The sequence below is a fragment of the Camelus ferus genome, chromosome X, assembly GCF_009834535.1.
Source record: "Camelus ferus isolate YT-003-E chromosome X, BCGSAC_Cfer_1.0, whole genome shotgun sequence".
NCBI classification, from domain to species: domain Eukaryota; kingdom Metazoa; phylum Chordata; class Mammalia; order Artiodactyla; family Camelidae; genus Camelus; species Camelus ferus.
Window position 1 is genome coordinate 12,034,916 of NC_045732.1, and position 72,089 is coordinate 12,107,004.

At 47.4% G+C, this 72,089-nt stretch overlaps 1 protein-coding gene across 1 annotated transcript; it reads left to right on the forward strand.

The window, feature by feature from the left end:
* The first annotated feature begins 21,448 nt into the window (after positions 1 to 21,448).
* Positions 21,449 to 51,290, forward strand: MXRA5 (matrix remodeling associated 5). The gene is given in 9 exon segments (XM_032475805.1): positions 21,449 to 22,200; positions 24,708 to 24,923; positions 30,016 to 30,145; positions 30,334 to 30,724; positions 34,018 to 38,985; positions 42,033 to 42,933; positions 46,431 to 46,881; positions 46,883 to 48,265; positions 48,267 to 51,290. Coding segments are annotated over 9 exon segments (8,562 nt in total). The 5' UTR covers positions 21,449 to 22,153; the 3' UTR covers positions 48,342 to 51,290.
* Positions 51,291 to 72,089: the final 20,799 nt, after the last annotated feature.

Here is a 72,089-nt window from a genome sequence, read left to right on the forward strand (position 1 = left end):
AACTTGAATATTGAATTGGTGGCAAACATTTGGGTTAAATTTATGTTAAAAAAAATGGATAGTGTTCTGAAATGTGGATGGAGTGAGAGTCACATACACATGGCTTTGTGCTTACATCCAACACAAGGATTAGTTGAACAGCTGGAGAATTAGTTTTCAAGATTTCTTAACCTGCTAGACAGAACTCCAAGAAATAGAGAAAGTCCATATGCATTTTCACTCTTATGGGATGTTATCCTTTTGAAAAGTGTGACCCAAACATAGAGGAAATAGAATTACTCACTTCTGGAAAACAGGTGTATCTAACATTATATATATATTTTTTTCATCAATTGTCTCTCTTTTATGGCCGTTTTTCATTTTCTCAGAATTTATGGACTGCTGAAATGACTTTTACTTCAAGTTCATAAAATATAAGACAAAAAGAGAAACCAGTCTTTACCAATTGACAGGCATTTATATGCACACACGCTTGGGAAGAAACCATCTTTTGGGGGAGCGTTCCTAGCTCATTGACCATTTCAGATCAAGATATTTTGGAGTCTGAGTGACCCTCAATGGTGAGTCCATGGGGAATCGCCAAACCTAAAAATGAAATCAATAACCAAAGAGGTTCTCCATCTCCCAATGGATATTTCCAACAATGTGTGGTCTGTGTGTGTCTGAGTTCCAGGTCAGTAAAATTAATGGGTAAAGGACAGTAATGTGTTTTGTGAAGAAGCTTATTATGGGCTTAACAGTGCTCCGCACGTTCATATGTGGAAGCCCTAACTCTCAGGACCTCAAAATAGGACTGTGTTTGGAGAGGGGTTGGAATTTAAAGAGGTGATGAAGGTAAAATGAGGTCACTAGGCTGGATCTTGATCCCATAGCACTGGGGTCCTTATAAGAAGAGGAGATGAGGACCCAGACACACAGAGAGGGACAACCACGTGAAGACACAGGGAGGAGCTGACCATCTACACACCAAGGAGAGAGGTCTCAGGAGACACCAGCCCTGCTGACACCTGGACCTCAGACTCATAGCCCCCAAGACAGGGAGAGAAGATGTATCTCTTGTTTACACCGCCCACTCTGATATTCTGTTATGGCAGCCAAGCAAAGCGTTACCAACCTCCACATGGATGTTGGGATCCAACATAAGACCCAATACAATGATGACAGTGACAATGGCGACCTTGCAATTAACAAAAGAGTCAAGCAGATGAATAGATACATTGCCTCTACTGTTTCAGCTTCTTGAAGCTACTGGAACACAGGCTTCAGCAAAGCACGTGTTGTGTTGCATTTTGACTCCATGTATTACGGGAGGCACAGTTTCAAAAGGAGAGTGAACATGATGGGCAGGAGGACTGAAAAGAAGGTAAACACTCACAGAAGAAGGGATGTAAGTGAAGACGATGTGTCGTTCAATTGCATTGTTAAAATCAGCCCACGGAGTTATTTTCCTACACTTTGTTGTGGAAAAACGTGTTACAGCTCAGTTGTGACAGCGACCTGGGAGAGACCAAGCAGCACTCGGAGGGTTGGAGAACTCAGGTTTATTACACCTGCCAGCGGGCCCAGAGGAGTTAACACTCCAAGCGGTGGACCCCGGCTGTAGGTTTACACAGGCTTTTATAGGCTGCGAGTTTACGCTTTGCAACATCATATGCAAATGAGGTATAACGAAGGTTCACTAATTAGGAGCAAGCTTTGTAGAAATGGACCAATCAGGAGGGAGAGAAATAACCAATCAGGAGTGAGTGCCATGCAAATGAAGTACTACAAATGGACCAATCAGGAGTGAAGGAAATAGCCAATCAGGAGTGAAGGAAATAACCAATCAGGAGTGAGCTCGGAACCAATAGAATTTTAGGGGTAAGTTAGCCATTTCAGAGGCAGGAAGTGAGCTAGAGCCTCTGGGCCAGGGAACAGGATGGTGCTGGCAGGAGAGCAGTGGCCCTGCCTGGGGGTCCTGCCAGTCTTTTTATGGGGCTTCCCGCCTCAATTTTACTACATTATTCATCTGAGATGTCAAAGACCAAAGACATTTTGCGGGGAGGAAATGCCGAATTACTCATTACACATTTAGATAGTGAATTAGGGGTGCTCAGTGTTGCTTATTAACAGAGAAATGCAAATCAAAATCACAGTGACCGTAGAAATAATAGCTGAAGAAAGAGTGAGCTTTTCAATTACTTTTTTTTTTTTTCTAAGCTTGAATCTTTGGAATCAGCTGAGTTAAATCCCAAGAACTAAGTTCTCAAGTTACCCTGTACCTCCTCTGGGTGAAGTGTTCAACTTTCTATTTCTGCTCCACTCACCAGAGAGTTTCTTGGGTTTACAGACGGGGCCAGTGCCCACCAGAGAAAGCAAAGATTTGCAGTCTGCTTGACTTCAATTCTTGAGCCATAATGTTTATTCCGTATCTTTGGACCTTGTTGGGTTACGGACAGGATTCCATAAGATGCTGTGTGCCAAAGACCTGGCTCAAAGGATGTATACAAATTATCTTCCTATTTCTGTTTCCTAGGGTTTCATGTGGTGCCTCTTGCTGGATAAAATGAGCCCATTCTGATGTCCTGGGGTTACATCCAAGTCGAACATAGAAACACACATTTCCCCTAGTGTTGATGGAATTCCATATGCAGGTCTACACACACACACCACCTCCCTCTTCGTCTGCTGCGTCTTACCTGAGTCTCAAAAGTACTGTCATCGCAATTGGGAGCAGTACCAATTGGGAAAATAGAACTGTGGGAACCCACGACTTGAGAAAATAACCAGAAAGCCATGGCCGATCAAACTTACTTTCCTTTTCGAATTGATGACTCCATCTGAGGTGAGAAAGACTGGTGAGCGTTCCTTAATGACCTTGTTCCCTGCAAGGCGTCCTGAACCTGGCTCCTGATGGCTTGAGAAAACCTAGATCCTAGCACGCTGCTCAGCCTGCAGTCATAAGCTGGAGAAAGCAGTTATTAGGATTAATAGGATTTGAGACCAAACTGCTTGAAGAAGAGTTCTTACCCTTAGAATTCCAATGTTTGGATGTGCAACAAACATATGTCATAAAAGTCATTAAATACGTGTTCCCATGAGCAAAACAAGGAACATCTTTAAAACGTGGTCAGGAACTGTGCTGTGTGAGCTGCCCAAGTACATCCTTCGCTTTTCAGAACTCTCAGCAGGAGCCAGAACAGCAAACTCCCAAGGGACAGAGTTTCCTGTTTAACTTTCTCATCCAAGACAGACTTCCTGGTAGCTCTCTCTCTCTCTCTCTTTTTTTTTTTAATTATTTTTTTTAAAAGACAAAGTAGCTTAGGAGAGACCATTGAGGGGAAAACGGGGAAAGTCTAAATGCATCCTTTTGGTTCAGTGATGTTAGCTGATATCTCATGGGCTCACTGAGAACCAAGGAGACGTGTGGGAAGGGTGAACTTCAGATTATGTCTGAAGATGAAGGGGGTGGAGAAAAAAAGGCTTTCAGTGTCAACAACCCCAGAATATTGTTCACTATATTCATTTAAGGATACTCCTATTTCTTTATATATCATCCATGTGTGATGCAGGGTATGTTCACCATCTTCCATGGTTAGAAGCAAACTGTATTCTGTCATTTCTCTTACCAGTCCGTCAGGTTTCAATTCAGCAAGGAGTGGTGGATTATATTCACTGAAGGAAGGGCAATCTGTGGGTCTCTTATCTCCCTTAGGAGGGAAAAAAAATATTTAAAGTCTGGAACTGAGATAATGAACATGCAAAAATAGATCTCCTGCACTGAATGGTGTGGCCAAGTGACAAAAGGCAGCCTTTGCGGGGGGGAACGCTTCCAAAAGTTAACCCAGTCGATGAAAAGAAGAGCATTTCTGAAAATGTTCACAGTTTCAGCAAAGTATCGTATGTCCCAGAAGAAGTCACGAGGAGGGTCCCTGCTGCCCCCGAAAAAATTTGTTCAGTGGGAGGCAGCTCTGTTTTCCCCGGATGGAACCGCTGTGTCAGCAGTTTCCTGCACATCAGCTGAGCTGCAAATGGGATTTCCACGGCCAGCCTGCTGACGAGGCTGGACCGCTCTGGAGGGGACCGCTCGTCCAGATGCTCCGGGCCACCCTCCTCTGTGGTTGGCATGAGGTCAGTCCTCCTGGGGAGGGAAGAGAGACAGACGGCGTGGTCCGGCGAGGGAAGGGCGAGGAGCCGGCATGCATCACCCGCCAGGGGAATCCCAGGGAGGAGGTGAGAGATCCTTGCTCCCTGAGAGAGCGCGACAGGATTGCGAGCTTTATACACCGCGGTCTCCCGGAGACCACAGGAAATATCGCGGGCGAGAATCTGGCGGCTGCCGGAGGGAGCAAGTTTCTGGAGAGGAAACTGGCCTCCCACGCCAAGGACAAAGCACAGAAGGGAGAGAATCAGAAAGTCTGGAGGTGAGCTGAGGAAACCTGAGAGCTCCAGCCGCAGGAACGGAAACGCCGTCGTGCAAGTCTCACTGGGTTCCTCCCTTCCTGTTCTTCTCGACCCACTGGTGCCTCCTCTGCCGTGTAGCCTCCTTGTCCCCCCTCTGCCCTTTCTGTCCCTCTTCCCCACCTCCTTGCTCTCTGCTCCTAGCCTGTTTGCTAACCTTCCCCTAAGTCTCCAGCCTCAGAAAATAACTTTGCATCCAGCTACCCAACCCCTCCTTCCTTCTCATCCCTTTGCGTCTTTGAGGGCACAATCTCCTTCTAATGCAAGGCTGTAAAACGCTGCCAGCAGAGAAGGTTCTTCCCTGGTGAAGTTGCAAAGCTGTGACAGCTGCATGAAGGTTCTGTGCAGAGCTGGAGAAGACTTTTATCAGGCCAGGGAGGCAGTCCTCAAATTCCCCCAGACCCGGGGCTGGCTCCGTGTCATGCTGGTGGTTAACGGACAGGCCTTTTCCGTGAGATGCATATATATATATATATGTATATGTTTCTGAAGGTCAATAAAAGGTTATGAAGATTAACCCATGAGTCCACACAGAGCAATAGTCATTGCTTGGGGAGCTTCACTTTAGGATCAACTGACATTATGGCGTTAGGACATGGCTTTGACCTCCACCTTGTGTCTACATTTGTTCAGTGGGGCTGCAGTATTGAAGCACCCCAGACGGGGGGGGAGGGGGGGCTTAAACAATAAACATTTATGGTCTCCCAGCCCTGGAGGCTGGAGTCTGAGACCAGGCGTGAGCAGGGCTGGTCTCCCCTTGGTGTGTGGACGGCCGTCTCCTCCCTGTGTCCTCACGTGGTTGTCCCTCTGGGCATGTCTGTGTCCTCATCTCCTCTTCTTAGAAGGACCCCAGTCCTATGGGATCAGGACCCACCCTAGTGACCTCATTTTGCCTCCAAAAGTCCAGTCCCTTAAAGGATTCAAGGGTAAGTCAGAAAGCTTGAACAGGAAAGCTGAACCCTTTGATGAGGGTTGCAGAAACTCAAACGTTATGAGCCCTTTTAGAAACACAAGGAAAACCTGCATGTGGATGGGACGGTATTTTTAGATCATCTGCATAAAGTGCAGATTCAACTGAGGTCAATCCTTCTGTGTTTCCATTTTTGTCAAATACACCCCACCACCAACATATGGTGAAGTGTTTATCAAGCTCGGAATAACAGAGCAGGCACATAAAACCAAAGCTACCCGCAAACCTCCCCCGCAACCCCGACCCAGAGATTAAGGAGGTCTACCATTTTAGTAGCCAAGGAACTATCACTGCAGTGGAATCATGTTCCTGGCTCCCTAAGAAGCCATGCTAAGTCACTTCACTGTTGTCTGCTTGGAGGTGAGACATGGCGGCCGTGATCTGGTGCCTCGCAGCTGGCATGCCTACAAAGTCTCCAGGCTTGGGTCTAATCGGAAGATTATCTCCATGTCTAGACAGTCAGTTTGGCTTTGCTCATGCACAGAGAGTGGGCTGGTTCTGTCTACCAAAGCCTTTGACCGCAGAAGCCTGGGAACAGCTCTGCTGTTCACGAGAAATGACACACACCCACCGCACAAACTAGCCTTTTGAATTCCAATAGACACACTGGATCCATTTGACGAAGACCCTCCTACACATTATTTACCTAAAAGGCTGCTTGCTGAGGTCACTTTTTGGCAAGCATCGTCGATCATCATAAATCATTATTTCTTACTCTTCATATTGCTGGGGTTTTTTTGTTTGTTTGTTTGTTTTTTTTTTTTTTTTTTTTTTTTGCATGAGTTATTCTGTAATCCTCCAGGGAGATTTTCAGATTCCTAATGACCCTACCTCCCTCTGCACATGAAACTTAAATTGCCTTTGTGTCTTCTCAGTGGGTAGCATGTCTGGAATAGTAACAGGCAAAAAAGAGAGCTAGTTGACCATTTTGCAGAAAAATAAAGAGACAGATGGCCATGACCCACCTTCCTCGTGGTAAAGCAACAAACGTGTTATAAAATCATCCTGACACTATCAACTGACTGCTCTGTGTTCGGTCCCGGGCTAATGGCTTCGCAGACATTATCTCCGTGAGTCACGACTATTGTGATTATTTCAAGTGGGAGCTGGAGTCTGAACTCAGCCTTTGGCTTCTGTCTCTGCGTTCTTAACCACAAGTCTACACAACAGACAATTTTCAGAGCTAAGCATACTTATTATATGTGGGGTTTTTTTTTTTTTCTTTTCACATCAAGATCTTGGAGAGCCTTCAACATATAAATAAATGGATTATTTGTGTGTGTGAAACAGAAACTTTTTGCTAGAAATTCTTTTTTTAATTTTAATTTTTTTTTTTTGCTTTTTCAATTTCATCTCCCTCCAGGCAGAAGAATATAACTGAACAAAAAAATGACAGTTAATGGAAGACTAGCTTATGATGATGGAGTGGGTACAGACAACCCTTGTGTTTTTTGTTCCAACATAAACCAGGAGTGGGGCCACAGCAGACACCAGCTCCCAGCCAACCCTCTCGGCTTTGAATCCACGGCTTCCCTGGAGGTGCGCTTTGCCGGTGGTTTCCACGAGGAGCCAAAGGATATTTCTCAACGTGCAATTTCTCAACAAGAGATCCCATGCAACTCTGTCTCTTAGGTTCCCCCCAAAGCCCTCGCAGCTGTGAAAAAGAAAGCATCTCTTTCTAGAAGTACCATTTTGGATGGTCCTGACTTTTTCCTTGCTCTATTCAGCTGCCAGTGGATAAAATGGGATAAAGCTCATGATTCCCTCTTTTTTTACCCCCACCTGGTTCACATTTCCATAACTCCAAGTGGTGAGAATTTGCCTGTCTGTGGGACCTGCCCTTGGGAGGAAGACGTGTTCAGGCTGATCTCATTGGGCTGTTGCGTCGTGCTGGTCGGGCTTCAGGCATGGTTGGTTCCAGCAGCTCTTCAGGGAATTTCTTTTGGGGAAAAAAAAATATTTAGCACTAGTAATAATGTGTTTCGGATGATACAATTGGGTATGTCAGGGAGGACAGATGGGTGGTACAGGGAATGGGAAATTTCATTCCTCTGGAAAATGTGACTTTGCAGAAATGTGTCTTGTGTTGGCGGGAACCCAGGGCAACCCTGATGAAAAACTTCTGTTGCCACCATGTGTATGTCTCTCTTCTCTCTCATGCTCCCAATGACCACCTACCTCCTCATCCCAGTGCCTCCAACTACTTTAATCAAAGATGGAGAATGCCTTCTTCCCCATGGGCAAGTGACACCACCGCCCAAGAAGGAATGGGAAGAATACATTTGTATTTGAATTTTTTCCTCCACTCTTGTATCTTTGAGACATCATTACAGGCTTTTGTGTTCTCATGCATCAAAGTCCTGCAGGTCAGCGATGCTAGGGTGATACAGAACCAGGTGCCAGCACCTGGGAACCAGGGAAGCAGTTTGCTGTTGCCATGACGCCACCGTGTTGTCATGGGAACACGGCCAAGTCCTAAGAGCCCTGGAACTTACATTTCCTCTTCTGGGAAACCCAGGCGTCTGGGTCAGTCCGAGTTTCTCAATCTTGATTGTGAATTAATGTGACCCGGGGATGTTGAAGAACAAATCCAGTGCCAGGTTCTGGTCCAGGAGATTCTGTTTTCATGGATCTGCTGCTCAAAGTGTGGGTCCTGGACTCACAACACCAGCATCACCTGGGAGGGGTTGGAAATGCAGAATTGGGGTGGTTGCGGGCGGCTGCCTCAGACTTGCTAAACCAGAATCTGCCTTGTAGGCGCTGGTCTGGGAAGATTTCTCAGATCCTCACATTACGGGGTTTGTTTCCTTCTTGCAAAGCGTTACGCATGACAGCATATGTACTGAAACTAGAAAGCACCACATTTTATTTTACGAAGCTCTTCCCTGCCAGTCCATCTATGAAAGACATTCACTGAGCACCCTCTTCACATGCTTCATAGATATTCCATCTACAATTTTTTCATTTTCTTTTTTAGATCTCTTTAATAGACGCGCGCTCTCACAACCCTTTAATTTAATGCAGGACAAATTATGAGCCTGAAACCTCTTTCAAAGTCAAACAATATTGAGGAAGAATCTTTCGATGGCTCATCTTTTTTTTTTTTCCCCTAAACCAAAGCTAAACCCCAAAAGAGCATCTCCTCCAATTCCAGGGCACCACGTGGTCTCTTAGAAACAAATTATATGTTAACAATTCACGACCGCAAAGTCCCAGATGATCAGTAACTTGGCGAGTAGGCACAGCTTAAAGAATAAAGCAAAAATTAAAAAAAAAAAATTTTTTTTTAAAGGAACCAGTCTTTCAGCTACGGCTTTTATTTTTTCATTTGGAAATTGGCTTCTTCTTTTTTTTTTTTTTTTTTTTTTTTTTTTTTTTTTTTTGCTGTTTGTATTCCAAAGCAACTTTCAGGGAAGGCCACTTGCCGTCTGCTTTATTCAATTTAAAGCTCCTCTGATCATGTTAAATTTTTTTTTTTTTTTTGACGACTACTCTTCTTTTGTTTTAATCTACCTGCTTAGTGACAGTGAAAATGTGCGTTTGCTCTAAGTGGCTGTGATTTTCAGGATCTTTGCCAAAATCATCAAAGTAGAGGCAGTTGCTTCTCATTATTAACTTAAATGTTTTCTTTTCCTTCAGGCACTGACACGCTGAAGAGCATGGTTTCTTCTCCTTTCCATTAATACGTCTTTTCCTTCTAAGGAATTTGCATTATTCAGTGACCATGTCTTACGTGTTTTGCATTTCTTGTATATTCTACTATAGTAAAATCAGAGCGGATTTTTTTTTTCTTCTGTGCTGTGGTCTCAGTAAGAGCAGTTGAAATAAAAATTTCTAAAAATGCCAATTTTCCCCCCTTCTTTTGCATATAGTGGAATTTAAGATCCAAGGGCTTTCTAGACCATCAAAGTTGACTTCTGACTCCAGCGTCAAGACGAAGACGTCCGAGCCTTTTGAACCAGTGTCATTTTTATTTTTCCAAACGCTAGTCCTTTAACAGTTTGCAAATGCAAAGGACCTACTTTAAAAACACCCAGAGGGCGGGAGGCTGAAACTGATCAAAGAAGGAGCGGATGCATACATTAGTGTCACATGTGGAGATGAATTTTTAAGATACATTCGGTCTGCATTTCTGATTTCAAAAGAAAAGCCTCTGTTTCCTGTGGGTTTAACAATTTGTCTCTGCCTCTGATTATCCTGACCTGGAGATGGGAGAAGAAAGGGCAGACAAACAAAACTCAGCCAGCAGGACTGACTTTGGACGGGTGATGGGACGGCTCCTAACATGATGAGATTTGAGGCAAACAGGGAAATTCTTCCCGCAAGAGAAAATAACAATATAATAATAATAATAACTGTATTATGCTATATATCATATGGTAATCAATAGAATAATAATTTTTATAGCATAATTACTCCATAAATAATTTTATAGAATTATTATTCTGTAAATAGACTAGTAGTAATTACTATCATTCTATGCATGCTATCATTTTAAGAATGGTCAAAGTTATTATTATTCTCTTGATACCAATGAGTCCAATACTCAGTCTAATATCAAGACACTTATCTCTTACTTCTCAAATTGCCTATGGCCAGCAGTAGGGTGGTCACACTTAGAGGACGTCCAGTGAAAGCTGAGTTTCAGATTAAGAGGAGATATTTCTTACTCTAAGTATGATTGTATAAATATACCACAACTTCTTTATCCAGTCCACTTATACTAAAACAATAAACGGTTCATCAGAAAATCAAACTGCACTGAAGTCTTGCATTTAATCAGGCAACTCTCCATCTTTAGGGGGAGTTCCATCTTTAATAACTCTGAAGGCAGGGGAGTTCAGGCTTGCCTCTCCCCAAGAGGAGCAGCCGTTTAGGGGCGCGTAGAGCTGTAGGAATGAGGCACCGGAGGGCGACGTGGATTGCCACAAAGGACGCAGGCATTGTGGGAATCTCTGCCCAATCCATCAATTGGTCCTGAGCCAGCCTTGCTGCTGGGGCCAACCCCACAGATCTGATATGACCTTCTCCCCTCACTAAAGAAACAGTGGATGGAGAATGAATTAATGAGGAGATAGATGCTGATCGCTGTCTGTTTGTTGACTCTGCATGAATGCATAGGGAGGGGTTTGAATGTCCCATAACCTCCTTTTCCTTGAATGTCCCATAACCTCCTTTTCCATAACCACCTGGCATTCACACTGTCATTAAAAAGCAGGTTACCCTTTCCTTCTGTCATCCAACCTTGTCTCACCAACCCATGTTCTTCATGACCTTGGTTTTACTTAGTCAAATAAATGTTTTAAAAAGTCATTTATGAAAGCTTTCCTTTGAAAATATATATGCACCCCAATGTTCATAGCAGTACTATTTACAGTAGCCAAGACATAGAAGCAACCTAAATGTCCACTGACAGATGACTGAATAAAAAAGATGTGGTACATATATACAATGGAATACTACTCAGCCATAAAAAAAGAATAAAATAATGCCATTTGCACCAACATGGATGGACCTAGAGATCATCATTCTAAGTGAAGTAAGTCAGACAGAAAAAGACAAATACCATATGATAGCACTTCTATGTGGAATCTTAAAAAAAAATGACACAAATGAACTTATTTACAAAACAGAGATAGACTCACAAACATGGAAAACAAACTTATGGCTACCAAATGGGAAAGGAGGGGAGGGATAAATTGGGAGTTTGGGATTAACAGATACACGTTACTATATATAAAATAGATAAGCAACAAAGATTTGCTGTATAGCACAGGGAACTATATTCAATATCTTGTGATAACTAATAATGGAAAATAATTTTTAAAAAGAACATATATATATACATGTATATGTATAACCAAATCACTATGTTGTACACTTGAATCTAACATGATACTGTAAATCAACTATGTTTCAACTAAAAAAAAAACAAACCCTTCTATTCTTTATACACATTCTCTGAAATTTATTTGGCTTCTTGTTGCCTGCAGTATCTTCTCCCTCTTCCATTCTCTCACAAATCTATGGCAATACTGATGTCAGGTAGATCTTAATTGGTTCTGAGTGGGGGATTGGATAAATCAATGCATGAGGAATTAAAATAAAATTAGATCACTCTTCCCCCAATGTAGAGAATCTTTGATTTACCTGGAGCCCAGAAGTCTAGTGTAGAGAAAGTTTTCTCTCCCTCATTACCTTGTGTGCAGTACTTGGTAAAGCAGATTGCCCTCCATAATGTGGGTGGGCCTTATCCAATCAGTTAAAGGGACTTCATAGGAACAAAAAAAGATTGGTGTCTCCAGAGGAAGAAGGAATTCTGCAGGAGATGGTCTTTGAACTCAACCTGTACTATCACCTCTTTCCTGGGTCTCCAGCCTACTGGTCTACCTTACAGATTTTGGCCTTGCCAATTTCTACAGGCATGTGAGCCAATTTCTAACAAAAATAAATCTCTGTGTACATGGCATTGAATTTTATTTTGATATCTGCCTATCTCTATGTCTCTGTCTCTCTCTCTCTGTCTTTCTATCTATCAGTCTCTACATATATCACCTATCATCCATCCATCCACTACCAATCAATTTCTATCTATCATTCTATTGTCTATCATCCATCCATCCATCCATTCATCTATTATCTATCTATCTATCTATCTATCTATCTATCTATCTATCTATCTGTCTATCTTTCCATCCACCAACCCAACCATCCATCCATCCATCCATCCATCCATTCATCTATTATCTACGTATCTATTTATCTATCTACCTACCTATCTATCCACATAGATTACAATAGATATAGCCACCCTACTAGTTTCCAAGATCCTCGAGACAATATTCATCTTCCTACTTACAGGGCAGATATATTACTCATCCCTTACATAAACATCCACAAAGTCCAAAACTGCCCACATACTCTGACCCTACTTTATTATCCAGTTTCATTTTCCCTATAAGCATTTCAAACTTATGTCCTGGATTCTCTTATGTCCAGGCCAGGGGGGACCAATATTCCTAACTTGTGCCCTGCCTATTCTCAGTGCCAAGATTTCAGTTTTAGCCTAGCATTCTTGACTGTGTGAATCATTACATTTTTTTTTCTCCTTAATTATTTTGACTTATGAAATGGTCACCCCAGAATATCCTTGCCTGGGCTCCTCTGAATCAGAGCTTCAGGGCAGAACTTTTCTTGGCCAGGTGTTTCCCAGGTGGACAGGAGACAGACTGAGATGTGGAGCCAGGAAAGAGCTATAGAGGATAAGCCAGATTATGCTGCGGAGTGGATACCTTTTGCAGATGACTTGACCTTTGGGAGGATGGTGTTGAGAAATTTTGTGTCAGAATTGCTCACCAAGGGATGGAAGGGTAATCGTTGCTCCAGAAGCTTTGCACTCTCCTTAGGCATCACCTCACCTGCACTTCTATGTTGTGCTTACCTGCCTGCAAGAGGAGAGGAACCTGCAGGGAGGCCCTGTGACAGAAGAAAAGGAGTGACCCTCACACCTGAGAGGGGACCATCAGGTTACACTCTGGGGAGGGTGGCTGAGGGTTCTTCTGGGAATTGGCCACTGCGGTAGTAATTGGAAAAAGAGGTGCAGCTGGGAGGATTCGGTGTGACACCCCAGTGGTGTCCTATGAAGTGGTCTATAAAAGCAAATAAAATAGAAGTTGGCATATAAAAACATTTTGAGTATCAAGTGGGATTCTTAGGTTCAGACATCAAATTTGCTGGCTTGCGATATCCAGATGTTTCATCAGTCACCAGTCTAGAGGTTGCGTGAAGATATTTTTCTGGATGGGATTTACACTGAAATCAGTAGACTTTGAGTAAAGCAGATTGCCCTCTGTAGTGTGGGTGGGCCTCATCTAATCAGTTGAAGGAAGAGGGAGGCAGATGAGAGAGAACCAGTGAAGGGGCGGGGGACAGCACAAGAATGGCTTGACCAGACACAGTTGATGCAGGAAGGGTCCATGAGCCCAGAAACATGGGAGGACGCAGGAAAACTGATTTGCCCTTAGGGTCCCCAGAAGAAATGCCATTGACTTCAGCCTGGCGACACCCACCTGGGACTTCTGACCTCCCAGCCTGTAAGCTGATCACTTGTGCATTGTTTTAAACCCCCGAGTCCATGGTCACGGCAGCCCTCGGAAACTCACACAGTGACTCAGAGGAGATGCTCGGGTGAAAAATGGCACCAGAAATAAAACGTGGAACAAAGAGGTGTCACTTCATACAATCGGGTGGAGATGAGAAGGCAGAAGATAAGAAAAGAAAGAGTAAATAGCTATTCCCTTTTGCCTTTTCCAGGCAGGCTCATGCCCCTAGAACTTTCCTTATTGGACGACCGTGAATGTTAACAGGGTGGCATGTGATTCCACCTGGGACTGATAAGACCAGTTTCTATCTTTCAGTCGGATGGCAGGAGACGCGAGGCAATGCTGGCTGGCTTCTCGACCCACAGTCCTCAAACTGGGCTCTGAACCATTCGCTCCAAAGTCTCCCCTTTTATCCCATCAAGTGTTCACAGACACATGGACATCCTGTGTGTGTGTGTATGCGTGTGTACCCTTGGACCATTCAGAAAGGGTCTGTAAATACTTTCCAAAGATTTCTTCCTATAAATGTTACTTCCCTGTCTCCGTGTAGTGGAGGTCACTGAGGGGAGACACTAGCTTCCTTTGTTGAGGGTCTAAACTCTTGTTGGCAGCTTTTGGGGTCTCCCATGGTTTTCCAGGTGATTTCTAGGAATTAAACTACAGGGCATTCCTTAGGACAGAACTGCATGGAAAAAATACATATTTACCATTCTCTCTGGGAGCCAAAAGGCAAAGAGTCCAGGCACTAACGTTTCCCTTCATAACTTTCAATCTACTTGAATTCCAACTGTCTCGAACAATTAAAATCCTGCTAGTTTCCCTTATGTCTGAATACACAGCCAAAAAATAAAAAAAAATTGGGTGGCTTCAGATAAGAGAAAATTGCATTTGTTTTTCCTTTAGGGCACTGTGTATATATTTTTATTTCAGAAATATAAATGGATAGTATAATGACTCTTAAGTCCTTAATGAATAGATCACACACACACACACACACACACACACACACACTCACTCACTCACACACTCAAACTCAGGTTAAAACCTGAGTTAATTTTACCCTGTAGAAGGAAAATATAACCATCTTCATACTAAAAATATCTGCTTTTTCAAGATTTTTCTTCTTCCCTGATTCCTTGTGGCTCCCCCCTCCTAAATCCTGAGGGAATTTTGTTTCTCTCTTGGGATCTGAGAGACAGCCCCATATCCATACAAAGGGCATACCCATCACCTGGGGGAACATCCATGGCCCCAGAGTCCAGAGCACGCCCAGGACCAATTAAGCAGGAATCTCGGGTGTGTTCTAAAGCTCAGGGTGATTTCCTTGGGTCTGAGAACCACGCCCTGAAGGAGCTTCACCCCACAACAAGGGTCTCAGAGCCAAGGAGACACCTCCAGGAGGTGGGTGCCCTCTGGCTCTGGCTTCCAATAGTAATAGATGTGTTCTGCTCTCGTCCCAAGAAAACCCCACGGCTCTGTGTGTCCATTATTAGACCTCGTTCCTTAGAGGCTATTTTGTATCCATTCGGCATCGTACCCCCTAAACCTGAGGGTGCCCATCCTTCATCCAATAGGTACTGGTGGTTCCCAGCCGTCTCCTAGAAACCGCAGTGAGAATCCCATTGACCCACGTTCTAGGGGGAGCCGCTGGGTACCAGGCCATAAATACCGAATCCGAGGATTTATGACCGTTCCCAAATTCAGACAGGCCAAAGTGAGGGGCCAAGCTTATTCTGAAAAGCACAGGAGCTGGAGAGTCACTCTGAAGAGATGCCGTCTGAACAAAATCACTCAGCACTTGGAGAAAGAGGCTTCCAGCGGGAGGGAAGGGCCGGAGGGGGATTTGCTTTGCACGTCCATCTTGTAGGTGGATCAGCGGGATTGAAGTGTATCCCTCTCCTGGGGCTGCTGTAAGAAATGACCACCCACTTAGGGGCTGAAAATAACACACACGTCCTCTCTTATGGTTCTGGATACCCAAGTCCTAAAATTAAAGTGTGGGCAGTCATGGTTCCCTCTGGAGGCTCCATGGGGAGAATGTGTTTCTTGTCTTTCCAGTGTGTAAAGGCTGTCTGAATTCCTTGGCTCACTTCACCGCCCCTTCCTCACAGCAATCCAACCTGTTTCTCGGATCACGTGTCCTTCCGCTCGCTTTGAGCCTCTGACCCCCCGAGATGACCGAGGGCACACCTGGAGAAGCCAGGTGTGCAGACCTGGTCTGCACCCACACCCACTATCTCTACACCCGATGGGCAGAGATGGCTAAATGTCTCTAAAGCCTTTTACAAATATTTGCAAATGATTCAGCATGAATCGGTCGTGAGAAACGCTCGCCCAGGTCAAATGATGTGCGATGACATTCAGCTCCATCAGCTGCAGTGTGGCCACAGCCCTCCGCCCTACCTGGGCCCACCTGGATACCCATGAGCGTAGGGCGCTCTATATTGAAAGAACATAGAAAAGCAAAAACAAGGGCTTTTAACCAGGACATGCACGCACGTGTATTTATTCTAAAGAAAATAAAACACAGGAAGCACAGGGATTTTTTTTTTTTAAGTATGTAACAATTTAAGGGGCTGCCACGCAGATGAAGTTCCACAGGTACCTTACATATCCCCTCGAGGGCATCTCTGTGACCCATGAATGCTACAGAGAGACAGATTTGGGGCTGGATGTGATGGATTTTTGGCCTGCCTCTCAAAGAAATCAACATTGTGTCACTGGAGAGAGTCAACTCATTTAGTCTGGCCAGGCACTTGGATGTTATGGAATTAATTTAGCCATTGATGGGGTGATAAAATTAGATGGGAACTCTGTAAACCAATAGGAAACTGCACCCCCCACACACACACACACATTGAATTTTATTTCCTTTCGAAGCACGGTTATCTGTTCTCTCAATTATTCCTGAAACAGCCGTCCTGAGCTGAGCCCATGGGCTATTATTTCCCTTTTTTTATAGGTCTCCTAACAATTCCAATTAAAGAAGGATCCAGATTTTATATGACTTCCTCTGGATCTGTACCTGCTTTTCGTCCATCAAGTTTATATTCATTATGGCAACGGTGTATTCCTTTGCAATTAACTTAGCCCCTTAGACTGTATGTACTGGCAGTTGTTTCCTTACTGTGGAAAGTATGCAAATTGTATCTATATTCCTTCAAAAAATATACACAGTGTATGTATATATAATTTTCCAGGTATTTAATAGGTGTGTTGGCCCCAGGGTTGACGTTTCTGCATGAACATGTTGCTTGCTTTTTATCTACTGAGCAGTCATGAAATGTTTACTCTCTTCTTGAAAGGCTGTTATATAATATCACAGCATGATGGGTGTCACTTAAGGATACAGGATATTCAGTGACGTAAACAAACTCAGCTCCTCGCAGATACCCTTGCGGAACATGTCGGGGAGAAGGGCGGGTCCATTTAGAACACCGACCTCCTATTTCAAGATTCCAATTCACATGCACTCAGCACTTTTTTTTTCCCCTAGGACCAGCAGAAAGAGAGGCTCAAATCATGTTGTTAAATTCATGTAATATTTTAAAATTAATTTTATTTTTGGGGGGGGGAGGAGGTAATTAGGTTTATTTATTTATGTACTTTTTCTTTAATAGAGGGACTGGGGATTGAACCCAGGACCTCGTGCATGCTAGGAATGCACTCTACCACTGAGCTACATACACCCTGCCTAGCAAATTCATGTGATTTTAAAACATTCAATTATGCAATCTAAATTGCATTACTTGGCTTACCAGGCACTTTTAAAGAAAGAAAGAAAGTTTGAGGGTAAAGTCGGGAAACTGGAGACTAGGATTCTTAGATTTAAGTTGTCCTGTTGACAGCGTGATCCTCGGATTAGAAGAGGAACCCAGGTGGCACGTGATCACCAGGGTTGATCCCTTGGAGCGATAACGTTCTGTGTGGAGAAGAAAATACAGGGCAAAACTTTACAACATGGGATTTGGCAGTGACTTCTCAGATAGAACACCAAAGACACAGGCAACAAAAGAAAACAAAAATGGACAGAGCGGACCTCATGAAAATTAAGAACTTTTGTGCGTCAAAAGACAAAAATCAGAAGGTAAAAAGGCAGCCTGCAGAATGGGAGAAAACATTTGCAACTCACATCCTTAGTGAGGGATTAATAGCCACAGTATCTGTCAAATGTCTGAAAACGTCAGAAGGAACCAGGAGTGATTTCTTTTCACTTCTTGCAGAGTTTTTACACACAGTCAAGCTTGTATATATGGACGGGTGCCATTTACAATACTGTAATACATGAAAGAATAAATATCAAGGCGTACGCTTACCTTTATCATGAGTATGCCCGAGAAATAAATGGGGAAAGACCAGTCGTAAACCATTATCTTAGTAATCGTTCTCAGGAAATCTTGAAAATTCTTAAAAAAAAAAAAAAGAAAGAAAGAAAGGAACCCATGGATACACAACTGTACCTTCTAATAATAATAAAACAGCATCATAATGAAAACAAAGCAAACACACATTTTCTTTATGATATTCCTCTGCCAGTGATTTTTGTTGATTCATAAAGTGCTGAATGATCATTTGCTGTAAATGATGCAATTAAACCAGACCAAACCAAAAAAAAAAAAAAAAAAAAAAGGGTTAACATTTGAACCCTGACTGCTATATCATTGAGAACTTTTTGCATTGCGAGTAACAAAAACCCAACTCGATTTAGGAAAGCAATCCAGGTGCGCATTGGCTAAGTGGGTGGGTGCTGAGAAGGTGATGGAGAAGTTTCCGGAACCAAAGGGACCCACACCGTGCGTGCAGATGATAACTAAGCTGAAACTCGAAGCTGCCACGTGCTTCTACCTGCCTCTCCTCCGGTCGTCAGCCTTTTCTGGGCTCCAACCTGTGACACAGTAAAGCAAGGAAGGAGAAGGGAAGAGGCGTTGTCTGCCTACAACACACACCTGTACTGACGGCCCTGCCGGTCGGTGTTTCCTCTTCCCTGACGTGCACGGACAATGGACGGTCACCCGACCCAAGGATGTCTTGTCTGTTTTCAGGAAAGGCTGAAACTCTCTCCATAACTTATCTGTTGCCTATTAAGGAGGCTGGCCCTTCCAGTTCACGAAAGAGGCATGTTTCCGAAGAATTAGGAACCTTACCTGGTGTTTTGAATGCATCCACAGGTGAGAGGAATACTCCGAGACCTTTCCTTAGGAGACCCACTGAGGGGCTGGGTCTCACCAGCCTTCATAGCTCAGAAGCAGCTTTTAATGACCTTCCATTAGAACTTTTAGGGCAGCTACTATGTGAAATCCCGTAGAAGCGAGTTGTTTTCTCTTCCTAGAGGTGGGGAGCATGCCTGGAGGAAGGAAACTCAGCATCCATGCAGACCAAGACGCTTTGTCAAGAAAGAAAAAAATATATCTTGACCCTTCCTGGAATTTTAAATAGCCACCATCACAGAAGGTCTCTCTGAAGGAAATATTTTCACGTCGATGGAGAGATCCCCTTGTAATCTTTATTTTGAAAAGCGAGCTGGGTGTCGGTTTCAGACAAACAGCCGCCCAGAGCTGACGTCTTCAAAGGGACGCCCCAGGACGGGCTGCTTTCTTACTCTGTGGTACAGAGGAAAGAGGGAGCTGCCATTCCAACATCTTATCCACCGGCCGTTGGTTCTCTGCCTAATGGAACTGGAAGACCCAGCACAGAAGAGCGTGTGTCTGTCTGTGCCTTCCCGCCTTCCCTTGTTCTAGCTGCTTCTGGTTCAGATAAGGGGCAGGGGTGGAGACACACTTTCCAACGTGCCAAGACATCCCTTTCCGCGTGCTCCCCACGATGGGTCAGGCTGAGGTCACGTCTATAAACGATGCTTTTTTCCTGTAGGTTGCTACCCCCCTGGCTGAGCAGAATTTTCTCCAGCCTCCCCACCTCCAAAATCATTTCTGTTATTCAGAGATCTGGGGAGTTCCTCTGACATGTAGTTCTTTTGTTTTTTTCCCCTCTTCATGCTATTCTATTTAAAATCACGCTGCCGAGAAAATCTGGAAGCATTTTGGTAAATGCAATGGAACGGGAGACTTCCACCGCCCGTGGTAGGAAGGAACGAAATAAAACAAAAACTACCCCCTGATTTTCAGAGCGAGTGCCAGTAGCCTGTACTCTCATTTAAGGTTTACCCTAGACAGACTGGGGGCACGACTCACACGGAGCCTTCCTAAAAGTCTGTTTCTGCTCAAATAAAGATACAGCCCCACTGGCTATTAGCCCACCCCTGGGATTTCCCAGCTATGCAAGTAGACATTTCCTGTGCAGACTTCTTTTTCTGTTTTTTTCCTTCCTCCCCAGTCATCCTACAATAGCTAGGGTCAGCTCGCCTTCTGTGTATGGACAGCAGCCTGTGCTGCACTCACGTGATGCAACATTTACTTTTATGAACCCCCCGCTCAGCAAAGAACCCCGTCATTCCGCGGTGACGCCCAGCCTCCCTTGGAACGTGAAACTCTCCCATTCAAGAGTCAGAGCCTTTCAGAACTTCAGCTCATGCGAGAACTAGGCACTCGGTCCCCAGAGATCCTGCCAGGGGGCAGGGGTGGGGGGTTTCCATATGTCGCCCTATAATTAGACAAGGGCAAGTACCTGGCCATAATGCAAGCGAAGGGCCGTGTGCATGGGCCTGAATGTTGGTAAGTGCTATGAGATGGAAGCTGGGGAAGAGATTATCCATCAATGGTAGGGAAGGGACAATGACTGGACAAAAACAAGTACCTCAACATGACGACGTGCATGGACATTGAAGGAGGAGGAGAGGAAGGAGGAGAAGGAGGAAGAGGGATCTGCCACCATCCCCTCAAAGCCAGGGACATCAGCAGACACCAGGTCCCGGGGACAGGCTGGCAAGACCCTCCCGTGTCATGTGTCGCCCGTGGACAGCCTTCAGAATTGTTTCCAGGACGATGGCACCCTCCAAGTTCTGCTGACCCACTGGAGGTTGAACAAAGAAAGAGTGGGCGGAGGAAGAGGCAGGCGGGAGCTGAGACATGACCACCCATTCCGCAGCACTGAGAAGGGGCAGGTCGCTGGGCCCAGAGCTTCTTAGGAGTCAGAATCCACTGGACTTGGAGGCCTGTTGCACTTCAAGGTCCTGCAGGAGAGGCACCTGGGGACCGAGACCTGAGTTTCCAGTTGAGCTGAGTAGGTGGACGGCAGTGCCGTGAACAAGGATCAGGAGATATTCCGGGGGGGGGGTGGTGGTGGTGGGGGCACAGGTTTCTGATAAATACAATCAAAGGATTTTGGGAATGCCGAGAAAAAGGACTCCCAAAGCCAGTCCCTGGAAATACGTCCACACATACAATTGAAAAACAAACCTATAGAATCAGCAAATGGACCCACTTACGAACCAGACCTATTAATGGCCTGCCCCGTGGACGCTGCCTTGGGCCAGGGCAGTGAGGAATTCCCAGACACTTCTTAGGAGAAACCAAGCCAGTCCAGACTCTGCACCTCAGCAGCAAGTCGTCTTAAGATTCATTTCCAGGCACCTCCTCACAGCCCTTGGCCGGGCGCCAGGCGGCCCAGCCGGCTCAGTCAGGACACCTGGAAGGGTCCCTTCGTGGATGCTGGCCCGGGACACCCCTGGTTTTTCTCTTCGCAGTGGGAGCTCTAAGCCCGTCTCAGCTCTGCCCAGGTGGGCTTGCTGACGACCGTCCTCACCTGACCCCCTTCCCCACCTTTCTCAGCTCTGATTCCTCCTGGGCGCCAGGACCCCGCCTTCTTTGCCCCTCCCCTGCTGCCTGAGGGACGTGCACCACCCTCCCCAGCCTGTTTCCTGCCCTCTGCACAGGCCCTTCTCACTTGCCCCAGCGAGTATCACCAGGCTCCCCAAAGTTCCCGGCCCCAGCCCAGCCCCCTCAGGCTCTCCAAATAGGAGAAGAGCATCCACCTTTTTTTTTTTTTTCTTTTGGCAGGAGGATTCTGGCAGGGGGAGGGAAGCTGGCGGCCAGGAGCTACGGGAGAGGCGGGAGGGCGTGGCCGCGGGGCTCACGTTGCAGCCGCGCCTGCAGCTCGGGGGATGCCGGCGGGGCGCAGCCGGCTCCCGCCAGCACTCGGGTTCCGAGGCTCCGCCAGAGGAAACCCCGTCCCGCCCGGGGGAGTGCAAACTCGCTTCCTCCTCTCCTCCCCGGAGGGCAACACACCGTCTCCAACTCTGCCGGGAAGAGCGCTCTGGGTGCGGACTTTGGGCTGCAGCTCGCCCCGCGCCCCCAGCTTCTGCGCCTCGGCCGGCTCCTCGGACTTGCCCTGGGACTGGAGACGTTCCTTCCCGCAGCCGCGCGCCTTCGGCCCCGGCGGTTCCTCCCGCCGGCGCGGGCGAGGCGTGCCCGCTCCGGACGCAGCGCCATGAGCGGCGGAGAGGAGGGCTGAGCGCAGAGCGGCGCGGCCAGGGTCCCTGGGCTGCGGCCCGCGCCCTGTGTCCCCGGGGTGGGGCAGGGTGGGGGTGGGCCGAGGCGTGCACTCGGGGAAGTCTCTCGGCGCCGGGAATAAAAGGGAGCCGGCTCGCCTTGCGGCGCTGGGAAGCCGCCCTGCCTCGCCCCCAGCGCCGGGAAGGGCATGGCCCCGGCGGACCCCCGGCGGTGACTCGCGCGCCCCGGCCCCGCGGATGCTCTGGGCGCACGGCTCCCGTGTGTCGCGGCTTCCGAAGGACAGGTGAGGACCGAGCGCGGCCAGGGCGCCCGGGGGCGGGGTGGGGTGGGTGGTGCTGGCTCTGTCTGCAGAGGGTGGAAAGAGTTGGGGGCGGCCAAAGGAGGGACTCTGCTGGGTTTGGGACGAGAGGGGAGGCGAACAGACACGTCGAACTGTTAATCTTGGCACCACGTCAAAGGGCTGAGGGGGCTGTTACCCTCCAGGGGAGAAGCTGGCGGCATCTTGCGGGAAGGTGCGTGGAGCAGGTCTAAGGAACGCTAACCCTTTCTCTTACCCCTCTCCGAGCGACCCCTCGCTCAGGCACCCCCGGTTTCCAGGGAGTCACCAGCCGGATCTCCAAGTAAAACCGGCTGCGCTCTTGGGTTGGTGGGGGGAGAAGCCACTTTTGCGGAGCCTCTTAACAAATTCCTCAGGTTCCCGGCACTAAAACCCTCTCCCCCGTTCCTCACCTCTCCCCCACCCCGACCCCGCTCCTCCTCCTCCCCTGGAACAGAGAGACGGAAAGCCCCCGGGGGTAGCGGGGTGGCTGAGCCGCGCGGAAGCTGGGTAAGTCGCCATCTGGGACAGTGTCCGGCTCCCAGGCCTCGGAGGTCTGCAGGGCCGCCGGGCCGCGCCCCGGGAAGGCGTTGGAGCGGCCGCCGGCAGCCCGCCGGGGGCGCAGGGCCACGCGCCCAGCCGCTGCAGGTTGTCCCCCGCCGGCGGGGAGGAAGGCCGAGCGCCGCGAGCCACGGCCCCGGCTTCCCGGGGCTCGCCGGGCGTGCCCGGCGGTCCTGCAGGCTTGGGGCGCCTTCCCTCGCGGCCTCGGGGCTAGGGTTCCCTGGGGCGCGTTCCTGCGAACTTCCGAGGGGACCTGCGTGGAAGGCGGGGCGGAGAGCGAGGCTGCGGAGGAGGCAGCGGGCCGTCGGGGCCAGGCCCGCCGGCGGGCGCACGGCGCGGGCCGCGAAGCCCTTGGCAGAAGCCCCGCGCGGAGGTCAAGCGCGCGGGCGGGAGCGGGGGAGGCGCGGGCTCGGAGAGCGAGGAAACCGCTCTCCGCGGGGCTTCGGGAGCCGGTTCGCCCCAGGGCGCGGAGGAGGAGCCTCAATGTGTGTGTTTCTTTTCTTTTCTTTTTTCTATTTTTTTTTTTTTGCAAAGCTGCCTGCACCGTCAGCTCCTTCTGGGCAGCTGAAAGGCGAGACGCGTACAGGCTTAAGGGTGTATCTATTTCGAGGTCCTGTAAAGGATGGAAAAGCTGCGGATTGGGGATGCCCGTGCCGCGTGTGATCCGATGGAGAGCTTATGATCAGAAGTTAGGGGTTGCCCAGAGCAGGGGCGAACGGACGGGCGCGTTTCTCTACGCTGTTCTTTACTGCCCGTGTGCATTACCCCTTTCTAAATAAATCTAGTGCAAGAGTTGACAAAAATATCCCACGATGAAGGCCAGAATGGATGCATGAAAAAAATAATCGCTGACGTTCTAAAGGAGGTAGCTGATGCTAATACTTACCTGACCATCTTTTTCCTTCCTCCCTCCCTCCCTCCTTCCCTCCCTCCCTGCCTTCCTCCCTTCCTCCCTCCCTCCCTCCCTTCCTTCCTTCCTTCCTCCCTCCCTCCCTCCTTCCTTCCTTACCTCCCTCCCTTCTCCCTCCCTCCCTTCCTTCCTCCCTCCTTCCCTCCCTTCCTTTCTTCCCCTTCTCTTTCTTTCTTCTTCTGCTTTTTGTCCTCTTGATCATATTTTTGTTGGCCTGAAGATTCTTAGTCAGGCACTTTCCGTCGTCTATCCGATAGCAGATTTTTCAAGGATTTCCCCCAAACTTTCTCCCTGATAAACAGTGACAGTGAACCAGCTCAACGTTCTGGTTCTTCCAAGAAAAAAAGTTTTTTAAACAGAGTAAACAAACCCACAGACAATGGAATGAATTTGGCTTTAGCGAATGCCTCTGTAAGCACGTTTAAGAAGATATAATTAAAACTTTAAAGGATGTCATTGAAAGAAGGAAGCAGTCCTGATAGCAAATTGAGATGCTTTCTGTTCACGTATGTACAATATATTAATGGCTCGGAATTAACATTATAGGTGGACACATATGTATTTTTATTATTTATTATGGAAACATAAATGTATCTCTTGTCTCTATACAAACACAAATATACATATATATATATATATACACACATTTATACTAATACATATTTGTGTGTAAATATACATTTATACAAGTATATATTTGTATATGTTTGTGTATCTTTGTGGGTGTCTGTGTCGGTGTGTGTATTGCGTATGCTCTCACAACGTAGTGAGAGTCCCAAATCGCAGTATCCAAGTCAAGAATGGAGGTTACGTTTTACAGTAACGATGAACGTTAATGGCGAAAGATTTTTTTTTTTTAATTGTTTTATGTTTCTTGACGCAGATGTTCTGCTTTTGGGGGAAGTTGCATCCCACAATGCACGGTGCAAGTAAAATCTGCTGAAAATACAGACGTGCTCCCTTGGCACTAAGCGCCTCTGGTTTTGTGGTTCCCCCCCAACAGGTGTTCTGGGATAACGCCCCCCGACAAGATGCCAACGCGGGCGCCGTGGCAAGCACTCTCCGTGGTGCTGATTCTGCTCTGGGGACACCCGCGCGCCACGCTCGCCTGTCCTCACCCTTGTGCCTGCTACGTTCCCAGCGAGGTCCACTGCACATTTCGCTCCTTGGCTTCAGTGCCCGCCGGGATCTCTAAACATGTGGAAAGGATCAATTTGGGGTTTGTACCGCATTCTTTGTGAGCAATTTCAGCCTCCTCGCGTGCGTGTTTGTTTGGTTTTCCGAACGTGTCTGTGCATTCGCGCAACGGCAGATGTATCCTCCTTCATTCGTCCCCCTGTTTTGAGTTATCTGCTCCTATCTGCACTGAATCACGGGGACGTGTGTAACTGGTCTTTTGGGGGGGCTGTCATCTGAATTGATCCACCAGCCACAGCCTCCATCACAAGGCTTAATAATGAACCGTCATGGACAACTTCAGTTCCTCTATAAGTCTCCTTTGATAACAATTCTTCAGTACAGCTGCAGATGCGAACGCATATGACACACAGATAAATACACTCACAGTATTTAAGTAGACCTCAGAAACTACTAGAGAATAATAATTTTTTTTTTAAAAAAGGATGAATCAGACATTTCTGACACCTTGTAAGTTACCCTCATGATGCGATTTTGACTCTGATGAAATAAGAGTTCTTTCAGATTCTGCCTTTGGAAAACATTGATGTCTTTGGAACAGATATTTCTGTGCAGCATTTCAAGGAGGATTTTTCTATTTTTATTCTGTTTTAGACACATCGATGCTCTCTATGCCTCAGTGTGAGTTGCTGTGAATTGTAGCTGCCTCATGTACCATTTTCATACTTGACAATCACTCGTACAATGTTAATAGCGAACAATCACTTTGGACTCCTTCAGCAAAATATATTTGCCACTTTCTACCATCTATAAAGCAACAAAACGATTAAGGGTTTGAGGAGTAGCCACCATGGGGACATTTTAGAGAAATGGCCAAGCTTGAGTCAATGAACAAAAAGCCATAAATGTGCCTCGATATCTTTGAGTAGAGAGTTTTTTTTTTAAATTCTCATATTTATTCATTATAAAGTCCAGCAGTAAAATAAAAGAATGAGAAGTTAAGACAATAAGATAGAACCTTCCCTCATCCATAGCAACAGACCATTAAATAACTTTCTCCAAAAAATGTTGACAAACTTTACAGTGTGATTATCTGAAACTCTAACCAGAAGGATGAAAGCTCTTTGCCAGAAGAGGGGCAATTAACAGTTTTTTTTTTTTACAGCTTTTAAACCAGTTCCTGTTCGTACAATCGTACAGTTTATTAAGAAGAGGAACTTGCTTTGAATCAGGGTAAAATGGGTCATGCTAGGTTTGTGGGAAGGAAAATGGAGTTTGTGTGTGATTTCTCTTCTCTCTTACACCTCCTGGTGTGCAAAATGCCTCTGCCTACGAATTGTGTCTTCCGCGGGCCGTTTCTTAGCATAGTGCCCCACTTCCTGGGTTACCCACTTAATCCCTCAATTCTGACCCCTTTGCAGGGCACAGAATGGGGGGTCCTGTCAGATAGGCCATAGGGGGCCCCCTAAAAAGGGTAGGGGTGAGGGTGTGACTCCTGCCTAAGAGGCATGAATACCTCACCTGTTGTGTGTTGGGGGTCTGGGCTGTCAGGTTGGAACTGGGTTTGGGGAAGATACTGCAGGCACCCTAAAAAAAAAAGTTTAACTGATGGCTCTAGTCGTGCAAAGACCTATAAACTGTATCTGTCAAGCTGTTTGCATCTCATTCACATTGTTCAAGATGACTTTCTTCTGCCCAGCTTTAAATTGCCGTGCTCTGTAAGTGGGGGCACTTAAGTAGCGTTTCAATTAGAACACAGTTTTTGGAGGTTTCATTTCAAACAATGGATGGTGAACACGATGCGTTATGGTATCTTAAAGGCATTGCCCCTGGGAAGAAATTTAGATACCAAAATGCTTCTTTTTCGTACTGCGGCCAATAGTATCTTGAGATGGTTTTGTATTGTGTTAGAGATAGAATGGGGGGGGGGGACAAGTAAGGAATAGCTTCACTGCGCCAAATCTATGACTTCCATCTGGCTTAATTTGTAACATGATTCAGTGTGTCACATTTTTAAATCACTCTTATAATGTCACAGCACTGTTTCTGAAAATCAGTCTCAAAGTAGAAAATGAGGCATTGTGCATTCTGTTGGGGAAAAAAAGGGGGAAGGAAAAAAGAAACAAGATCAATGTTTACTACAGATAGAACTCAGGATCTGCACTGTCTTTTAGCAGTCGGCAAAGGGTTTAAAACTCTCAAGGAATGAGGGATTCTTGGCAGAGCACTAATGGAATTTTTCATTCCCACACACATTTTTTTTAGGGTTCTCATTCAGCATTGAAAGAACATTGGTTTTTCCTGTTTCGACAGCCCCAAAAAGCTTTCTCAAAAATTATCTTCCAAATATTTCTGAGTACGAAAAACAATCATCCACTTAATGTCTAATTTATAGACCTTTAAAGATTCTTTTTCCCCCTTGATGAAAAGATGACTTTTGATGACATCTTTCTGGAATTTCCCACATGCCCATACTGCTTTTTGTTTTTTTATTTTAAATTTTACTTCAGATTTTATTTTAAATTTAAATTTTATTTTAAATTTTACTTTATTTTAAATTTAAATTTATTTTAAATTTTACTAGATACTCATGGATATCCATGAAGCAGTTTTACATATATTTATTTTTCTTTCTTTTTTTTATTGAGATATCACTGACCTATACCATTATGAGTTTCAGGTGTACAACATAGTGATTCCATATGTGTGTTTCTTGCAAAACCATCCTGTATTTCTGATATTAAGAAACCATTTCATCTAGGTGGTTATGTAGTCACTAATTGCCAATCAACAGATGAGGAAGGTAAAGAGGTAATCAATTACAGAACGGGGCTGTATCCCAGGTCTTCTCAGCCCCCATCAAATTCTCTTCCTTGAATGCCACGTGAATTTCCCCATCTCTCTGGTGGTTTTTACACAGACGCAGAGAGAATTCATCCCCACCCCTCAGGTGTGGAGGGAGACGGAATCACCTCCTCCGCTTGGCATTCAGGTGCTTCCCTTGCCTTTTGTGTGTCCCAGAAAAGTTCCTCCATTCTTATGTCTGACACCAACAACACTTGCATCTGTAGCTCTTGGATGTCTCTTAAAGACAAGCACCAAGAAGATAATATAGGGGAAAATCCTGTAGGATTTATATAGGTGATAGATAGATGATAGGTACATAGATAGATAGATAGATAGATTAGATGGACAGATGGATAGATTCATGGATGGATGGATGAATGGATAGGTAGGTAGATAGACAAATAGATTAGATAGATCGATAGGTAGGTAGGTAGATAGATAGAATGGATGGATGGATGGACGGATAGATAGGTAGGTAGATAGATAGATAGATAGATAGATAGATAGATAGATAGATAGATAGATAGATAGATATGATGGATGGATGGATGGTTGGGTGGATAGAAAGACAGATAGACAGACTGACCAACACTCTCTCATGCTAAGGCAGTTTCCACTCCTGATATTTGAGGCTGAGTTACTCTCTGTGTTGGGCCCGTCCTCTGCATTGTAGGATGCTGAGCAGGGTCCCTGTTTTCCACCCACCAGGTGCCACTCACACACCCCAGCCAGTTGTGACACCCCCAAAATATCTCCAGACCTCGTCCAATGTCCACAGTAGAACTGTTAACTCTCCAAGTTCTTTGCTGTTTGCGTCGGAGGTGGAACCCTCTGCCGCCTTTCTGTCCCGCGGACTTGCTGAGGATAAAGGCCTGCTTGTCCCTGTCGCTTGATTTGTTCTCTGCTGAATCCTCTGATCAGGGTTTCTTAACTGGGCCATTTCTCTGTAGTATTTTACCTCTTACCCATCAAAGAGAGCAGAGGTCAGCTGAGAAGACCCAGGAGCAAGGCACTACAGAGGAACGGGGTTGGCAGGGCTCTCCATATAATGGTCCATTGACCGCATGAGTCAAAATGAGAAACAAGAAACGTGATTACCTTTTATGATATTTCCCCGTCATGCGCAATTTTGGATCCTTCTAGTGGTACCCTAAGAGGATGGGGTACATGTCATTCCATATGAAGTTTCCTTTGCCTGCCTTGGTCTCATTAAAACAATGCAGTGATGAAAAGCGTTCTTTGAAGAGTCAGAAGCAATTGAGGTGAGCGGTTTTTGCGGTCGAAGGTCATGTTGCCTGCACTCAGCCAGCATTTATAGCGGAAAGGTGCTTCCTAAGGCTGGCTCTTAGGGGAGTAATTACCCAGCTAAAAATTGGGATCCGCTTTGAGGCTCATGGGTGTTGATGAGAAAAACTGGACCTGGCTGTCATCTGCTGAGTTAGCTATGAGCTCTTCGTGTCCTCTGCAGACATAGTTCCTTTTATTTAGGTGACGAGGGGAAACAACAAATGGTGTTACGATAGGTGTGTTTCACTTGAGCAGAAGCACTGACCCAGCGTAACTGCCCGACAACAGAGCAGAGTCCAGGATTCTCCATTCATCTTGTAATTCATTCTCCAGGGATTAACGTTGGGGATTCTCCGGTGCCACTAGCAACGGCGGAGAAACGAGGAATTTATGTCCCAGTCAAGGAAGCATCAATTGTCTAGGCGGAACCAAAACCCAGAACACACCAGGATGTTTACAAACAACTTAAATCATCCATCGGAACCGGCAACTCGTTTCTGTGAAGTCGGGGTGGCCTTGTTCACCTGCCAAACATTTCACTTTGGTTCTTTATCGTAGAGAATCTCCTTCTCTCATTATATGCAAGACTGCTTTTGATGCCTGTTTTATTTTTTTTTGTTTCTTTGGTTTTTGGTCCATTTTTTAACATTTTTTTATTGATTTATAGTCAGTTTACAATTTTTTTTTTGTCCATTTGGCTGGCTATATGTCTTTGGTATGATTCCCAATCGCAAGCAGAATTTCCAATGAGGGGCCGTTTCCACCAGCTTCCTTCAAAAGCCTAAATCCCACCAACCACATTAGCATTCACCAAGTCAGAATTCCCAGCCTCGAATATGCCTTAACTGAATGAAAGCCGGTTAAAACAATGGGTCTGTTTCCTTCCCACCTTAGACAAGGACACTGAAGACAGGAATGTGCTTTGAGAATGGTACCGTTACAACGTTTTGCTTCGTTGCCCCCTGGGCAGGCTGGGAGATCCTCCCCAGACGGGACTGACGAAGTCAGTATGTCTGATTGCCGTGTTTTATATTTTCTAGGTTCAATAGCATACAGGCCTTGTCAGAAACCTCGTTTGCGGGACTGACCAAGTTGGAGCTGCTGATGATTCACGGCAACGACATTCCCAGCATCCCCGATGGGGCTTTAAGAGACCTCACGTCTCTCCAGGTAAACCCGGACGTTATGAGTGACATTGATTGCAGCCTGTAGGACCACGAAGAAGGGACTGAATGAAACAGCATTTAAAAAAAAAAATGAGCTTAATGTCATTCGTTTCCTGCCCTTTGTTCTGGTTTTTGTTTTTGTTTTTGTTTTTGAATTATACACAGGATTTTTCGCCCTCCCTGTCTTTGCAGGTCTTCAAGTTCAGCTACAATAAGCTTCGAGTGATCACGGGGCAGACCCTGCAGGGCCTCTGGAATTTAATGAGGCTCCACGTCGACCACAACAAGATCGAGTTCATCCACCCGCAAGCTTTCAGCGGCTTAACGTCCCTACGGCTCGTCCACCTGGAGGGGAACATGCTCCAGCAGCTCCACCCCGCCACGTTCTCCACGTTCTCCTTTCTGGATTATTTCAGACTCTCCACCGTCAGGCACCTCTACTTGGCGGAGAACAGGATGAGAACCCTCCCCGCTGGCATGCTCCAGAACATGCCACTGCTGGAGAACCTTTACCTGCACGGGAATCCGTGGTCCTGTGATTGTGAGATGAGGTGGTTCCTGGAATGGGATGCGAAGTCCAAAGGTAAGAACAGCCAGTGTGACTCCTGGATGCCCTCTCCTTACCGTTCTGGAAACATTCCTTTCTCCAGCATGCCGGTGTTGCTCCGTCTTGGGTCGGCTTAAATCCCATCCCCAAATCAGCGAGGCAGGAAATGTTATAACTTAAATGTCAAGACACCCCCCCCATTGCATAATTCAAATGTGTGTGTCATTTAGCAGAACATAGAGTAACCATCATTTAATCGACCACAGACCGTTGACCATGGTTGGCATAGAATGGGTGTCTGGAGCATTATCTTTAACCGTGGGCTACAGCTAAAGGTGAGATTTTTCTGTGCATCCATGTCCTATGGGAAATACTCAACGATGCTTGGAAAAGAGAAGGCTGGGCGTGGCTGTGAGATTATGATCTTATTACGGGGGAAGACAGGTGTTCTGTATTGATCCAGAGAACAACCACAGAAACCAGGATTGACATGTAGACGTTGCAAGAGAGGATTTTGAATCAAAATAAAGATTCTCTTTCCCACCCCCTTCTCCAAGCCCCACATGGGAACCCAGTCCTCAGAGCCCGTTAGGTTTACCATCTCTGAGTCTCTTTGTCCGTTTCCGTCCCCACCGCCACCAGCCTGGGGCTGCCTCCTTTCTTAGGTGTCTAAGGATGCACGTGGAGCATTCTGAGCGGGTTTTACTGTGACGTTGATGGATCACATTCCTCTTGAATCAACGCCTGCTCAGGGCAGTGGTCAGAACACATTTTTCACTGGTTTTTCACTGGTTTCCACCCAAGCCCCATGCTCCTGCAAGGGGCTGGCACCACTGTCCTGTGTATTCACCCAGTTCCATCTGCACTGCTCTCCTTTCTGTCCCTTGCACTGTCTGAACCCATTTCCAACTCACCGTCGCTGGACTGGTTCAACATCTGGCAAGAATACTCTTCTGCTGGATGCTCAAGGAGCTGGCTTCTTTTCAGCATTTGCATCTTCACTGAAAGTTCTCCTCTGAGAGGCTCTCCTATCCTGAATTTTGACTTAGCCTCTCAGCCTGTGTGCATCTGGGGACTTCTGGCACACCCACCTCATGTCACAGTTTAACTTAGGCACTGACGGTGGTCAGGTGGTGCCCCCCCCAACCCCGTGGATTGGTGGAGACTGTCAGGTGGTGTCATCTGTCGCTCCACTGCAAATCTGACATCAGATTTGCTCAACCAGGCAAGCGATGGGGAAAGACAGTAACATACCCACTGCTTCATAGTCTCAACCAGAAATGTCACATGTCACTTCCATTCCTAGGTCAGTGCTTAAACCCCCGTAGGTCTGGGCATGGAGAAGGGTGGGGCGTGCTGAAAATCCTTTGGGAGACTCATTTCCCAGCAGAAACACTACAGTATGGAAATGGAATCGTGAAGCTTTTTCAGTCAGCAAGACATAGTCATTCTGGAGATTCACGTGTGTGCCTTTGTGTGCGTGTGTGTGCATGTATGTCTCTATATGTTTGTGTGTTTCCTCTGTGTGTATGTGCGGTGTGTATTATATTTGTTTGTCTCATATTTGTGTGTGTGTGTGTGTCTGTGTTGGGGGAGGTATGTGAAGCCATCATATTTGCAAATTGGGGTTTTTGCTTTGAACAATGCATGGAAAACCCATGTTCAGTGACGCAGAAGTAAATAGGGTGACACCAGCTAGAAGGTTTATAATACTCCGAGTCACAGACTGATGGGATGTTGGCTGGTTTGTTCCCAGTGGGATTAGATTAAACAAGTAGGCAGGTACCACGAAGACTGTCCAAAAAAAAAAAAAAAAATCTTCGTCTTCTACTCTCCCCAATAGGAGAGATGAGGGCAGCAGTGACTAATACAGAAAAGCCATGAGACGTCCAGCAGGGAAGAAAACATAAGATGGCTCTACAAATGTCCGTTTCAGGGGTCTCTTTACCATTCAGATAGACATAGTCAAGTAGGGCGTTGGGTGTGGGGCTCAGGAGGATGTGTTTGGACGGCAGCTGCACATGTGGAACTCATCGGTGGTGGGTGGATGCTAATTGAATCCATGCACGTGGGCGAGGCTGTCTACGGTGAGGGCAGACCAAGAAGTGGGAAGCGCTTAGACCGAATCAAGGAACGCTTCATCCCTAATGTGTTGGCCGGAGAAGGAGAAAATTCTGGAGGATTTGGTGTCCCAGAAGCCAAGCGTGGAACATGAATCCAAAAAAAAAAGTAATCACTGCCTGAAATGAAAAATTCCAGCAAAAGAAATAATTATAAAAGGTAGACACGGTTCATGCCAAAGTTTGGTCCTGCAACCTGGAAATATTTTCGTGGGTTGCAGTTCCTTATGCAGATTCTCCTGGACCTTTGTAAAAGGTAAATTGTATAATATCTGTGAATAGAGATTCTTTTTTAAAAATTTTTGAAGGATAATTTATTTACAATGTTTTCTTAATTTTAAGGGTACAGCAAAGTGATTCATTATATTTATCTATCTACCTATCTATCCATATATTCTTTCTCAGATTCTTTTGCTTTGTAGGTTCTTACAAGATGTTGAATATAGTTCCCTGTGCTGTACAGAAGGTCCTTGTTGTTTATGTATTTTATATAAAGTAATTTGTGTTTGCTAATCGCAAACTCCAAATTTGTTCCTCCCCTCTCCCTTTCCCTTTTGGAGACTGTAAGTTTGTTTTCTATGTCTGTGAGTCTCTTTCTGTTTTGTAAATAAGATCACTTGAGTCATTTGTTTTAGATTCCACATATACATGATATCATATGATATTTGTCTTTCTCTGTCTTAGTTCACTTAGTATGATCATCTCCAGGTCCATCCATGTTGTTAAAAATGGCATGATTTCATTCTTTTTTATGTCTGAGTAGTATTCCACTGTATATATACACCACTTCCTCTTTATCCAGTCACCTGTCGATGGACATTTAGGTTACTTCCATGACTTCCATATTTATAAATAGTGCTGCCACGAACATTGGGGTGCATGTATCTTTTCGAATTACAGTTTTCTCCAGATACATGCCTGGGAGTGGGATTGCAAGATTCTTTTTTAACTAAAAAAAAAAATACCTTTTAAAAAAGTACTCATTACTCATGTTCAAGAAGTGACAGAAGCCGGGTAAGTTACCACACACTGCGCTAAATGGGTTGAAAGTCCGAGGTGACGTCGGAGAGGCAAGGTGGGCAAAGCATTAAATCATTCTGGAAATGCAGCCCCCGCCCCCAGGTGAGAAAACTGCAGATGAGGGCTTTATCCTCTGGCCGTTCTCCGGTCCCCTGACTTACGGGGTGTGTGTTCGATTATGTGTTTCAGGCATTCTGAAGTGTAAGAAGGACAAAGCTTACGAAGGGGGTCAGCTGTGTTCCATGTGCTCCAGCCCCGAGAAGCTGCACAAACAGGAGATTCAGAAGCTGAAGGACATCACGTGTCAGAAGCCGTCCATAGAGTCCCCTCTGAGGCAGAACAGGAGCAGGGGTAGCGAGGAAGAGCAGGACGCAGAGGAGGACAGTGACAACCAGTTCCCCTTGGAGGGCTTCCAGTATCCCCCGTGGAACGTTTCTCTGAATATGAGCGACGAACACGGGAACACAGTGAGCTTGGCCTGTGACATCAAGAAGCCGATGGACTTGTACAAGATACACTTGAACCAAACGGACCCTCAGGAGCTGGAAATAAATGCGACTGTCGCCTTGGACTTTGAGTGTCCGATGACTCGGGAAACGTACGAGAAGCTGTGGAAGCTGATCGCCTACTACAGCGAGGTTCCTGTCAAGCTGCACCGAGAACTCGCGCTCGGGAAAGACCCCCGACTCGGCTACCAGTACAGGCAGGATGCGGACGACGACACGCTCTACTACACGGGCGTCAGAGCCCACGTCCTTACGGAGCCAGAGTGGGTCATGCAGCCGTCCATCCACATCCAACTCAACCGGCGTCAGAGCACGGCCAAAACGGTGCTGCTGTCCTATTCGTCTCAGCACGCCCTCACCGTGTCCGCCAAAGACGCGCGGCAGGCCCGGAGCATGAGCTGGGTGATGATCGAGCCTGGCAGAGCCGTGCAGAGAGCCCAGACGGTCTTGGAAGGGAGCCCGTGCCAGCTGAGCTGCAATGTGAAGGCTTCCGAGAGCCCGTCCATCTTCTGGGTGTTCCCGGATGGCTCCGTCCTGAAAGCACCGGTGGAGGATGAGCACGGCAGGTTCTCCATCCTCACCAGCGGCTGGCTGAAGATCAAATCCACGGAGCAGTCGGACGCCGGCCTGTACCAGTGCATCGCTCGGGTGAGGGGTGAAACGGATCAGATGGTGTACAGGGTCCTTGTGCAGACGCCTGCCACGCCGCCCCCCGATGGACATACGGTGACCGTTCAGAAGGACCCAGGGGAGTCGGTGATGCTGCCTTGCCGTGCGCTGGCCATACCCGAAGCCCAGATTAGCTGGATCCTCCCAAACAGAAGGATAGTTAACGATATGGCTAACACGTCCCACGCGTACATGTTGGCAGATGGAACTCTTTCCATCCCAAAGGTCCAAGGCAGCGACAGTGGTTACTACAGGTGCGTGGCGGTCAACCAGCAAGGGGCAGACCATTTTACTGTAGGGGTCACGGTCCACAAGAAAGGATCTGGCAGGTCATCCAAAAGAGGCAGGCGCCCAGGTGGGAAGACTCTTCCTGGGGGAAGGGGAGACGTCGTGGAGGACGAAGGGGGATCCGGCGTGGCAGACGGAGACAACGTGTCCAGGATGGCGCTGCTGCACCCAAAGGACCAAGAGATGTCCCTTAAAACAAAAGACGACGGAGGTATCCCCGGAGGTCAGAAAGCCAAGAAGGGGCGAAGGAAACTGAAACCCTGGAAGAGTTCTGAAAAGGAGCCGGAGACAAACGTCGCTGAAGGTCGCAGGGTGTTTGAGGCCAGACGGAGAATAAACGTGGCCAACAAACAGATTAACCCGGAGCACTGGGCAGACATTTTAGCCAGAGTACGCGGGAGAAACCCGCCTAAGGGAACAGAAGTACCCCCGGTCGTGAAGAGCACCACCCTTCCAGCGGTGAGTCAACAGGTGACGTCCCTTTCGCCCGCCGTGCGTGCCCCATCAGCATCGCCTGTGCGGACCGCGACCAGCGTTGAAGAGTCCTCAGGAGATGCACCTTTCTTTGGGGAGGAAGAGCAGGCGTCTAGCGCTGTTTCCTCCACCAAGACAGCTCCAGTCGAACATGGCCACGACGGGGCAATCCCCGCCGAGCCCCACGTGACAAGCACGCGCCCGGAAGGACTTAGCGACGACGAGTTTTCTGCGAAGACCAAGGCTGCGGCCCCCACTGCAGTTGACTTGAAGTGGGCCGCAAGCACAACGGCTTACCAGTCCTCTGCTACTCGGTCGAGCCTGGGCGTGGTCCACGGAGAGCCCACCACTGGCAACGAAGCCACGGGGCGCTGGTCTGCACGAGACGCTGGAGCCGAGCCGGAGCGTACGCCCAAGGAGTATGAGTCGCCCCTGGACGCCACCTCCTTGGCCGAGTCTGAAACGGTGCCCAGCTCTTACCCAGATCTGGAGACGAATTCAGCACCAGGTGGGGCTAAGAGGAACGTCTTGACCACTACGGACGTGACTGCAGCCCCCACGCCGGGGGTCGCTGACTCCAGGATGCCCGAGCCACTCGAAGACCCCACTTTAGGAGAGCCAGGTGTCCCAGCAGAAGCGCAGCTACAGGAGCAGACAGATGACCCGCAGCTTCTGGAAAACGGTTCGAGCCCTCAGGGCCACCCGCTGATGGAAAAGGGCAGAGAGGGGGGTTCTCAGACACGGCGGGGCGGGGGTCTGCATGAGGGAGACGCCGTGGACTCCAGAAGTGCTGAGAGCAGGAGGCGAGGCGCTGAGCCTTCCCCTCCGCTTGACCCTGCGCTGGAGGTGACGGACACCGTCGCTCCCTTCCAGCATCCCAGGGGAACCACGCGTGGCCCTCTGTGGGACGCGGGCGCCACAACGGTAGCAACGATGCTGATGCCACCCCAAACGGCCACTTCACCACCGGCCCTGACCTCTCACGCTTCTCGAAAGAGGCCCAACGGCAGGAGACGACTTCGCCCCCACAGGTTCCGGCAGCGGCACAGACAAAGCCAGCCCACGACGCTCGCCCCGGGGGAGACCTTTTCTGCTCCACCAACGACGCGCGTACCCGAAATGCAGACTCCAAACCAAGCGGCCAGTTTGCCGGTTCCTGCGACCGCGGTTGACAGCACGGCTGGAACAGCAAAACAACTGGATGTGGAGAAGCACACAGAACCCGCATCCAAGGGGACATACGCACGCCGGAAACACGGCAAGAGGCCGAACAAACATCGGTACCCCACGTCCACAGACGGTCCTCCAGCTTCTGCGTCCAAGCCCAGCCCTGCCCCAGAAGACAGACACAAACACGTCGTCACCCCCAGTTCAGAAGCTGTCCCTTCATCGACAGCCATCTCTCTCCCAACGGGGGGCCCACATGAGATGAGCAGAGTGGAAGATTATAGGACAACCACCACGAAAGTAAATCTGTCTCATGATAAACTGCAAGGGACAATTCCTGTATCAGATGGAAGGGAAATTAAGAACTATGAGGTCACAACCATCCGTGGCTACGAAACTGACAGGCTTGTCCCTGGCGAGTCCATCACGGACGTGGCGTCCCCTTCTGGGGCCGAGGTCTCCACGGTGGGAGGATTTAAGGCAGGATCCTGTCCTTTTGGCTTTGAAGGGAACGCGAGCTGCAACCCCCCCACGTCGGCCCGGCCTGAGAGGCTGCGGACAGACCGCACCGTCGCCAGCTCTTCAAAAACTCTTACAGACTCGCCCCTTTTAAAAGAGCTGCAGGACGTAGATTCTCCTGCTGAGTTTTCACCTTTGCCTGCCACCTCTGCGCTGTTGCCGCAGGAAGACGTCACCAGTTCGACGCCTCCCTCAAGCGTGAAACTAGAGGCGTCTTCAAACCAGGCAGAAACCAGCCTCAGGGAGGAGGGTCATCCCGCAACCACTCCAGCCATGACCCAGTCCGAAATTCGACCCCAGAGTCAAGTGTCGCCACCGTCCCCAGCGGAGCAGCCGGCATCCCCCAGCGTCCCATCCACAACCCCCGTGTCTTTGGCACAAACCAGCACGAATCCCACGCCTCTCACTCCAAGACCGTCGCCGACATCAAGAGCTTCCAAAGACAACGCCCCCTTCAACCATGTGGGGGTCCCAGGAGCCCGAACGCCGTCCGTGCCTACTGAAGGAACACCGCGTACGTTGAGGCCAAATGAGTTTTCCAGCCGGGACAAACCTAACTTCACTCCAAAGCAGGAGTTAGGAAAGGAAGCGTTTGACGGTAGAACCAGGAACGTTCTTCCACCACGTGGCCCAGATGCGAGCGCCCAAGTGTTCCAGCCACCTGCCAGAGTTCCCGACAGGGTGCTCCCTCCCAGAGGGACGGTGAGGCCACCACCGCCTGTGGCCACACAAAGCTCCCTGAGACACTTTGTGCCTTCCCAGGCCCCTCGGCACCTGACCAGCAAACCGGAAGCCACCGCATCTCCGTCGAGGGCTCGGCCAGAGCACAGGCATGTTACAACCCCAAAATGGTCAAGCACGACAGCTCCCGTGGTTCCGTTGCCCGGGTCCAAACCGGACCTTCCCAGTTCATCAGCGGACCGTGCAGCTGGCCGATTCAGCGGCAAGTCCAAGCTGTTCGGCAGTAACAGCCTCCCCGATGTGAGGGACCCTGCTGGCAAGCCCCCAAGTGCGAGAGCTCCTCACTACTCCAACGGAAGGTTGCCTTTCTTTTTCAACAGGACCCTCTCTTTCCCGCAGTTGGGAGTCACTCCGAAGCCCCAGATACCCACCTCTCCTGCCCCAGCGATGAGAGAGAGGAAGGTCAACCCAGGCCCCTACAACAGGATCCATTCTCAGAGCGTCACTCACGTGGATTTCGGTCCCCCGGCACCTCCGGTATTACATCCTCCCCGGACCGCGGCGCCGCCCTCGACCAACGTCCAGAGCGTCCCTCTGGTCTACTCTACCCGGAGCCCCATCCCCACCTTGACGCCTTCCGTCCAACCTTCCAGAAGCTTCCATCAGAGCAGCTCAAAGCTTTTCTCTGCCGGGGGACTTCCTGCGTCCAAGTTCTGGGTGCCTGGGGAAAAGCCCCAGATCGTCACCAAGTTCCCCCAGACCGTGTCTGTCATCGCTGAGACCGACGTTGTGTTCCCGTGCGAGGCAACGGGGAAACCCAAGCCCTTTGTTACTTGGACCAAGGTCTCCACAGGTAGGGGATTTGAACGTCTGCATTTTAACTAGGGCTTGTGTAAGGGGTTGTCTTGAGTCTGGGACTCCAGGTAGAACCACAGACTCTGGGGAAAGGACAGGTAGATGGGACAGGAAGGGACGTCTGAGAAGCCATCAACAGACATATTCCTTTACGAGAAACGGGAAGCAAGGAACCAGAATGGGTGTGAGATCTTCACGGAGCCGTGGAAACACGTATGAAGTTCTTTGGATAGGAAGGGTCCACAAAGGCGCCTCTTGCCTTCTCCCAGGGGGATCCAGTGCAGAAGTCTTCCACAAGCCCTTTGCGGGGGCAGGGGGGTGGGGATAACAGTGCAGAGTCCCCTTGTCCTACCACTGGCTTGAGAGGTCAGTACAGCTTGGTTTGCGCTCATCACGCATTGCTTGGATTTAATCCTAGAGATACGGGCATCAGCTTGGGATGTCATAACAAAGCACCGCAGACGGGGCACCTTACACAAGAGGCATGTCTGGTCTCCCGGTCCTGGAGGCTGGAATTCTGAGATCCAGGTGTCGGCAGGGCTGGTGTCTCCTGAGCCCTCTCTCCCTTGGTGTGTGGACGGCCGTCTCCTCCCTGTGTCCTCCCGTGGGCGTCCCTCTGTGTGTGCCTGGGTCCTCATCTCCTCTTCTTTATAAGGACCCCCCTTCTATAGGATAAGGACCCACCCTAGTGACCTCATTTTATGTCCATCATGTCTTTAAAGACCCCCATCTCCAAATCAGGCACATTCGGAGGTCCTGGGGTCAGGGGTTCAACATGTGGATTTGGAGGTGGAGTTGGGGGAGGCACCATTCAGCCCATGACAAAGGTCTTTACAGTCACCTCTACCTACTTGGCATCCAGGGCTGGTGCCCCAAGAGCACTTGGCTTCGTAAAAATGACCATCTGCTTTGTCGATGGTAACACAGACTCTAGATGACAGAAGAAAGTGAAAGCTGAGATGGGAGGGAGTGGCTTCAAGACAGCAGAGCAGAAGGACCCAGAGTTCACCCTCGCCCACAAATACATAAAAAAAAATACACCGACACGGGGAACAGTTCTCTTAGGAACAGCTGAGGAGCTGCGCCTTGCATAAAGGACCTCTCTTCTCCTCTCTCAGCACGGCTGTATCTTTCAGGCTCAGATTCTGCTCAGAGGGTTAGGGTTTTGGTTTTTTCCCCAGTTTCCATTTAGACAATCCAGGGTAGGACTGACGCGGATAGCGCCGTCTCTCCGGCTGCACCTGCCCCGCTCAGCTTTATCTCACACACGTCAGATGTGCTCCGATGGTGAGCAGAGGCGCTGAGCGTAGGGAAGTCACCGCCGTCTTTGATCCGCCCAGCGTTCCGCTGCAGATGCTTTCGTAAAGACTGAATAAGGGATTTGCTTGAAGCAGCAGATGGGGGGCGCCATGGGGTTTTCATTCTAAAAGGGGTTGTGCCTTTGCGGGAAAGCCCCTTCCTCCACCGGGACGCCCCATTTGCATTCACGCTAGGGGTCTTCCGTGCCCTGTGCCCCTTTAGAGCATCCGTGGCCCACGTCCCCTCCCTAGACATGCAGACACACTCCTGTCCTCGGTCAGGAATCTGCCTCTGCTGCTGGCTTCTCCCCTGGAAGCCAGCCAGCTCACGGCGTGCACAAACCACTTTCCCTCACGTGCACCCCAGCGTTGTCTGTCCACCCTGGAACTGCACGATGCCTGCATGTTATGGAGCCTTTTCTACCCAATAAACCAAATCAGCGCCCTCAACCTGGGCAGATGCCCCTGGAGTGCCCCATCCACGGTGGAAAGCCTTGTCATGGGGCGCGCAGATAACTCAGAAGGTGGAAGCCATGAGTCATCCTTGGGGTGGGGGCTGGGGAGAGCTTCCAGGGCCCGAGGGCTCTGTGCGAAGGCAGGACTCCCGTCTTAGAGGAAATCATTAGGGGAAGAAGCAAAGGAGCTTGTCGAAACTCAGTGATGGAAGCGTGGGACCAGGAACCCAGCAGTGTGGGAGAGGAAGAGAGGACTGAAACTCGGGGTCTTCCAGTTTTTAAATATAGGATTCATTATTATTTAGGGATGGTGACACCAGCAGATCAGGAGATGACTGCCACTGAAGCGAGAGTTGGTCACTCACTGTCCCCAAGGGGAGAGGTGACACTGCACCAAACAGGGTTGCACGGGGACGCACCAGGGTCAGTCAGGAGGCAGAGGAAGAGGGAAACACTAGACAAGAGCTTTTATTGTGGTTCCCACAGAAAGGAACGGGTGAGGCGGGGGGGAGCAGTCTTAGGATGGGCTCGTGTGGACAATTTCAGCAGGTCCTGGTTGCAGGGCCTGTCTGGTACCCGGCTCTGGGGTGATGAGAACAGGTGGACAGTGGTCCTGAGTGTGGGAGCCCCTTAGAGGATGCCCTGGAGTGAGGGGTCGTTTTGCATTTGAAAGGTGAGTTGTTTGCTATATGCAGAAATTGGCCAGTCCTGGGCAGGGCAGTCCCTCCAAGGTCACCAAGACCCCTGATGTCAATGCATCAGAAACACTTAAAAAGTACAGACCCGGACTGTGGCAGAGCTCCGAGAGGATGAGCTATAAAACATCTGTCGTGTAGAGGGAGGGAAGAAACAGTGACGCTGCCAGGCACCATCTAGAACCATGAGTTGGTGCTCAGCTCAACCAGGCTGGGCAGAGAATGAGCTGCCCAGCATAACTCTCAGAAGCCTGGCTGGGCAGAGGCAGATGGTGACTGCCAACCTGGGGCACCCCTGCAGCCAAACAGTAACTAAAGTAAAGCAGGAGGCCACCTTGGGAAGGTCCAGGGCTCATGGCAGCTTCCACAATTGTCCATGAGACCCCTACTGGCTGCCCTTGGCTGGAAGGTTACGGTTATGCACCCTGATCTGGGGGTTAGTGCAAGATGGAAGAATATCGGAGGTGTTGGGGATGGGTCTTCGCTTTTGTTGTTTGGACATGAAGCGGAGGATTAATTTAAGTCATGATCCTCGTTTGGTCTGTTTGAAGGGGCACATCTGTGTTGGACCTAATGGCACCTGCTTTTGACTTCCAGGAGCTCTCATGACCCCACACACCAGAGTCCAGCGCTTTGAAGTCCTGAAGAACGGCACCTTCGTCATCCGCAACGTACAGGTGCAGGACCGCGGCCAGTACGTGTGCACCGCCAAGAACTTGCACGGAGCAGACAGGATGGTGGTCCTGCTGTCCGTGACGGTGCAGCAGCCCCAGATCCTGGCGTCCCACTACAAGGATGTCACGGTCTACCTGGGAGACACCATTGCCATGGAGTGTCTGGCTAAGGGGACCCCAGCTCCCCAGATCTCCTGGATTTTCCCCGACAGGAGGGTGTGGCAGACCGTGTCCCCCGTGGAGGGCAGGATTACTCTGCACGAAAACCGGACCCTGTCCATCAAAGAGGCGTCCTTCGCGGACAGAGGCGTGTACAAGTGCGTGGCCAGCAACGCAGCCGGGGCGGACAGCCTGGCCATCCGGCTCCACGTGGCGGCCCTGCCCCCGGTCATCCACCAGGAGCGGCTGGAGAACATCTCGCTGCCCCCGGGGCTCAGCATCCACATCCACTGCAGCGCCAAGGCCGCGCCGCTGCCCAGCGTGCGCTGGGTGCTCTGGGATGGCACGCAGATCCGCCCCTCCCAGTTCGTCAACGGGAACCTGTTCGTCTTCCCCAACGGGACGCTCTACATTCGCAACCTGGCACCCAAGGACAGCGGGCGGTACGAGTGCGTGGCCGCCAACCTGGTGGGCTCGGCACGCAGGACCGTCCAGCTGACCGTGCAGCGCGCGGCGGCCAACGCGCGCATCACCGGCACCTCCCCGCAGAGGACCGACGTCCGGTACGGGGGGACCCTCCAGCTGGACTGCAGCGCCTCGGGGGACCCCTGGCCGCGCATCCTCTGGAGGCTCCCGTCCAAGAGAATGATCGACGCGCTCTTCAGGTATGTGGGGTTGCACCTGCCTTGCCGCCGATCCCTGGGGTCCCACGCTCGCCTCGCCTTGGGATGCTGGGCGCCCCTCTGCATGGAGTCAGGCAGCAGAAAGGATGCCTGCTGGTTCGGAGTGAATCCACACAGACGTTGCTTCCTGTGTGTGCTGCGTGGGGGTGGCAGGGGGGCCGCTTTCCCTTCTCACACGAGGAAATCTCGTCTTTATGCAGAGCATACACCTGGATCTTGCCCTGCTCCCCCACTGCACCCTCCCACCAAAAGAATGACAAACCAGTAGATTTTTTTTTATTGGGGGGCATAATTAGGTTTGTTGATTTATTTTCAATGTAGGTACTGGGGATTGAACCCAGGACGTAGTGCATACTAGGCATGCGCTCTACCACTAGAGCTATATACCCTCCCCACCCAGTCGGTTTTGTTTTAATGATCATAGTTTACCTGTATTTTCAGTAATTAGATGAAACAATTTAAGTTGTCTTCTCTGTTACCTAATCTCAGCAAAACCCATGGAAGCCTCAGATGTTATGTTAAAATGGTACTAGGGGTAGAAGGAATGTATGTAAAACAAAAGAAAGTTTTAAAGGCATTATGACTGCATGAGGGTAGTGCATTTGGAATTCTTAAAGTTCATTGTGGCTAAGAAAAAAGGGGAAAAAAAGCACCTTCTGTTGCCCTGCTTTAAATTTCCATATCTAGGGAAGTAAGTCTCAACCAAGGGAGATTTTGTCCCCAGGGACATTTAGTCATGTTTGGAGACATTTTTAGGTGGCGTGACTTAGGGAACAGAGTGGGGGGGGGGCATTACTGGTGTGTGGTGGGTGAAGACCAGGGGTGCTGCTCAACACCCCACAGTGCACAGGGCACCCCCACCAGAGAGTCCTCCAGCCCCAGTGTCAGTAGTGCTGAGAAACTCTGCTTTATCAAGAAAAAGTATTATCTGTCTCTCTGTCGACTATCTATCATCTATATCCATTGATCAATCATCTATTTTAATCTATCATCACCTATCTGATATCTACCATTTATCTATCTAGTATATCTACCTATCACTCATCTATCATCTAATCTATTTGTCTATCCATCCATCCATCCATCCATGTATTTATCCTTCCGTCCATCTAATCTATCTAACCATCCATCTATCCATCCATCCATCCATCCATGTATCTATCCATCCATTCATCTAATCTATCTATCTATCTGTCCATCTTATCTATCTAACCATCTATCTATCCATCCATCCATGTATCTATCCATCCGTCCATCTAATCTATCTATCTATCTATATCTATCTATCTATCTAGCTATCTATCTATCTATCTATCTATCTATCTATCTATGACCTATCTATGGAAGTGCTTGTCAGCTAGATGGTTCTATGCCCCAGGGCACACTCATGAATGTCTGACGATATTTTTAATTGCCACAACTAGTGGGAAAGAGATGCTACTGTTTAATTAGCGGAGACCAGGGACGCAGCTCCACACCCTACAGTGCACAGGATGCCCCACCCCATCAGACAGTCCTCCAGCCTCTTATATCAGTAGTGCCGAGGCTGAGAAATCCTGGGTTAGATCCCAAAAAGGCAATGCCTGTCTAATAAATGTTTCAAGATGTAGGGGAAGAAGGCAATGATTGGCAACATGGAAGTGAAGACATGTCAGTGGCGCCATGTTGGAAATCCCCTGGCTTGATGTGGGCCTTCAGCCTCCACGGCCTGGCAGCTCAGGCCGGGAACCTCAGTGTGGGTTCCTCGCTGGGGCGTGACCAAAAGCAGTGCCGATCCAGGATACCACGTACCCAGTTGTCCCTGCAGTGTCTTCCAGCTGAGCCTTTGCCGTGCCATGTGGAGAAGTGTTTTCCATTGATGTTGGCAGGGTTGAGGCAGTGTTGAATGGACGTTGAAGAAAAAGAATGTTGCTCCCGTGTGAATTGGGGCCACCCTCCTAGTATCTCACGATTCAGTTGTAAACCACGGTCTCTGTATAGCTTCATCATTCTTAGATTCTGACTCGCTCCGTTCTCAGGGGCGTGTAATTAAACAGCCCAAGTGAGCGTCATAAACCAGCGGGCTCTTTTCCCCGCCTACACATTGGCACTATTTGGAAGCAGAGATGTCAGACTTCCATGTCTCGAAGCCAAGTCCCCTGCGATGTGTGCACATGGGCAGTTTTCAGAGCTGCTCTGTTGGTTCTCATTATGCCCAGGCTAGGAGCTGCTGCTACAGAAGTGCCGAAATGTTTACAGACACGTGCTACTGTACTCATTTTTGGATTCTAACTCCAAGAGACACCAAAATATCTCTGTCTGCTCTACTGTCATTGAATGACCTACTAATTCATGTTAACTTGACTCTCACTCATGGCCAACAAAACCATTTACTTGGTCCTTGTTAGGAGGAGGTTGGATGAACAATAATCGAGTTACTAGGTTGAGTTCCATCACAGGCAGACATTTTTGTTTGTTTGTTTAATCAATGACAGAGTTCCAGACAGGCTATTAGAATGACATAGTGTGCAGCAAATATTTAAGGATGAATATTCAAGCTCCCCTGGCGGATGCCACTATTATGATTTATATGAAATTGAGGGTGTTTTTTTTTTTTTTTCACTCTGGACGTTTTTAAAGTAGGAACTTCCCAAAATTCCAAACATTAGTTCTGCATTGCTGAGGTACACGCCAGTGTGTATTTCTGGAAACGTCACATGCCAAGGAAGACTCTTGTATTGTTCTCGCCATGTTGCATCTTCACACGGCAAATCTTTCTTAAATATTAAGTCAGCAGTGTGTGAGTTCAGGTCCATCCCATGAGGGAAGGGAACGACAGCATGGGTGGGGTGGGGTGGGAGCTGGTGACGGTCATTAAACTTTTGTTACAGATTCTAGGGAAGAAGACTTTAAAGCAGTAGCACCAAGCTCTGAAGAATGCAGTCTTAGCATCGAAACTCTGGGTCCAGCCGCGGTTACGTGATCCATTGCGCGACCCCTGCCTGGTTGCCTTGTAATGGGACACAATATAATCAAAAATTGCCAAGAGTAAAAACAGCCTGTAAAGCACTTTATTTAGGAACAAATTCACCTCTTTCTAAGGTTGGTGTGTATTCATTCTCTCCACGACTCTAGCGTTTCATCTGATTTTTTCATTACAATCAGCTCCACGCTGACCCCCATGCAAATATTTGGTCCCCACACCCCCACCCTCCCACACTACGTCTGCGACTGCATCGCACATCTTCAGTGGCCAGGCCAGCCAGAGGTCAGACTTCTACTGGAGAGCTGTTATTTGTGGTAAATAAATCACTTCCGCATTTGGACGCCATATCCCCTCCAGGCTGCAAAAACCAGCTGACGTTTTGAGCGGTAACCCTTAGCGCTGGTCGTTTTCAGAACCATCTGTTTCTGTTTCATTCCGGTGACCTCAAGCCAGGGGAGAGTGTTTGGGAGACTCACATCGTACTCCTTGTTCTTTCTTTCTTTTTTTTCGTCAGCTTTGATTCCAGAATTAAGGTGTTTGCCAACGGGACCCTGGTGGTGAAATCTGTCACGGACAAAGACGCTGGGGATTACCTGTGTGTCGCCCGGAATAAGGTTGGGGATGACTTTGTCGTCCTCAAGGTGAACGTGGTCATGAAGCCAGCCAAGATCGAACACAAAGAGGAAAATGATCACAGAGTCTTCTACGGGGGCGACCTCAAAGTCGACTGCGTGGCCACCGGGCTCCCCAACCCTGAGATCTCCTGGAGCCTCCCGGACGGGAGCCTGGTCAACTCTTTCGTGCAGTCCGATGACAGCGGTGGACGCACCAAGCGTTACGTTGTTTTCAACAACGGCACGCTCTACTTCAACGAAGTCGGGTTGCGGGAGGAGGGCGACTACACCTGCTTCGCTGAAAACCAAGTTGGCAAGGACGAGATGAGGGTGCGGGTCAAGGTGGTGACCGAGCCCTGCTGCCATCCGGAACAAGACGTACTCTGTGGTCCACGTCCCCTACGGGGACGTGGTCACCGTGGCTTGCGAGGCCAAAGGCGAGCCCACGCCCAGGGTGACGTGGCTTTCTCCGACCAACAGGCTGGTCCCCACCTCCTCCGAGAAGTACCAGATATTTCCCGACGGCACTCTCCTTATTCAGAAAGCCCAGCGCTCGGACAGCGGCAACTACACCTGCGTGGTCAGGAACAGCGCCGGCGAGGACAGGAAGATGGTCTGGATTCACGTCGACGTCCAGCCGCCCAAGATCAACGGAAACCCCAACGCCATCACCACTGTGCGGGAGATAGCGCCGGGAGGGAGCCGGAAACTGATCGACTGCAGAGCGGAGGGCATCCCCACGCCGAGAGTGTTCTGGGCCTTTCCCGAGGGCGTGGTGCTGCCGGCCCCGTACTACGGCAACCGGATCACCATCCACCGCAACGGCACGTTGGACATGAGGAGTCTGCGGAAGAGCGACTCCGTGCAGCTGGCTTGCATTGGGCGCAATGAAGGTGGAGAAGCCAGGCTGATGGTCCAGCTCACGGTCCTGGAGCCAGTGGAGAAGCCCGTCTTCCACGACCCGGTCAGCGAGAAGATCACGGCCATGGCCGGCCACACCATCAGTCTCAACTGCTCGGCAACGGGGACCCCGACGCCCAGCCTGCTGTGGGTCCTTCCCAACGGGACGGAGCTCCAGAGTGGCCAGCAGCTGAACAGATTCTTCCACAAGGGGGACGGCAGGCTGCACATCAGTGGCCTCTCATCCGTGGATGCTGGGGCTTACCGCTGCGTGGCCAGGAACTCGGCGGGCTACACCGAGCGGCTGGTCTCTCTGAAGGTGGGGCTGAAACCCGAGACGAGCAACCAGTACCACAACCTGGTGAGCATCATCAACGGCGAGACCCTGCAACTGCCCTGCACCCCTCCAGGGCGCCGGCAGGCACGCTCCTCTTGGACGCTGCCCAACGGCCTGGTTCTGGAGGGCCCCCAGACGCGGGGACGCTTCACCCTTTGGGAGAACGGCACCCTCACCGTGCTCGACGCCTCGGTGTTCGACCGGGGGACCTACGTGTGCAAGACACACACCGAGTACGGCCCTTCCGTCGTGAACGTCCCGGTCATCGTGATTGCCTACCCGCCGCGAATCACCAGTGAGCCCACGCCGGTCATCTACACCCGGCCCGGGAGCACCGTGAAGATGAACTGCATGGCCATGGGGATTCCCAAGGCCGAGATCACCTGGGAGCTGCCGGACAGACTGCACCTGACGGCGGGAACGCAGGCCCGTCTCTACGGGAACAGATTCCTCCACCCGCAGGGATCCTTAACCATCCAACAGGCCACCCAGAGAGACTGCGGGCTTTTACAAGTGCACCGCGAAAAACATCCTTGGCAGTGACTCCAAGACAACTTACATCCACGTCTACTGAAACACCGGAGCTCATGGACCCCACGGCCGCTGCTTAGGGAGTTGGCACAAAGCCTTGTTTGTACGGGAGGCTGGGGCCCGAGAGTTGGAGCTCTGAAAGGATGTGTCGTGGGTCACCGTGGCCGCCCCGACCCCCGGGTTGGATTTCAGGCTCATACTGACCTTGACCTACGCTTGTTGATGAAAGGAAGGAACGCAGACATTGGGGAAACTTTATTCCGTGTTTACAGGATTCCATGTGTTCTTGCATTTCTCAGCACTTGGGTGCAAACTGCCGTCTCTGTGTTGCAGACACTGCCCGGATGCTTTAAGGAGCATCTCTAGGATCCTTAAGGAACATCCATGGAAAAGAAATGGTAGACAGTCACAGTGCATTGCTACCCTGAGGAAGACACATCGCCTTAGTTAACCCGCTGCCGTTTTAACATGGTAGCACGTTGTAGAATGAGCACCCATCACCTGCTGCCGTTTTAACGTGGTAGAACGTTCTAGAATGAGCACCCATCACCTGCTGCCGTTTTAACGTGGTAGAACGTTCTAGAATGAGCACCCATCACCTGCTGCCGTTTTAACGTGGTAGAACGTTCTAGAATGAGCACCCATCACCTGCTGCCGTTTTAACGTGGTAGAACGTTCTAGAATGAGCACCCATCACCTGCTGCCGTTTTAACGTGGTAGAACGTTCTAGAATGAGCACCATCACCTGCTGCCGTTTTAACGTGGTAGAACGTTCTAGAATGAGCACCATCACCTGCTGCCGTTTTAACGTGGTAGAACGTTCTAGAATGAGCACCATCACCTGCTGCCGTTTTAACGTGGTAGAACGTTCTAGAATGAGCACCCATCTTCCCCTTCTTTCCTCTGTCACTTCAAATCTTCAGTTTGCCCGACCAGGGCTGAAAACCAGAGTGATTGATTTTTTTTGTTTGTTTTTTCATGTACAAGTTTCATACAATACAGCTATCATTTTATATGAAAGAATATTTTCTCCCTGGAACTCACTTTTTAAATACTGTTTTATAGATATAGATATAGATACAGATATATATTATAAAATTTTTTTTCTTTCTAATCAGACGATGAGAGTAGAAAGAGAACGACACGCTTTCTGTCTCATGAAAGGTAATAAATTATTGGTCTTTACAAGACTTGGATACATTACAGCAGTTATGGAAATGCAATTAAAAAATATTTCCCTCCCCGACTTCCTTCGTATTCATTAACCGCTAGAATATTTCCTTTCCCAGGAACCCTACGTTGGGGGAGGCTGAGATGCTGGACTTCCTTGTTTATGGAGTTAACCCTGAGAGAGCTGTGGGGGCAGGGAGCGGAGATGAGAGGAAGGGAAGGAGAGAGTTAAGTTGTGGCCCCACAAAATGAATCCAGAGCTTTTAGGAGAAGCCTGGAATATCCCACATCCCTACGAATTTGTGTCCACGGAAAGTAGGAGACCTGTTACTTCCATGACTGCTTTACTGTATTTTTAAGGTCAATAAAAATGTACATTTGATAATAAAATAATATTTTCCAAACAACTGGGCAACGACGACAGTATTTTCAAGGGCAAAAGCACTTCAACGTGATTTGGGGTTTAAATCAGATTGGTTGAAAAATTGCTTTTATTCACCATATTGGAATTATTCTGTTCTTTGCGAAGGTTTGACAGGCAAGGAAGCTGGGTGAAAGGTAGTGGGCCCAGCGATCTCTTTGACAGGGACCCGCAGCCCCCTATGGTGACGGTTCCATTATGAAGCAAGACAATTTGAGGGTGGAGAAATGGTGCCACAGCAATCCTCAGACAATATGCTTTAGGAAAGAGATATCTTGGATCCACGTACCAGTATTCCTCAAATATACAAGCACGGCATTCTTTTGCTTCCCCCGAGAGGAAAGAGAAAGCAAACTCAAGGTAAATATGCGGGAAGAATGTGACTTTTGGTAGCGCTGCCAATCTTGAAAGACTGGCAGTCATTGAAACAAAAGAGAGCTTGGCTTTTCATGACTGTGGGAAGCACAGACACACTCACTCATTAATTACATGCTTGAGTATAACTGCACAGCCCTCACCGTGTGCCAGGTACCAGGGTGGGGCCCAGGGGTAACCAGATGTGCAGGAGATACATCCTGCTTGAAGAGCTCATGCTCCATAGTGAAGCCCTTCATCTGGGGCAGGGTTTCTCAATATTTGCACTGCAGATGGTTGGGGCTGGATCATTTTCTTGGCTGGGGGCTGTCCTGTTCATTGTTGGGTGTTTAGCAACATCCATAAGCTACGTCTACTAGGTGCCAGTAGCATCCTCCACTCCAGGTGTGACATGGAAGAAGGGGTCCAGGTATTTTCAATGCCCCCTAATCACCCCTAGATGAGAACCACTGCCATAGATGTTAAATAGATACAAATACGAAGATAGATAGATGATACATAGATAGATGATAGTTAGATTAATAATAGATAGATATAGATAGAATTGATGGATGGATAGATAGGATGGATGGATAGATAGATAGATAGACAGACAGATATGATTCACTGATAGACAGGTAGACAATACCTAACAGATAGATACATAGATAGTTAGACAGATAGATGATATATAGATACATGATAGTTAGATAAATGATAGTTAGATACATAGATTAGATAGGTAGGTAGATAGATTAGAGAGATAGCAGATAGATTACATGTATGGATGTATGGATGGATAGATTGATAGATGATAGATAAATAGATTAGACGGATGGATGGATGGATTAGATGGACAGACGGATGGGGACAGACGGACAGACAGATAGTTACATGGTTAGATGATACATAGATAACATAGATACAGTATATAATATGTAAATGTGTACGATATACATGAATGTAAGGTTATATATACATGAGTATGTATTGGAATTGAAGAGTCAAGGACTCCTATTTGGGTATCTTATTAAATCAATTTTAAATTTCCTGCTGAATCCTTTACTGCGCAAAATAGTCACATACATCTCATACTCTGCTCACCACTGCTCGCCTGGGCCTGGTCCACACACTATCAACCTATTGTCCAGGATTCATTTGTTCCAGTTACAGCGTCTCACCTGTACAGATAACTCTCCTCTGTTTATAAAAAGCCTTCCATCCGCAGGAGAGAATGCCACCCTCCTGAGTAGTAGCCAGGTACGTTCACATATCCTAGCATCTTTTTAATAGTTACTTCTTATTTTAAATGTCTTTTTTTCTTTCTCTGGTGGGGGAATGTAATAATAGATGGAGAAATGAACAGATGGGGTTCCAACTATACAGGTGGGTAACCCAGAAAGTCATACACAGGAAAGAATACATAACTTGAGGGACATTTTCAACCCTCAGAAAATGAATTTTAAAAATCTCGGTCGTATTTTTTGGGGGGAATGTCCCACATTTTACTGCCCAGAAGACACATTTAAGAAGCCATTCCACCTCGCTGTAAGCTGGCTCCCAGTTACTGAGTAGCCTAGTTCATTCATCTGCTAAAACAGCAACCGGGATGCATTTGCCCTGAGGCAGAGGTGGTTACCTGGCCCCCAAGCCTCAAGCACTGGCTGCCATATTGGTGGGAGGACAGCTTCCCAGGCAGAAACTACATTTCCCAGGCTCCCTTGCCTCGAGGTGTGGTCACTTGCCTAATTCTCACCAATGCTGTGTGTCCCTTCCAGGCAGAGAAGGTGGAGAAGCGAGGATGGCTTTGTTCCCATCCGCCAACTGAATAAAGAGGTTGTAAGACACTAGGGGACGAGAGAGCCACAAGATGGGCGGAACCTGAGTCCCTGAATCACTGTGGACCCAAAACACCTGGCAGGGCGTGCCCTGTGGGCTCCATTGTGCTACGATAACCACCATGCCTCTTGAGAACCATCTTAGTTCTTGAAAGTGGAAAAAAAAGGACCATTCTTAGCATCATCTTGGTGGATTGACATTTGTACATGAGTTGTAAATTTTCAAAGTCTTTCATATACATGATTCAATAGATAACAAAGGAACTGTCAGTATTACATCTTTATTCTAGTTCATGGGATTCTGCGGCCAGCCCTGATTCTTCTGGACTATCAGTGGCGGAGAAATACTGTCTGAAGTCTAGGCTAAAGTTTTTAGATTATTAAACATGGCGTACATTAAACCTTTCCACGGTGCCTCAGTCAGCAAGTCCAGACCCTGACTCCTCCGTTTATCATTTAAAAAAGAGAACGAGGAAATTATATTTCAATTTTTACAAACTCATGAGAAGATTGGGAGTAGTGCTGCATTGTTGGCGAAAAACCTAATTCAACTTTCTTTTATTAAAAATAAATGTGGACATGCTGCCTTTGGAAGGAAAAAAACAAGACCGTTTTCCATTAATGTCTGGCAACATGAATTTAAAAACAGTAATAACAAAAGCAAACAGAGGAATCCAAGAGATTTCATGTGTACCGTGAAGGTTCACAGTCTCTTTCTGTTATTTTATGTTGTATAAGCTCTTGTGAAATATGTCAAAATAATTCAATGATACATTTTCAGAATCTGGATGAAGCAGTGGAGTTTATAGATTTCCTCAGGATTTGGCTTTGAATGATTATAAAAATAGATTCTGTGTAAACCCCCCCCCCCTTTTTTTTTTCCTGGACTATGGCAGGAACTGGAGGTCTATTTAAATGAATAGTTAAAGAGGAAGATATAAACAAACACAGTTTTCAGAGAACTGGATTAGTATCCACTGCCATTTCATTTTCTTACTGTTGATTCTGGAAAATGAGACATTTTTTCAAAGCTGGGATTTAAACTAATAATTAAAATAAAAACCCACTGAGATTTTTCCTACAGAAAATATTGCATTGAGTACATTTCAAAATGTGGAAAAAAATAACCTTTCTTGACATCCGTCCAGCAGAAACCAGAATATTACACAGAAGGCCACCCACCATGAGGCCAGGTTGCTTGGAAAGACAGGATTTGGCCAGAAAGAAGGCAGATCTGACTGGGGGTGGGGAGCCTTTTTGGCGAGAAAGATCAAATTTCTAGTGTTTTCACATAGAAAGCTTGTAGCATACTGAATTTATGTAAAGCCTTCTTTTGTCTTATACATTTTATAAATAATCAGATATAGAAATGTAGGAAAACCAGAAAGTATTCATACAAAAAATTCACAATCCCATTCATTACCCAAGGAATAAACACTCTAAACATGCTCAGATTTTGGTAAGTGTGTGTGCAAAATATATATATACACACACACACACACACACACATATATATAACAGTTCTGCTTATAAGTCAAACCATATGGCTTTAAATCCATTTATTTTCCACATAACAATGTATGACTTTCATATCCCAATGTTATTAGTCAGACTAACACCTCTTTCAATGGCTGGACATGGAGTCCATTAATGGACATGGTGCTTCACCCTATCTTTGTGGGAATAGCTACATTGTTCCCCGTTGTTGGCCATCTCTGCCAAGACTCTCCCATAAATCTCTGAAATTCTGACATCTATCATTGCTACAGCGAGGGATATGAATATAGTTAAGGTTCCTGCCAACCATTTGGCAAGTGGAAACATTTCAGGTTTTCCCAAAACCCTGGGAGGGTTTCCCAGTTCCTACTGCCGCCATATTGGCGTACGAGGATCTGGTTTCCCAACACGTATGCCCAAGAAAGGCTCTCACTGTCACAACCCCTAGTTTCATCCTCAAAGACAGCAATGTATTTTGTACCTTTAATGCTTTTCAATTAACAGCCAAAATACATAACTTGGCTGTTTCATAAAGGGATCACTTACTAGCTTTTGGGCTGTTTAGAACTTTGGTTTCTGAGTAATGAGAATAATTTACATAACAAACCATTAACACGTGCTAAATACAGCAAGTACACAACAAGGCATTAACACTTGTTCTAAATTCAGCAGATAATTAATTTTTTTAGCCATCATCTTTTTTTTCAGTTTTTTTTTTTTTTATAGAACGGCAGATGTTTTCAAAATAGTTGGTCACTGTAGTTCTCATTTTTTTCCTTTTTTTTTCTTTTTACCCTTTTATTATGTTTAAAAGTCCTTCTTCATTCTAAGATTAGATATTTCCCTGCTTGCTTTTGTAATAGTTTTCATTTTTAAATATCAAAACTCAAGACATTTGTAACTCACTTGCTCTATGGTAGGACGTGGAAATGAAATCTTCCTTGACCTGAACATTAAAATGGTTTTTCTACTACCACAAATTGATTAGTTATTTCCCCGGTGATCAGAAGTTTCCCTGACACTAAGTACCCCTGTGAGTTTCTGTTCTCAGCCTTATTTTAGGGTTTTTTTTTTTAATGTCCTATTTTAACAGGTCAGTTCACATTTCTTAGTATTTTCCATATTGCTCTCTGTATTCTTGCCCAATTTTTCCCTGAGATAAATCTCATTTAGTAAGATTTCCTAATAAAAGTTATCAAGATTTCATTGGGAAGTTTTTTTTTCAGTATGAACCAGTTTTCCAATATTTATCGTTTATGCAATTGTGTCTTCCCACAGAAGCATGTGAGTTGTGCCTCTGTGTTTAAAGCATGTTTTTATATCAGAAACTCTCTGATCTCTTCTTCACAGTTGCCCTGAAAACCTTTGCTAAGTCTTCTCGTGGAGGTCTTTTTTAGATACATCATTTTCAGCTGAGCTACTAAATTGATCATATCGTCCGTGAAAAGTCATAGCTCGTTCTTTTCTACCTTGTATCTCTTATTTATGTTTCTTGTTCTATTCTATTGGTTGTATGTCTCAAAGCCATGCTTGGCAACATTTCTGCTTGTTACAGGAAGAAACTATGTCTGGAACAGCATTTCCTAGGTAAAGCTCAGAACTCTGGTTCTGGTTCTGCTAGATGCTCTCAAAAAGAAACAAGGGCTTCTCTACTCAAGAAAATCTGCTTCCGGCAACACAAAGCAAATAATTATTTAAGAAGAGTCTTTCTGACCCCAAATGACTAACCATGTTCTTTTGTTGAGAAGGGGCTGTTCCCATGAATCCAAGAGCTTTCCTGCACACGGTAGATGAGCCGTGTACTGCAGTGGCTCGTCTTGACTCTAAGACGATTTCCAGCAATTCTGCGAGCCATCTGGTCAACGACAGATAGTCTGACATCAATCCTGATTGAGTATTTACACCATGGAAATCGTATACCACAAATCTGTGTTTGGAAGATGGTCCGCTTCACACACCATGTATTCTGTAGATTGTCTCATTCATGCACTCATTCAATACGTATTTTTGAGCACAGCCCGTGTGCCAAATAACGTGGAAAGGGAATAATTGAAAAATGTCAAAAACGGAGGCAAAAAGTAAATGAATAACCACACAATAACCAACTGAGGAATGCAGTCATGATTAACTCTTACAAAGAAGAATAAGACATGATCAGAGTTTGAAAAGCAGGTATCTAGCCAAACCTGAACTTCCAAGATTTCCCCGAGGAAACAAGGTCTCACCTTTAAGCTTGTCACCTGCTAGGACTGTCTGCGTCCACCCCATAAATATATAAACAATCGTTTTGTAACTGGAATTCCCTACATCAAATACAGAGAGACCGCTTAAAAACCAGCCCCTTAACCAACCAACCAAACAAACAATAACCCCTGTTTGCCATGGTAAGCAGAACCCACTTCAGTAAGCGCAACCAAGACTCAGAATGGAACAATAATGATTGACTCATACGAGAGAGACCTGAGGTCAAAGAACGGGGTGAAGCATTTACAGTGGAATCTGCAGGAGGACCTCAGAACCCACCACGGCTTCTGAAACTTTCTCCTGGTTGAAGCTTCTCAGGTTGTTTTTTCTCACACGTCAAACCTACCACCAGTTCTGGTCCTTCCGGTTTCCAGATAAGTCATTGTCTCTGAGTAGCAGTGTGCTCCGTGAAAAAGAAGCCTAATGAATTCCACATGGTTTTGAAAAGGAACAAAACAATAAAAGGGAACTTGGAATAATTCATATTCTCTTGCTTCCCACCCCAGTTCTGCGTGTGTGTGTGCATGTGTGTTTAGGAACTTGGAAACCTTTTCCTTCTCCCCCTGACTCTGTGTCTTGGGTTTGTAAGCAGTAGAAAGTAGAAGTAGGTTTTACTTTTTCAAATACTGTTTGCATTAGCCTCGTGTCCCAGAAGCGTTGTCTTTACTGTGTTTGCTACTAAAATAGCTGATGAAATAGCATGCCAACATGTTTACGCATTGAGTTTCCTTTTGAGACCCAAGCTGTGTGCTTAGCTGCAGAGTTCCAAGGACAGGCCGCCTTGCCTGGCATTCTTAACCCAGAGAGAGATGATAATTGCACGTCGTGACGTATCTCTCAGCTTCACTCATTCACGTCTTCTCATATTTAGTGAAGACATTTTGTTGAAATCTAGCTACAATTTAGTACAGAAAGTGAGGAAGATATTCCAGTGACCTCAGGGACAGAATAGATCATCAACTACACGCTCATTAGCAGAGCTAAGTTTGAGAGAGTTTTAAAGAAAAAATAAAATTGGATGAGAAATGTGTTCCCGAAGGGTCAGTCCAGGAGGGTTACCATTGGATCGAGCACATCCCTGGCAGAAAGTCCTCTTGAGAAGGTCGCAGGGATGTGTTGTTCTGCTGCTTTGAGAAACAGCGGCGGAGACGGGGGTGGTTCTCAGTGTAGTTCAGAGCAGAGTTTTGCAGGGTGTAGGGTGGAAGAGAAAGCTGGAGGCTGCCATGGTGCTGTGTTGTGATGTATGTCCTGTGGTGCAATGAACCAGAGAGTCCGTTTGGAATGGCTGGTAGGGATTTCTGTTTGCTTTCAGCTTTATAGCACAGATTATTTGACTACTAAGGAATTTCAAGAAAATCAGTGGGGACATGGCAAGTTGGACTGAATTCCATTAAAGGGGAAACACTCATGGGGCTCCCGGTAAAGTCAGTTCAGGAAGTGACTTCCGTAATCCAGACAAGGATTAATGAAGGTTTGAATTAAGGTGGTCTGGGCAAAATCAGGAGAAAAGACAGATGAGAAACACAACAGGAAGATTGTCTAGGATTTGGTGGCTGTTTGTATGTCAGAGAGGAAATATAAATGTCTAAAAATAGTTAGATCCGAGTGACTAAGAGTACTTTAGTATCTCCTTCAGCAAGCAGAGAACGTTGAAAGGTGAAGCTGTTTCTGTTTTTATTTTTCCCCCTAGATGTTGAATTGAATCTATCAGGCAAACGGTTACAAATTAACTAGATGTCTCGTTGGTATTACCAGATTCAAAAGTAATTACATTTTAAAAACTATTTTTGCCATTATTTTCAAGTTGAACTTTTTGACTATGAGTTACTTACTGACATGCTGCGAGCAGAAGATCCCAAAAGAAGGACAGTAGAGGTCCTGGGGCAGAGAACTCGAACCAGAGCTGGCACAGTGAGCTTGTGGAGAGCATGCACGGAGGTAAACTGGAGATTTGGGGTTTGATTTAAACAACCATCTCGGTGAAAGCTTTATTAACCTCCTATAAAACATTTGTTACTTGGCCCAAGTGGAGGCAATTGAGAGCCAACCCAGAAAACCTGCCTATTGCAACAGAGCCCAGTAAAATCCACTCACAGGCAGCGTTCCCAGCTGGCCTGCAAAGCAACGCGCCTGGAGCTGGAGGACCCAGGGCGATTGGTTGCATAGGTGGCCGCCCAGTAGGATGTGGGGGCGTCATGGCTCTCTACAAGGACACGCAGGCGCAGAGCCTTTCCCTGCCCGGGTGTCAGCAAGAAAAATCTCAGAGGTGCAGAAGGACTCCGGTTTCCCTCTCAGCACGTGGCAGTGATTCAGGCTCTACCATCACTGCTCGCAACCACAGAAGCCAGCAGGAGAAAACATACAGGGAAGGGGGAGAAAAAAATCACATTTCCTTTGCAAAACCAGGGACATGGGCAAGAGAGGGAAGACCCAATGGGTGCAGTCTTAAGAATCACAAAGGCTTGATGGTCAGCGCCATGCACGAGATTCTCTTAAAGCTTGACGCGATCTCGATTCGGTCTTCCTGCCAACAAAACAACCACCCATTGCCATCCAACTTGCCACAATAAATAAAGCAGGCTGGGCCAGTCCGGGCTTGGTGAATGGCTTTTGTGCTGAGGGTGGGGCAAGGGGAGGCTTGCTTTTCAACCAGGAGCTCACGAAAGCTCGGTCCACATGCCTAGAGAATGAATCACGCTAAAGCCGGATCTGCAGTAAACGCACCGGCAGAGCAGGCAGCAGGGTGAATTATGCTCACAGGCGGTTGGGAGTCTGTTGGGTTTTTATTTTATTTTTTCAGGGGCTGTAACCATGGGAGCAAGAAGGAAGGGTCGTGCTGAACCACAGACACCGCCATACATTTTGGAAAACCCTCCATTATAATTTTCTCATTTTACCACGTGAGGGAAACTGTATGTCATAATGGAAGCCGCGCACACCAGGGAGACAGATACACGTAAATAAAAGTCGTGCAACGGTGTGGAGAGACTTAACCCGGGATAAAGGATGCGTTTGTCCGAAGTGATGGGCGGGAATGCTGCCATTAAAGGGATAGGCTGGCATTATTAATACAAGAAATTTAATCAAAATAAAAATAAAATATAAGTACTGCAAATAATGATAAAGAATATGTATACACACACACACACACACACACACACACACACACATATATATATATGTATAAGTGAACCACGATGCTGTACTCCAGAAACTAAGACAACATTGTAGATCAACTCTACTTCAACCAAAAAAATATCAGTCAATAAAGTAAATAACTAAAGGTACTTATCATCACGAAACTAAGAGTGTAGCATACACGGTCAGCTAACAGAATGTTTGAAACCTAGCTGAATGCTGCAGAACTTTATAACAAATCAAATAACACATATAGGCTTGGCAGGACAAAGAAGTCAAGTTTTTGTCCTTTTGTAAACAAACTAGTGACCCATGGAGTCAACGATGTGTGTTTACAAAAGTTTGCGGACCTGAGCTTTGTGGATTTTCTGCGGTTGCTTCCTGAAACACAGTCCATCCTCTGTGTTCACAGATCCCTCATTCTCAGATCCGCTGACTTGCTAAGGTGTTATCTGTAATCCCTGAATCAACCCCACTGCTGCTTTTGCTATCACTGGCAGACCGCAGAGAGCGGCAGAAAGACAGGAGTCTCCGGACACGCTCTGCAGCTGAAGTTAAGGAGGGTTACGCTCTGCCCCCTGGTTTCCAGCTCTGCAAGGATTGACGTGTCCTTTCCGCCGGCACTTGCGTGCCGTGTTTTTCTCACGGTGCTGTTTTGCTCACAGTTTTGCTGTCTGAGACGGCCCCAAGCACTGTGCACAAGAGCTGTCTGGTGTTTCTAAGCACAAAAAGGCTGCCTTGTGCCCAACGGAGAAAACAGAAGCATTGACTTAGCTCGGTTGAGGCGCGAATGGCAGTACCGTGCTGTCGGCTGTGAGATTAATGTGGATGAATCAGCAAAATCTAGTGAATAAGCTGTCTTTAGATAGAAACACACCTGAAACAAGGTTACATATTAATTATTTACGAAAATGTTATGCCCAGAGGCTGTAAGGACCTGCTCTTGTGTATCCCTTAAGGGCAACGGTTAATTATTCACCAACTCATTGTTCGTGGTGGCTCTGTAGGACTTAGTCACTCTGAATGAACAGAATTAGCCAAAATCCCAATTTTCCTCTTTTTCTGAATGGTGACCTCCATCGATGTGTTGGGTCTGCTCATTCTTGCATTTCTGGTGCCCAAGTTGAGTTCACTGCAGACGTTCGACAAACGTAAGAATTCATCAGATTCGTGATCTACATGCAGTCCTACGGAAAGCACTTACTATCGTGCAAAAGGCATCACATTTGCTAGCGAAGAGAAAGTGGGACACAGAGAAATAAAATGCATGGAATTTCTGTACTAAATCATGGCGGCATATCCTGTGAAGTAGCCACAGTGGGAAAAGAATGGTCAGATCGCACCCCAACATCACGGCACGTGCCGTTTGAGGCAAGCAGCCATGTGATTCCCGTTGACTTTCCCCAAATGTCTGTTTCAAAAAGAAAAGCGTGCGTCACATGTGTACACCCTAAAGGGCTGTAATCACCTCCTGTGTTAGTTGCTAGTGGCCGTTGTAACAAATGACCACAAAAAGTGGCTGGCTTCAGACAGTAGGAATTTATCCTCTCACAGCTCTGGAGACCAGAAGTCGAAAATCAAGGTGCCGGTAGGAGACTCAGAGGGAGACTCTGTTCTTTGCCTCCTCCAGCTTCTGATGCCTGCTGGTGCTCCCTGATGCATGGCTGCATCACTTCAGTATCTGCCTTCACGGCCACGTGGCATCCTCGCCTTCTGTCTGTCTTGTCCTCTGGGCATATCAAATAGCATTCATTCCACAAAAACTCATTCAACGACCTTGTGTTTGAGCGAAAAGGAGCCGGGGGAACGTAAAAATTTGCATTCAGTTGAAACTCTACGAGAAACACATGTGGACCAGTTCTTATCTGGGCTTCAGAATTGTGGCTGACAGACAGGGCACATAAACCATCTCCTTTTTTTCAAGGACAGTCAACGGACAGACTCAGCTAACACAAAGTGAAGACAAGCCAGAAGACTCTGGAAAGAAAAAACGTACGATCTGGACTTGTCCTCCGTGGTGGGAAGTACCTCCAGAAAGATGCCCGGCAAATGGTTTCACATGTTCCGTTTCTGGCAAGGAACACGCTGACATGTTGGGTGGATGTGAAGGAAGAGTGAACGCCATGTTTGGAACTCTAAGGGTAGCAGTCTGCGATGCCTGGAAGAGTTCGGTGGAGGTGACGCCAAGTGCATTCATTTGTTGGTGGAGTCATTCATTTAATGGGCGCTCGGGGATCTCGTGGGACATGGCAGCGCCATGGTGGCTGACGCAGAGCATGGTGTGGATACATATGGTGAACGAGTCCGGATCAACCGAGTCTCGACACTGTGCTTCCTCCAAGGTCCACGGGCTCATTTACCTTCTGTCCTCCAGGCAGTGGATGCGGGTAGAAGCATTTCTAAGGAACAGAGCATGGACAGCCTTCCCGAGACCATGCACTCAGAAAGACACCTGCTCACAGAATGTGGCGCAGACCCACACAGCCCCATCGCTGGGGAAGCACGTGGTAGCACGTCTGTGCTTTTTTTTCGGGGGGAGGAGTCTTCTCCTGAAAAGCACCCCAACTGGCCAGAAGGTCTCCCTCTTCCCCACCTTGGGGACAGTTAAGTCTCCTTACAGGAGCTTGGCAATTGTTTGTGTCTTCACGGCTCTGAGTAGACTCACGGTCATTAAGCTGAACGAAGAGAGACTCTGGGCAAATATCTAGTGATATTAATGAGCAAATCCTCCGCAGAAACTCCTAGTCACCCATTGGCTACTCGAACCTTTCAGTGACCATTAGTACATGATGTTGCCAAGCGGGGAGTGTCACCTAGATTTTTGCAATCTGATGTTCCATTGCTCCTTGTGCTGTTGCTCTGGTTTCACACGCGTTTTGTTTTGTTTTTGTTTGGGGGGGAGGTCACTAGGTTTATTTATTTGTTTGTTTTAATGGAGGAACTGGGGATTGAACCCAGAACCTCGTGCCTGTGAAGCACACACTCTACCACTGAGCTCTGCCCTCCCTTCTGTTTGGTTTCAGTACAAGGGCATTGATGAAAAAACCAGCGCTAGTGTTGATATAATTAACTCTGGTGATGTTTGAAATACTCCTTGGTGAGTGAGCAGTCATGTAGACGTCCCAGAGCGAGGAAAAGGCATCAATAATAAGGAGTCCACACGTGGAAGATCATAAAAGGAGAGGCTTCAGCAAGGGCTACGTTCTGTAGGATGGAGCTTTAAATGGGAAGGTGCCCTCCCATCCCAAAAGTAGTCCACAAACCATCAAAGCACCAAGCAGCCTGTGCCCACTAATCCTGCCTGTAGTGCAGTGGGTTGAATGGTGGCCCCAGAGGGATATACTGACACCCTGATTCCAGAGACCTGTGCACGGGAACTTATTAGGAATGAGGGCTTTTGCAGAGGTAATTAGATGTAAGAGTCAAGATGAAATCACCCTGGATCAGGGTGGCCCTACATCCAGTGACAGCGTCCTTATAGGAGACAGAAGAGGAGAGACACAGACACGGAGGAGAAGCCACGTGGAGACAGAGGCCAAGACGGGAGTGAGGCGGCCACCAGCCCAGGGACACCTGGAGTCCAGGAAAAAAAAAAAAACAAAAACACCTCAAAGCCTAAATATATTAAAATATATAAATACAATCATATGTCTAGAGGCATTTTTTTCCCCCCAGCTTTGGAAGCATGCTTGTGGTGGCCTCATTCATGGGACCTCATCAAATACGCCGGTTGCTCTTATCCTGGAAACGGAATTCCTTATCACTGGCTCGGTCGGGAGGCAGGCGGATGGAGGCCATCAGAGCGGGAGACAGTAAGGCATATTGTGCTAATTTAAGAAGCTTTTGCCTCCCCTACTTTTCACAGGAAAAGAAGGAAAGGGAACAATAAAGATTGTTGGCAGGCCTTGCTGATTTTTATCTGGGACACAGGATGGAAGGCTAACCTCACTGGCGAGGACTGTTAATATGGGTTTGTCCTTGGAACCAGATTTTTATGCTGTGTCCCAATGCCTCGCTCCTTCCTTCTGGAGAAGTTGCAATCTGCTTTTCCCCCAGATTCTGGGGGAGGGAGAAATCTCGGGTCATGCCGAACTCTCTCAGTTGGCTTGGGCAAAACGATAAAAAAAAACAAAAACAAAAAACCCACAGCCCAGAGTTTCAGAGCACTGGTAGAATGCCACAGACAGGAAGAATGTTTAAAGACGAGGGTGTTTCCAAAAGGCAGCCGCATAGCATAAAAGACCCAGATTCTAGTGCTTTTGGCACCAGAATTCTTTCCACCATCAGCTACGGGTCGTTGAGCAAAGTACGTCAAATCAGACAACTTGAGTTTTTTTAAACATGGATTCCAACACTCAGTGGGGAAGAGGTGAACGGATTCCGTTGTCCAGTTTGAATCATCTTTTATTCTTTCGACCCGTATGCAGCAGTCGGGATGTAGGTGCAAACAAAACCTACACGTGCATTACCCGCCGTCTCTGGGAAGAACCCGCAGAGAAACCAGCCCAGCCTCAGCTAACTGCAAGGTTCATGACTCTCAAAGGCAATGTTTTCAGGCAGCTCACGTGCAATTTTCAACCTGGACCCACAGACCAAACGTGGCGGAGGACCACATTCTCACCCTGTCCCTGTGTCTTCTTGATATCAGCTGCACCCTCCACACCAATGACCAAAAGCCCCCAGTCTCACTCAGTCACCCGTTGCCTTTATAGACAGACATCCCCGCTCCGGGCACACCTTTTATGGCCCTGCCAACCAGCCAGCCCTGTCTCCTTATGTCCATTTCATAGTCTGTGTTTCCCCGAAACTCACCCTTGATATTTTTGTGTGTGTACCACGCATTGTTCTGCCTTTGGCTTCACCACACCGGCCATCCCGCCTGGCTCTGCATTTCCCTTCTCCATCCCCAGTTTGAAAAATCTCTAGTTTTCTCATATTATTTGAACTTTAAAATGCAACCTTGGAACCTTCATGAGTGCAAGCTCCCTCTTTCATATGCGCCTAATCTCCCCAAATCAGAATTAACCTCCACATCCTCTCTTCTTTGACAGCAAATATTCATGACCTCCCTGACCAAACTTGTATTCTTTGATTCCTTGTCGGTTGCAGAAATGTTTCTTTTTTTCCAACTGGATTCCAAGACATTGAGAGAGTCAAGGTCCTTTCTTCTCTTTGGGCCTCCACTGTCACCATCGTATTTTTGATTTCAATCTGTGCATTTTTTTTTTCTACACACATATTCTGGCAAGCACAGGCTTTTCCTTGGAGGGAGGACAATGAGATTCAATCAGAAACATTAGCGACCCGATTGGATAGGTCATTCCCCCGAGGTGTTAATCCAGAAGAAGCATGACTTCACTTCCACCAGCAGCAACGTGAAGCCACACGACAGCTAAATTTAGCGCAAAGCGGAGAGGAAAAAATGCAGTCATTCCTGTTGGATCACACGCTCACCATCTTTGCCTGGAACTGTCATTCTATCATTGAAAACACATGAGGGTCATAACGCGTATCATAAAGGCGGCTTTAACACAAACCAGCGGATCCACATCAGCCTCGGGCAAGACCTAACCCATGAAAATGGGTGGGTTCATGCTGAGCTAAATACCAGGTCACTCCCTGGATTAAAACAGCTACGCCACGCCACGCATATTTTATTATCCGCCGAGGACTAGACAGTGAAATGCAGGCGGAGAATGGGGTCCAATCCCACACTTTTATTTCCTGGACCAAGAACCTGTAAATGATTTACAAATATATCACAAAATGGTCCTCCAAACCAAAGAGAAACTAGAGTCTACTGTGGTACCCAGAAACTCACCCACGATATTTTGTGTGTGTATGATGTGTTAGCATATATAAGTTTTAGCAGACATATTTATACATTACTTATGTATTGTTTATATATTTATATTTACACCTATGTATATGAATATATTTAATATGTAGGCTATTTATATATGTACATTATATAAATACATTTAATATGTGTATATTATTTATATATGTACATGTAATATACATATATTTTTACAGTATTTATATATTTACACATATGCAATATAAATTTGTGTATATATATATGTGTGTGTGTGTGTGTGTGTGTGTGTCTCTACGTATAAATGTGTTACCATTTCTATTGATTCCGATTTACACAGGGACTTGTCTTTCCAACAAAAACTCTTGAAAGTCTGCTCAGGAAAGATCTGTGGCTGCAAATGACAGGCAACGGGGTCAAATTAGGTTACAGACTGCGGGGGATGCAGTCATGGCACCCACAGTTTGTAGTGGAACAGAATACTGTTTTTGTAAAAGCTACTCTTCCGAAATGAAGGTTGACACAGTGTTGTAATATATAATTGCATCTCAGTTCCTCACGGCTGGCAGATTTTCCCCCTGTTATCTCTGAAACGAGTCTTATTCTGCACCGGCCGGATGTTCTTTCCAGCAGCCGTGGGCGTCAAGAAAAACGTGGCCTGGACTTGGGGACCAGCCTTGATCTGGAAGCGAGACGGCCAGCCTCTGGTTGGGGACACGGGCGAGGCACACGGGTTCCGCTGTGTGGTCACAGGGCTTTTCCATTGCCAGCGTCTGGGCGTGTGGACGCGACCTTCTGTGAGCACCTTACCCTCACGGAGCAGGATTGAGCACGAGGGGTATTTTTTGATTGGCTCTGATTCAAGAGGGCTCGCTTGATTGAGATGGCAGAACGGTTTCTTATAAGGTGCTTTCGGCCGGAAGGCGAGCCCGCCACCCCTAGTCAAAGAGATGTCCCGCAAGGCGTCCCCTTGGAGCTGGGCTGAGGGCTCCCGCAGGTGTGAAGAAAGCGGACACGCCCGCCGGGCCGTCCGGGCCGTCGCCTCTCAGGTTCGCCCTCAGGACGCCGTGACCGGAGGGGAGGCCCTCTCAGGGGCGTCGCCGTTGTGGTCCGGCTCGTCTTCCAGCGCCAGGGATATCCCCACTCCACGCCCGGTTCCGAGAAGGATGGAGAGAAGACGTCTTCCTTGGGATTCCGGTCAATGCAAAGCTGTAGCGCTGGGGGGGCTCCTCCCCTGTGCAGCTCGCCCTGAGCACCCTGCACCTGACCCCCGCCTCCCCGCTCCTGCCCCTTGTCCAGTCTGGAAGCACGGCTCGTTCACTGCCTCCGGCAACCGTCGGGAGAGCCAAGGAGAGAATTCACGGGTAAATTAAACCCCACGAGACCCCTCTGTGTGCATCACGCTTCTCTGAAAGCTTGGGAGATGAGGAAGAGACCGGTCGCAAACCTGCGCAAGCAGTTAAGAATTGAATACGAAAAGAGTCCTTTCAGTTTTGTCATGGGTTCCACCAGCCCAGGACGGTCCCCTCATATCAGAGTCCTGGCTACCCTCTCTCTCCTCCGCCATCCCTTCACGCAAAAGCGAAACAAAACCAAACGCTGGCTCCAGGGACGTCCCCTGCAGTTCTTCCATCACTGTTCCCCACGTGACCCACGTCTTACTTTTTCACAGCTGTGTTACTCCTCAGGCAGGCTTTCTTGGCGTCAGAAGCGCTCATACGTTCGGATGGATAATTCGTTCTTGCTGGAGGAGGTACCTGCGCATGGGACGATTTTGAGCAGCATCCTTATATCCCGTTATTAAATGTCAGTTGGACAATTCTGACAGTCGCCATGTTCTAAACTCTCCCCAGACATTGCCAAATGTCCCCTGGGAGGAAAATTTGCCCCTGGGTTGTGAATCGCCCCCATAGATAGACAGATAGACAGACAGATAAATGGATAACAGGATTCTCTTCTGCTAAGACAGTTTCTCAACTCAGTCCTGGAAACATTGGGAGGTGGATGACTTTCTCAGGTGGGGGCTGCCCTGTGCGTGTAGAGTGTTGAGCACGCAACACCTCTGGTCTCCACCCAGCAGATGTCAGAAGCACCTCCTTTTCCCACTATGACAACCAAAAATGCCCAGAGATACTGTGAAGTGTCCCAGGGAGATGGGAGGTTCAGCAGAATCGCTCCTGGCTGAGGGGCTGCTGCTCTCAACCTCACAAACCTCTCACACCCACCGGCGGCACCTGCCCGGCCACCTGCAACCTGAATGGTTTCAGTCCTGTGAGCTGAACTGACCTTGTCAAAGTCCTATCCGCCATCTCAAAGACGATGCAGGGTGAGCTCTCGCCCTTCCTAAAAGTTTTCTAAAAGCCCTCATTCTGATTTCGTGTGACAACAAGCTCATCGAAACCAGGCTTCCATTCGAATGAGTGTCACTGAGGGAACGAAGAAATGTTTTGCTCATCACGTTTGACAGAGCCCACAAGCGTTACCCAGCTGTGCAGCCTGATCAGAGTGCCTCAGGATTTTCAAGCCAATTAGACAGAAGTTCTCCTTGCATACCAAAAGAACAGAGTCTCGGGAAAGCTACACAACCCAAGTTGTTGTCCAGATGTTAGCGTCAACCCTAAAATTGAACTGATTTCTGCCAGGATGAACGAAATCCTCTGACTCGGTTAAATACGTGGGTCAATACCTCTACGAGACCCTTGGGCATACGTACTGACCAACAATTAGGGTGGAGAGTTGGCCGCTTTTCATTTAACCCAGTGGATCTCCAGATGGAACAGTTCAAAGCCCAAGTGCTAAAACTCGCCTACTTGGCTTTATGTTTCTCAAGCAGCCTTATGTGTGGTTTCTCCATTTTGAGCGTTGGGATCCACGTGTTGATTGTGGTGTGAGTATTTTTCACAAAAGAAGACCTTCAGTATGGAAGCACTGAGAATGCAGGGGCTACGGGAGAGAAACACCCCCTCCCTCCCATTTTATTTCTGTACAAATTCGGCTTGAATGAAGAAACACCCGTCAAAGAACTCACCCCTCCGCCCCAAACAGGGGAAGAAACCCTATTTCCACATTGGGTTACACTTGGACGCTTGTGAGGCCGATGAAAGTGATTGATCCTCCAGAAAACTGCTGGGTCATATCCTTAAAAGTCCATGATCTCAGCAGTTCATTATTCCATAAAATAAAATAGTTTTCTACCCAAAATCATGTGGCCAAAGGTTTTGCTATTTTTTTAATGCCAGAAAAAAATACACTCAGTAGATAGATGGATAGATAGATAGACAGTCAGACAGACAGATAGGATGGATAGATAATAGATAGATGATAGATAGATAGATAGATACATAGATAGATAGATAGATAATAGATAGATACATAGACAGACAGACAGGATGGATAGATAGAATGGATACATAGATAGAAAGATGATTGATAGATAGATAATAGATAGATAGATACATAGATAGACAGATAGGATGGATAGATAGATAGGATGGATACATACATAGATGATAGATAGATAGACAGGATGATAGATAATAGATAGATAAATAGACAGGATGGATAGATAGATAGTTGATAGAGAGATATGATTGGTAGATACATACATAGATAATAGATAGATGATTGATATAGAGATAGAGAGGTAGACAGATGATTGATTGATAAGTAGATCGACAGATAAATGGATAAGCAAAATGTAGATAAGCAAAATAACCCTTACACAAAATGAAAAGTTTTTAAAGAAGATAAGACCATTGTACCCTGTCAAAGTGCACACAAGTACATCTCTATTCTGTTTTTGGAAACCACAATTTGATTTCAACATAGGTTCTTCCGATTAGAAAAAAAAAAAGTCCAGCTCCTCTGTTACACACTGTTTAGTAGCTAAGTTTGCCAGCTTGGAGAGTTGGAAATATGCAGGCTGAATCTGCTCTTATCAACTGGACATCTCAGAAAGTTTACAAATTCAAGCTGTGTCTGAGACAACCACCCAAGCATGAGCTACAGTGCTGAATGCAAGCACGGCCCGTTGAAAATCCACAGTCTTCTATTTTAGGAAACGTCTCTATACGGCCCTGATAATACACCCTTTCTCTGAGGATGCACTGTTTCCTGCATTACAGACATAAAAGGTATCTGATTTAGCTAAACACAGACGAAACAGCTCTCAAGGTCCAAGAGAAAACAAGAAACACGGAGGGCACGCACATGATTTTTAAGTTCTTGGTGCATTTCAAAAGATCGGCTTCCTTCAGATTGTGTTTAGTCCACGACACATAATTAAAGTATCGTTTTGCCTGTATATTCTCCATCTTAATAGCTTCCTCAGGTGTCTAATATATGCGCAGCACTGGGGAGAGGCCACGGACCATCATGCTTGCTGTCGCCAGATTAATCTCATGAAAACATGACTTTGATCACTTTAATGCAAGAATGAGCCCTTAATCACCATCCACCACCAACAGGAAGGGGAGAAAAGTGCACAGCCCATCATTCAAAACCCACCACCGTGTGATCTCAGTCATCGTCTTTGGCTTATCCTCAGCTTCCTCCCCAACAAAGGTGACTCCAGCAAAGATCGCCCACCAATGGCCACCAAGTGCCTCTCGACCAGCGACCAGCGTAGGAACCTCAGAAGAGCCAGGCGGGGCAAACCCCAACCTCTCCTTCCAGCCAAGCATGAGCCAAATGGGTTTCACTTTGTTCTTTTCCTTTCCGCTGAGGTTTCAGCGAAAGGAAGTGACCTCCTGTGATTAGCTCAATATCAGGGGTATTTTTATTGGCTTTATTTATAAAAGCCTCTGAACAATTTTCCTAGAAGGTCATTTCAGCTGCAAGGCAAGCCTGCATTGTGTCATCACACCGTGGCCTCTACGTCACAGGTCTCATGGCCAGGGAGGCATTTGTGGTGGGAAAGTCATGTGAAAAATCAGGGAGGGTCAGGGCAGATCAGAAGGAGAGCCAGGGAATGTACAGGGGGAACCTCACTGGTGGCAGACAGGGGCCTACATTTGCCAGGGGGAACCCAACCATGGGTTAGAACTTGAATGTCATTCAACGTTCCAGTGTGTTCATTGGAAAACTTGAGCTGGGAGGTACCAGGAGACCATATCAGAGACACAAAACCCAACCACTGGAATAACACCCCATTTCACCCAGTGACAGACCATCAACCCACAACCCCAGGGAGGGAGAGACATTTGGGCTGGCAGGTGGACCCTTCATGTCAGGACTGAAGACCCACAGTGATGGGCGGCTTCTGTCCTCACTCATGGCTGGACAAGTGTGAGCCATCAGCCTATTCTCAGCCCTAAGTGAGCCTGAGTTGTCCAGCATCCGACCCTTTCCCATCAGCCTCCTCTGCCTGTCCAGACCTCATGGATCTGGGCATTCAGAGGAAGCGCCAAATTCCCCGTGAAGATGACTGTGGTCTTCAGAGCAGCATGCAACCCCACCCTTCCCCAGACTCCTAGACTAGTTACAGTCAAGTCCATGAATGCTCCTCTCCCTCCTTCCTGGGAAGTTTGAGATACTTCATCACGTGCACAGCTTCAATACACAGCCACCAGCGCAGCATTAGGGCCTGGGGTTATGTAGTATGAGAAACAGAAATAAAAGCATGGCCCGGAGGACAGGGCTTTGTAGATGGAAAGGGCGCTGAAGACCACCGTGCTGGATTCCCTCATTTTTTCCAGACGAGGTTTCACCACAGCCATTTCATTAGGATGCGTGGTCGGAGGGGAGCCAGGAGGAATTCTCCAGCCATCCCGGCTCCCGGGTTCTCACCCCTGCACCGCTCTCTCTGAAATCCAACTCATTACGCTACGTGCCTGGTATTTCTTGAGGACTCTTCTGGGGGAAGCATATGTAACTGGTGTGTTGAACAAGGGTGATTCATTGGGTGTAAACATGAAGCAATTTAATTTCATCTCCTATCATCCTTTTCAAATATATTCCAGGGAGTGGAAGGGTTCCTTGTAGACCTCTGGAGGAAACACAGGGGGTCTTATAACTTTTCTTCTGCTGGCTCTCATCTCTTTCTCCCTCTCTTTGTCTCTCTCTCTTTCTTTTCATTTCTTTCTTTTCATTTCTTTCTTTTCCTTTCTTTCTTTCTTTCTTTCTTTCTTTCTTTCTTTCTTTCTTCTTTCTTTCTTTCTTTCTTTCTCTCTCTTTCTTTCTTTCTTTCTTTTTCTCTTTCTTCCTTCCTTCCTTCCTTTCCTCCTTCCTTCCTTTCTGTCTCTCTCTCTTTCTTTCTTTCTTCCATCCTTCCTTCCTCTCTCTCTCTCTCTGTCTTCCCTCTGTCTCTACCTGTAACAGGTGTGTGGTCCCACCCTCTTCCTCCTCCAGGTGAGAATCACCAAGACAAGGGGGAAGCAACAGACTCTGTGCTGTGTTGAAATATCAGGGTTTTATATAATCTTTAAAAGTGCTGACTCACTATGTTGTTATACACCTGTAATTTATGTAATATTGTACACCAACTATACTTCAATTAAATTTTAAGAAAATTTAATTTGAAGATACAATGATATGGAAATGACTTAAATGTCAAAGAGAGCTGATGGTTTATTTTGTTAGAATCTCAAAAAGCTATTGTGTGATGAGTACTATTTTCTATACAGCTAACAAATGTAGAATTTAATTAAAAAAAAAAGTCAGGATTTCTCCTGTGGACAGGAGGAGGCTACATACAGTGCTGGCCACATAAGCCTGTGGCCTTGCAGCCGCAGCCCCTCACACGGTGGCTGAGGGCGTTGGAGGGGACGCCCCCAAACTCACAAGTGGTGTCAGAAGTGAGAGTGGTCACGCGGAGTGTCCCCTCCTCTGAGGGTCCACCTGCCTCCTTGTTTCGCTGGCCTCAGGCACCCCTCTGCCTCTCTGGGATCCGAGTGCTTAAGTAGGTTCATTTCTGCAGGGAGACAAGGGAACGCCATCATGGGTCATAGCCACGTTTTTTTCTCTTGAACTAGCTCTGACCTTAATGAAATTGTTTTCTGGGTTGTGATCTGAGTCCTGTAGATACCTCCACTAGACTTCCCTTCTAGGTTATTCTGGAAGCTACCACACTGTAGGGTCTGGGAAGGAGAGTACTGTAAATGTCACTCTTTGCTCCTAACAGAAAAGGAAACCAAATACAGCCACCTGCTTTTGGGGCAGGGGTGGTGTCCAGGGACAAGACTGTGCTAAATGAAATCACATCGAGAATTTGACCCAGACAGAGCCTGTAGACTTGTCAGGGACTCTCTGAATCTTAAATAAAAATGGTTAAAATGTGGTCTATGCATGCAATGGAGTATCACTCAGCCATAA